Source organism: Pan paniscus, chromosome 1, assembly GCF_029289425.2.
Source record: "Pan paniscus chromosome 1, NHGRI_mPanPan1-v2.0_pri, whole genome shotgun sequence".
Lineage (NCBI taxonomy): Eukaryota > Metazoa > Chordata > Mammalia > Primates > Hominidae > Pan > Pan paniscus.
In genome coordinates, this window is record NC_073249.2 from 91,042,649 (window position 1) to 91,114,737 (window position 72,089).

Below are 72,089 nucleotides of genomic sequence, written 5' to 3' on the forward strand. Positions count from 1 at the left end.
GCAAGTAACCCAAGTATGCCCAGATGAACCAAGTGTGCCAGATTTGTGACCCTGGAGCCAACCAGAACAAAGAAGTCAGAACCTAAGTATTCAGACCAAAGAATGGTGATCAAATTAAAAAGGAAAGGAGACCTGTTTTGTTGCAGCACAATCCTAAAAGTCAAGGACCTGGCATAACCTCTTCTCAGGAATCAATCAGATAACGCTTTGTTGCATTTTCCTAACTCCCTCTTAATTGCTCTCTGCCTATAAAACTTGTCCCCAGACCTCAGTTCGGGGAGACAGATTTGAACATTGCCTCCTGCCTCACTGCTGGTCAACCTTGAAATAAGGCTTCTTCTTTCTTAAAAACTGGTGTCACAGTATTGGCTTCTAAGCTCATGGGACAGTGAACCCATTGCACAGTAATACCAGAACTTGTCATTTTCCCTCACTCTATTTCTGATACAGAATAAATGCCAAGTAAGCACTCTTTACCGACAAGCGGTGACATAAAAGAGAAGAAACAATGTTCTTGACTAGGCAAGAACTAAACTTGGAAGCCTTGATGGTTTAGTACGCATATCTACACTAACTGATTCTACGTAATGTTTACAATTCTTATGCTCAGGTATTTGTCATGTTGATAGCCTTCTGAGGGATCATGCATGGGCATTGTAATTTATTCAGTCAATGTCAAGCCATACAGGTATACAGTTAGACAATACAAATGATGCAGAAAGTCTGTCTCAGAGTCTGGCTCACAAGAGGAAAAGAGGAACGTAGGAACACCAATGTGATGTGATATAGGGAGGAATAAAAATGAGTATTAAAGTGGCCACTTTGAGTACAGCACAATTATTCATTTGAAGAATTGGGATAGATGGCTAATCTATATATCCGTGAAATAAAAATGAAAACAAAAGATCTGCTGGCGCTTGAGACTGTGGGAGATGCAATAATTTAGTGAAGGATAGTTTCAACTATCCATCTTTGTGAAAGGTTAGGTATTTCAGAGTAAGTGGGACATAAGCTAAATGCTGATTAAGGTTGAATGAGACCCTCATATTGTCCAAAAATTTGAGAGACTCTTTCAATCCCAAAGTCACATTAGTACTCTCAGAAACAAATATCTTCCTTTCCTTTGGCTCAGAAACTTTCCGTCTCCTACAGGAAAGCTTTTCCAATTTGATCTCAGAACACTTAGTGTTTTTCTTCCATTTAATATGATTTACTTGTTAATCTTTTTATGGTTACCTCCGTATCTTAAATTTAATATAGCAACTGCTTTCTTTCCACCTGATTCTGAAAAATAAAAGTACATTTGGGGCTATGAATGATTCAAATACCTTACTTCTGATAGGTAAATGCTGTAATTCCATTATTCATCTGGACTCCATATCCATCCAAGTACATGCCCACAGAGAACACACAGCTGAGATAAGAGTTCAGATGTCAAGATTAGGATGTTTGATGAACATATTGAGGATATGGATATAAGTAAAAGTAATAATGAAAAAGTAGATTAGTCTCATGAAGATGCCTGGGTAATAATAATGGTGGTGATAATGTAAGTAATGGTAATAATACTGGTGATGGAGACTTAGACAAGTGTATTAGGTATTCAACATCAATCATTTGGAACAATGGCTAAAGATAGCTGACATGGCAAAGGGAGGGACAGTGGTGAGAGTAACAAAGGTAGAGATGGTAAGCGCAAAAGTGATAGTGGTGCCTGTGCTGTGATAATATGGTGATGTGGTGAGGTTAGTAGGGATGGATAAGAAATCTCCTTGCAAAAAAAGCTTTTAAGATGAAACTCACCTCTGGGGTGCTAAAGATGTGATTCTTCATGTATTCAAGTTGGATTGTCTCTTCTCATGAAAAGCTATGAAGGGGAGGCCAAGGGGGGTGGATCACGAGGTCAGGAGAGCGAGACCATCCTGGCTAAAATGGTGAAACCCTGTCTCTACTAAAAAACACAAAAAACTAGCTGGGGGTGGTGGCACATGCCTGTAGTCCCAGCTACTTGGGAGGCTTGAACCTGGAGAATCACTTGAACCTGGAAGGCAGAGGTTGCAGTGAGCCGAGATCGCTCCACTGCACTCCAGCCTGGGTGACAGAGCAAGACTCCGTTTCAAAAAAAAAAGCTATGAGGGACTTGCAGAACTTCTAGCGTCCCAGAAGAGGCAGTGTCCCTGGGATTGGATTCTAGAGCCAGTGAGGGTTGCAGAAAAGCCATTTGAAAGAGAGTAGGGCTGCTTTACTTCTCTGTGTCCAACTTCCTACCCCAGAGGAGCACTTACAAAAAACTTTACACACTTAGCAACTCCAGAGAACATATAGCAAGGAGCCCCTGGGAGGCCAGCATTTCCAGGAACATGAAATATAAGTAGGGGAGTGTCTTGGGGTAGAAAAGATGCAGAGGAGGATGTTGTAAATTCTAATGTCATCAAAACCATCAGGTAATGGGCAGGGGTGGTACAGAAAAGATTAGAGTATCTAAAAAAGAGAACTAGGTAAAGGCTTTGATCTTTCCCAGATAAGGACTATTAGAATATGGAAAGAAAACTCCAGGGACATTGATATAGACCACCCAACTCTATATCCACCCTAGAAACATTTTTCGATGGCTTTAGAGATCCATAGACTACCAGGGTGGTGAGGGGCTTTATACAACATTTATTTAGAGAAGGGGAAGTTGAAGTAAAGAAAGGAGAAATGGTTAAGCCCAATGTTCATTTTGAGTTAGTGGCAAAACAAGTTTACAAAGTCAATTTAGAAATAGAATGCTTTTTCTGTTGTGCTACAGCCCTTCTAGACCAACAATAGAGGGGCCTTACCTTACCAATTCCTCTCTCTCCTCATTCCCTTTGAGAATTCCTGATGCATTTCTCCCTTAGGAATCCTTCTTTAAAATGCACTTTGTCTGTTCATTGATTCTTCATGTAGCCCTGCAGTTCTGACTTTGACAGATGGGACATTTCTTTAGGGACTAGATGGATACTTTTCTGTCTCTCCTGTTTTCGGGCAGGGTGGGTGGGAAAAAAAACCCCGGCACTTAACAATGTTGTTTTAAGGAGCCAACCCACTCTCTCTCTCCCCACCCCCACCCCCACCTTTTTCTCTTCTTCACATACACACACAGACAGACACACAAACACACACACACACACACACACCAGTATGTGCAGCAACATACTGACTAACACCAAGAAACAGACTTTTTTTCATTTTGTTCTATGTACTTTTGTGATGATGGGAGGTCATGAAAAGTGGTGGGAAGGAGTGCATGGATTGGTGAGAAGTGAATGAGCAAAACAAAAGAAAGTCTCATAGAAGTGTAGAAGTGTATTGTGATCTCTTCTCATGCCTTAGACTTTAGAATGCTAACTGGGCACCCAGTTGGTACTTCTCTGAAGGTTCTCTGAAGACCAGGCGTGGAACTGTAGGATCCTACTAGGAGATTCCCTGTCTGAGGATAACATAGCCATAGCTTATTGAAGATACAAAAAGAAAACTTATTTTTGAAATAAAAACTCTCTGGACAACCTTTTAAAATTTCTTTTTAGTGATAGCGTAAGTTTTGGGTTTCCTGTTTTTGAAAAATGATGTTGAAATGCTTTCTTTCCAAATGCAGGGATGACTTTGTATTTATTTTAGCTTATTTTAAGAGAAAAGATATGTGTAGAGAACAATGTGTGTGGAGTAGCATACAGCAGCATTATCTCCCTCTCAATTTAGTAAATTTGACTAAGATCACAGAATGTTCTGGGGTCCCCACCTATTAAATGTGGATAAGTTGTCCAATTTGAGGTTTTTCTATGGCAATATACCCTCAAGTAAATTTTCTCTGAGCATCCAGCTCAGATACAGACTATATTCTCTTTTCTGACATTTGGTGGATCCTAAATAAAGGCAAACCAATTTTAATATTGTCAAACCTTGAAAATTAATGTTGTGGAGAAAAACAACAACAGCAAAATAGTAGAAATCAAATCCTTGATTTTTTTTTTCTTTCCTAGGTAAAAGCAACTTTTCCTTTGTGGTATGGGGTAGATAGGTTCAACTGTTGGGGTAAGCCAACACAACTTTTGAAGACTTGCTTTGAGCAAACACCATTTGCAGCTAGGTGAATTCCACCAGGAAGTCACTGAGAATCATTGAACTTCTGATTTAAACAGTGCTTAAGAAGTCATCTGGTCTAAACCCCTCTGTCTTTACAAAAACATAAAACTGAAATCAAGAGGTAGGGAATAACTTAATTAATTAAGGTTACATGGCAACTTAGAAACAGACTGAGAATGGGATAGCACCAACGTTTTCTAACGCTTTCCAGTATACCTTTTGGCTTCTTTTTTTTTCCATTTTATCTGAAGTAGAAAGCCTCTGGCACCAAGCACCATGCAGCACATGTAGGCGGGAAAGCAGATACAATGAGTCATAGACTTCTTCTAGGGCCCTATCTTCCCATAGAGTAACTCATACCTGTAGACAACATGGCTGGCTGTGGAGGTTCACAAGTCTTGTCCAGCCACCCTTTCTTCTCTCAGACTCCTGCAGTCTCAATTTTCCTTTCCAGAAGTAAGTTTGGGTTTCATACTACACAAACCATCCCATGATGTCGCTTAATTTCGTGATCCTTGATTATACAAGGATCCCTGACTACACAAACATACGATTTATAGTTGGATGTCCTTTGTCTATTTTCTCATTAAATCTCCCACAGAAGGTAAATAGATAAATGTCTTTTCAACATTAGTTAGTAGGTAGATTCTAAACTTAATCCAAAAGATTTAACTTTCATTTAAAAACCAAGAGGATCTAATCATGTTGACTGAGTTTTCACCCTCCTTACCATCCCTGACAACTGTGGGTTTTTAGAACATATATGATCCCCCAAGTCAGCCTACATATGACCTTTCACTTGAATGACCTTCTACTTAAACGTAGGCTAGAGAGAGAAAATCCTTTTAAACACGATTTATATGAGCCTGCAGAGTAATTATTGGGAAGGTATTTTTTGTCTATGTTTATTAAGGTCTAAACGTAATGCCAATATTTTATGGGTACGTTCGTCATTTCTTTGGCTAACGTGGTGAACAAATCATACAATCTTTTTAAGCTTTCTCCAAACATTGACTAGGTGTGGGATAAATGGGGATCAAGTCACCTGGAATCTTCTCAGGTAAAAACTTTAGCAATAGAAAAAGATTTTTATTTTAATGAGAAGGTCTATCTCAGATCAACTAAATTAGATACTTTGAAAGTGGGGTCTAGTAATTGGTGTTTTAATAACTTGAGGATGTTATGCATGCAAGTTAAAGTCTGAGAACCAGCCGTCTACTCCAATTGGTGGGACTGGAAGGAGGAACTGGGCATATGTAGCACAGTTCTTTCCTGTGCTGTTCTCCCAGGGAGCCAGCCTGCCCGGTTTGTGTGTTCTGCTCTGCTTTCTGCCATGCAGTGGAAGGAGGTCTGTGGCTTTCCATACTGCACAGTAATCACGTAAAAGCACTGTAAGGAAAATTAACACGCCCACTATCAGAGTAAGACATTTGAAATCTCTCCCCTTAGGAATAAAAACACCAGGCAAATAAATCATAAGTATATATATAAATTATTTGTAGAATAATTAACAAGGTCCACCTACTGGAGGCACATGGAATAAAGATCGATTTCAAGCACAGTGGAATTAAACAAATGCTAGGCCATAAAACAAGTGTCAATACAGTTAATAGAATTAATAATATTAATATAATATAGACCTCTGCTTCTACTAGTGATATAAATAAATTAGAAATAAATAAATGATAAATTTCACATGTCCATATGTTTGATATTTAAAGAAAATACTTCCATACAACTTACTCTCAGAAGTATCATAGGAAAAGTAGAAAACATCTATATCTGAACAATAACAAAAAGTATAATTTCAAAATATTTGGGAAAAAGTGCTTTTTAGAAGTTTATAGCCTTAAATTTAATATTATTTAAAAAGTATAAAATTAATTAACTAAGCATTCAAGTTTAAAAATTAGAAAAATAATGTTAGGGCAAAAAAAGAAAGTGTAAGAAAAAATCTGGGAGCAGAAATTAATACAATAAAAATAAATATATGACAAAAATGATATACTAATAAAAATGTTGGTTCCTAAAAATAAAAATAAACTCCTGACAAGACTAATAAAAAATAAAGGAGAGAGAGGGGCAAAAATAAGAAAGATTAAGAATGAACAATTGGCAGAATTACAGATGCATCAAAGTTTAAAGTTATAATAACATATTACTAATAATATATGCCAGTTAATTAAAATTTTTAATTGGCTGGATTCATTTCTAAAAAATTATAAATTAGAAATATCAACGTCAGAATTAATATAAAATCTAAATGATATTAAATTAGAAGTTAAAAAATCACTAGAAAGAAAACATCAGTGGCAGCTTGCTTAATAAGTGAGTTCTATCTAATATTGACGAAAAACATAGTTCCTATTTTTACATTCTTCTGAGAATTAAAACACTGGCAATGCAGCTCAACAGTGCATTTTACAAAGATAGCCTAACAGTGATTCCAAAATAAATAAAACTAGTAATGTGAAAAAATAGATGATAATATCATTCATTAACATATATGCAAAAGTCTTCCTCCAAATATTCCTAAGCTAAATTCAATAATCCCCGTTAAGAACAAAACAAGATTAATTACTAATATTACTTTTATTTAATATTGTACAGAAAAAATATGACTTAGGTCACCAAAATGATAGAGTAGAAGCAACCTGGCTCCACTACCCTCGATCTCATAGAAAATAAAAAACAAACAACAAAATACACACATACAGTGCAGAAATTATCACTAGCAATATCCCAGAACCCAAATAGAAGGATGAGATAGTTTCTGGGGTTGCAGAGAAGTAAAAACGCTGTGCAGAGGGTAATAGAATCGGATTTTTATAACTATAACGCTTTCCCCCCGATTTGTCATGAACCAGGCATTTGGGAAATTTCCCCTGATTCACAGTTATTACATTGGAAAAGGTAAGTTCAAGATGGACAACCAGCTTTCTCAACATCTTGGGTTTCCTGGCAGGAGACCTGTTCCTGCCTCAACACACAGAAAGGTGCACAAGTACTTGAATGGAGAAAAATTCCTGAAGAATGACAGAGACAAAGGGGGCAGGTGGGGCTAGCAGCATCCCCAGCCTGGGAAACTCTCTGTATCTTGGCGGAAGGAGTTGCCAAATTAGAGTGTTCAGTAGAACCTCACTGTAGGAGGTATGTTCTGTTAGTCTCTTGGGCACAAAATCCTAGACAGCTTTCCCATTCTGCTGCATTATCCCCTTTGGGACCTCCCCCATCCTGGACAGGCAGCACTCTGAACACTTGCTAAAACAGAGGTAAACCTGGACTTAGTTGCCACTTAGTGCTGGAAAGGAGGCAGTGACCTCCAAAAAAAAAAAAAAAAAGGTAAGTTGTAAAGAAAACGCTAAGCAAACATATCCAATAAAAACAAAAATATATCAGATAAAGGAGACTGGAATAAATAATTTTTCAATTTAAAGACAAATGTACATACACAAACAGAAAATCATGAGCTCCCCAAATTGACAAAGCAAGGAACCAGTAACCAACACTAATAAGACAGCAATAGGGAAGTTCCCTGATTAAAGAGAAGTTTTAAGAAAACTCAAAGATATTCAAAATAATACAAGAAAGCAATTTAGAAATGTATCAGAAAATTTTAACAAAGAAATTGAAATAATGAGAAACAAATCAAATAGGAACCCTGGAAATTAGAAGTATATTTGCCAAACTGCAAAATTCTTTAGAGGCTCTCAACAGCAGAATGGATCAGGCAGAGGAAAGAACCAGTAAGCTCAATGACAGGGTGTTGGAAAATACACAGTCAGAGAAGAAAAAAGAATGAAACTAAATGAAGGAAGCCTACAAGACATAGAAAAGTACCTCAGAGGAGCAAATCTAAAAAACCGAAGTTCAACAGGGAGCTGAGCATGAGCAAAGAATAGAAAGCTTAACAAAAAGATAACTGATGTACTTTTAAGGTACCAAATAAGACCCCTCCAGGTTGCCCATGATTATGGAAAACTCTGAAGCATACTAGGTCCTTGAGCTGTCCCTTTGACTCTAAGTACTTTCCAAGAAGCCCCTTTTACATCCTTGTTCCTGAGGCTGGAGATGATGGGTTTTATGAAGGCAGAGACAATGCTGTAGAACAGCACCAACTGTTTTCCCACTGTAGGTTATACTAGGAGTCAGACCTCAAGTACGTGATCATGGCTGGCCCTTAGAACATGGTGACCACACTTTTACTTTTTTTCCATGATGGCAGGTTGAAGGCATTGTTAACGTGATTCTACCACTTAGAAAGACAAAATGGTGTGTAGAGATTCATGCTGTGGACTTTTTTCCAAGAAGCAGCACAGGAACTTAACAGGAAAACTGAAAGAAGCCGCAAACTCTGTGAAAGAAGTAGTGTGCAGCAGCCTACACTGTGAACCAGACAGAAAACTGAGTCTCCAGAGCATAAGAAGTGGGGAGACCGCTGTCATGACACACATTCCCACAGTGGGGAGACTGTTGCCATAACACACATTCCCAGAGGGGAGCTGGGCAATCCAGGCCATGGGGGAAGGCCTTATCCCTACTCAATCCTGGGGCTGATTTAGGGAGCAGTGGGCAAAATACGAGAAGGAACAACATGGGGACATACTTTGCATGCACTCCCAGATGCCACTGGAGATGGAGGGAAGCCATTCCTGATCCTACCCCACAAGGGACCTTGCAGAAGTCTACTGGCATCAGGCAGTGGTCACAGGTTGAGAGAAGCTCTCAACTGAGATTTGCAGTATAATCTGAGTAGGGGTGAACCACAGTGGCCAGAACCAGCAAGCAAGTGAGAAGTGTGCTACAGACATGGGCACAGAAGCTGGATGCTCCCGTGTTATGAGCAAACCAGGAGGGGCGTGGCCTGAAAGCCATGATTTCTGTCTCCCTTGGGAAGGCTTATGGTTTGGGGCATAAGCCTTCTGAGTGAAGGCTGCCTGGAACTCAGCTAGCTGCTGCCAGCAAAACACTGTGTATGTGAGACCTGACCTGCCAAGTGTGTGAGAGCTAAGTGGGGCTTATTTCCACTTACTACACCCCCCTGCCTGTTTGGAGTCTTTTGTGCAGCAGAGGAAGCTACACTCTTCCTTGGAACATTACCCCAGCAGCCAGGGAACTGCCCTCTGGGGCCACTGCCTGCACCCACACGTGGGGAGCCAGAGTAGAGACTTAACCTGGCTCAGCCCCCACCTGGCTTTGCCCCTAGATCCGCCTTGGTAGCGTAACACTATGTATAGAGATGTTTAGGAATTCCGTGGGAGCTTTGGGACACCCACCAATTGCTTGAGATGCCAGACCACCTTCCCTGGGTAACATATGGCAAACACAAATTCCACTGCCATTACTGCAGCTGATGTTCTTTTACGGGTACCACCTCCTGGTTGGAAGCAACCAGGACAGCCTTTTACAACATCTGGAGGCAAAATAACACTGTGTTTAGGAAGGAGGAAACTTTTGTGTAATTTCTGCTATTGCCTTTGTCTGCATCATCCTGGCTAGCCAAGAGGTCTTGAATCTATCTACATGCTCAATACATTATTTCTACAGCTGACATTCAAGAAAGCCAACACACTAAGGCTATTTCTAACTAAGGAAACCTTAGAGTCTGCTAACTTCTTATCCCCATAAGAGCTGGTGCTGCTACCTGCTGCTGGGAGACTAGAGGAAAGATCATATCACAGGATCCCTTGCAGACGCTCCCCGGCAACAGCGTGGAGTGTGGAATCCCCACTGGGTGGCTCGACCCAGAGGAGCAGCAGGATTCATAGTAGTCTGGCCCTCAGGGATTTCTACTCCTAGGGGAAGGGGGAGTGCATCACACTGAGAGATCACCCCATGAGAGAGAAGAGGCCATATTGCAGGCCTTAAGTCCCTGAACTTTCTGCTTATGGGATTGAAGAGGCACAGGTGCAGTGCTGGGCTAGTTGGGGAATGTCTGTAAATCTACTCTGACAGGCAGGCAGCCCTGACGCTTGTGAAGAGTATAGGAGAAGGGGACTTTTCTCCCCAATGATTACTACTGCAAACAAAGCTGAGACTTCTGCTATGGGAAATCAGCATGGGTGCATCTGTAGACAGCCTTTCTGAAATACTTTGATGTGACACATCCCCATAGGAGGAGTGCCCTCCAGGTTCAGGCTTGCATGAGAGGTAGAGTCACTATCGCCCTCTACATAGAACATCAGGATTCCTGCAGATAAAAAGAAGTGCCTTTCTAATCTGAATAGCCGGAACATCAGCTTAGGAGTGTGGGTGGAAGAAGGATCAATTTTCCGATGGCTGGGAAGGAGAGCTGTGGTGGCTCCTGCTCCTCCTCCTGAAAAGACCTGGTGCATCTCACTGAGAGATTCCCCAGCTACCTCTATCAAGGCTGGGACCTCTGCTCACCATTGAGGTATTGCATTTACCCACCTGCTCTAGCTGCAGCTGGATTTTACCCACGGGCACCTCCTACTGGCCTGAAGCCTAAACTGTTCAACCCAGTGAATAAAATACTAGGAAAAAAAATTTAAAAAGTGCACACCACTGAGAAATAAAATAAGTTTCATGAGACCTCTGACATTCCAGCCCCACAGGAGACAGTGAACCTGCTTACACACCCAGCACATAGCTACTACAACCAGCATCTGAGAAAGTTATTGTACAAAGATTCTCTATAACCAAGAAATTCATAGAGTCTTTGCCATTGAAAATACACATAGCCAAAGCCAAGTACCAAGAAACTATAAACATTGAAGTCACATCCTAAAGGGGAAAATATAAATTTAAAAAACTCAGAATCAAAACTAAATTAAAAAATAATTAGAAGAAACAGTCTAGCAAAATGTGAAGGAACCCAAAAATAATAATTCTGGCAATATAAAAAAACAGATTTCTATAAAACTCACAAAAGATAACACTAACCCTCCTGCAGTGGATTCAAACCAAGATGAAATCTTCGAAATACCAGTTAAGACATTCAAAAGGTTGATTATTAAGTTACTCAAGGAGATACAAAAGAAAAATGAAAATCAACATGAAAAAATAAAAAAAGCACTTCAGGATATGAGTGAAAAATTTTCTAGAGAGACTGATACTTTAAAGGAAAAACAATGAGAACTTCTGGAAATAAAAAACACATTTAAGGAACTGCAAAAAGCAGAGAAAAGTTTTAACAGTAGATTAGACCAAATTGAAAAAAGAATTTCAGAGCTCAAAGGCAAGGTTTCAAAGTAACCCAATCAGACAAAAAGGAAGAAAAAAGAAATGAACAAAGGCTCCAAGAAATATGGGATCATGTAAAGTGGCAAAACCTAATAATTATAGGTGTTTCTGAAGTGGAAGAAAAAGAAAAGTTTGGAAAACCCATTTCAGGTAATTGTTGAGGAAAACTTCCCTGGCCTTGCTAGAGATTTAGACGTTCAAATACCAGAAGCTCAAAAGCATTAGGTAACCTATAAAAGAAAACCTATCAGACTAACAGCAGACTTCTCAGTGGAAATCTTACACGCCAGAAAAGACTGGGGGTCCTATCTTTAGTTTCCTTAAACAGAATAACTTTACTGTCAACCAACAATTTTTTACTCCGCAAAACTAAGTTTCGTAAATGAAGGAGAAATAAAATCATTCTCAGACAAACAAAAGATGAGTGAATATGTCAACATTAGACTAGCCCTGCAAGAAATGCTAAGGGGAGTTCTAAATCTTGGGAAAAAAAAAGGTTAATACACATCAGAATAGAAACTCCTAAAGGGCTTATAAAATAATAACACAGTGAAGAAAACAGTCACTAGGTAACAGCATGATGCCTGGAACAGTACCTCACATCTCAATATTAACATTGAATGTAAATGATCTAATTGCTCCACTTAAAAGTTTCAGATTGGGAGAATGGATTAAAAAAATCACAAATCACACACCTGCTTTCTTTAGGAGACATACCTAAAATGTAAAGATTCTTATAGGCTCAAGGTAAAGGGGTGGAAAAAGTATTTCTTGCAAAGGGAAACTAAAAGGGAGAAGGAATAGCTATTCTTACATCAGGTATAACAGACTTTAAAGCAACAGTAAAAAAATACAAAGAAGGTTACTATATAATGTTAAAAAATAAACTCTCAACAGGAAGATATAACAATCCTAAATATATCTGTATCTAACTCTGGAGTCCCCAGATTTATAAAGCAATTACTACTAGACCTAAGAAAACAGATTGACAGCAACACAATAATAGTGGGGTACTTCAACACTCCACTGACAGCACTAGACAGATAATCGAGGCAGAAAGTCAACAAATAAACACTGGACTTAAACTGTGCTGTAGAACAAATGGACCTAACAGATATTTACAGAACTTACTACCCAAGAACTGCAGAATATGCATTCTCCTCATTGACACAAGGAACATTCTCCAAGCTAGACTATATGATAGGCCAGAAAAGAAGTCTCAATAAACTTTTAAAAATCAAAATTGACCGGTCACTGTGGCTCACGCCTGTAATCCCAGCACTTTGGGAGGCTGAGGCAGGCAAATCACGAGGTCAGGAGATAGAGACCATCCTGGCAAAAATGGTGAAACCCCATCTCTACTAAAAATATGAAAATTAGCTGGATGTGGTAGCGCATGCCTGTAATCCCAGCTACTCTGGAGGCTGAGGCAAGAGAATCGCTTGAACCCAGGACTCGGAGCTTGCAGTGAGCCGAGATCGCGCCACTGCACTCCAGCCTGGTGACAGAGTGAGACTCTGTCTCAAAAAAAAAAAAAAATCAAAATCATATCAAGTATCTCCTCAGATCACAGCAAAATGAAACTAGAAATCAATTCCAAAGGAACTCTCAAAACTATAAAAATACATGGAATTAATCTGCTCCTGAATGAATTTTGAGTTAATGAAATTAAGAGAAAAATTAATATTTTTCAAATAAATGACAACAGCAACACAAGTTATCAAAACCTCTGGGATAGAGCAAACACAGTGCTAAAAGCGATGTTTATAGCATTAAAGGTCTATATCAAAAAATTGTAGATTGCATTGGGCAATTTTTTAAAAAATCCTCAACAAAATAGTTGCAAATGGAATACAACAGCACATCCAAAAAGTAATTTGACATGATCAAGTTGGTTTCATTCCAGGGATGCAGGAAGATTCAACATACATAAGTCAATAAATGTGTTTAATCGCATAAACAGAATTAAAAACAAAAACCTGTGATCATCTCAATAGATGCAGAAAAAGCATTTGGTAAAATCCAGCATCACTTTATGATAAAAACCCTCAACAAACTAGGCATAGAAGGAACATACCTCAACATGGTAAAAGCCATATATGACAAAATCACAAAACCACCTCCATGGTCCAATCACCCCCATCTGGTCCCACCCTTAACATGTGAAAATTATTACAATTTAAGATGAGATTTTGGTGGGGACACAGAGCCAAAACCATATCACTCATGAATTAAAAAAATTAATACTAATGAAATGTCAAAGCTATCTAAAGCAATCTGCAGATTCAATAAAATCCCTATCAAAGGCCCGGCGTGGTGGCTCACGCCTGTAATCCCAGCACTCTGGGAGGCCCAGGCAGGCGGATCACGAGGTCAGGAGATCGAGACCATCCTGGCTAACACGGTGAAACCCCGTCTCTACTAAAAATACAAAAAATTAGCCAGTCATGGTGGCGAGCACCTGTAGTCCCAGCTGCTTGGGAGGCTGAGGCAGGAGAATGGCATGAACCCGGGAGGCGGAGCTTGCAGTGAGCCAAGATTGCGCCACTGCACTCCATCCAGCCTGGGCAACAGAGCGAGACGCCGTCTCAAAAAAAAAAAAAAAATTCCCTATCAAAATACCAATTGATATTCTTCACAGAAACAGAAAAAAACAACCTAAAGTTTATATGGAACCAGAAAAGACCCCAAATAGCCAAAGCAGTTTTGAACAAAAAGAACAAAGCTAGATATATCACAGTACTTGAATTCAAAATATACTACAAACCTATAGCAAGCTAAACAGCATGGTACTGACATAACAACAGATACATAGAGTAATGGAACAGAAAAGAGAATCCAAAAATGAATACACACATTTACAGCCAACTCATTGTTGACAAATACACCAAGAACATACACTGAGGGAAGAACAGTCTCTTCCATAAATGGTGCAGGAAAAACTAGATGACTATATGAAGAAGAATGAAACTAGACTCCTTTCTCTCACAACATACAAAAATTAAATCAAAATGCATTAAAGACTTAAATCTAAGACTTCAAATGACAAAACTATCAGAAGAGAACATTGGAGAAATACTTCAGGGCATTGGCCTGGGCAAAGATTTTTGTGTAAGACTTCAAAAGCACAGGCAACAAAAACAAAAATAGCCAAGCGGAATTATATGAAGCTAAAAAGCTTCTGTACAGCAAAGGAAACAATCAACAAAGTGAAAAGACAACCCACACAATGGGAGAAAATATTTGCAAACTATCTATCTGACAAAGGGTTAATGACCAGACTATATCTGGAACTCAAATAACTCAATAGTAAGAAAACAGATAATCCAATTTTTAAATGGGCAAAAAAATCTGAATGGATATTTCTCAAAAGAATATATATAATGGCTAGGAGTTATAGAAATAAAAAGCTCAACCTCACTATTGATCAGAGAAATGCAAACCAAAACCACAATGAAATATCATCTCATCACAGTTAAAATAGCTTTTATAAAAAAGAGAGGGTAAAATGGATGAGGATGTAGAAAAAGGGGAACGCTCATATGCTGTTGGTGAGAATTTAAATTAGTACAGCCACTTTGGAAAACAGTATGGAGATTCCTCGTAAAACTAAATACAGAACTACTGTATAATCCAGCAATCCCACTACTGTGTATATATTCAAATCAAGGAAATGTATTGAAGAGATATCAGCACTCCCGTGTTTATTGCAGCACTGTTACAATAGCCAAAATGTGGAATCAGCTAAAGTGTACATCTGTGGATAAGTGGATTAAGAAAATGTGGCATATACACACAATGAGATACTATTCAGCAATAAAAAAGAATGAAATCTTGTCATTTGCAGCAACATGGATGGAACTTGAGGTAATTGTGTTAAGTGAAAGAAGCCTAGCATGGAAAGACAAATATCACATTATCACTCACATGTGAGAGGTAAAAAAGTGGATATCATGAAGATAGAAAGTTGGTTGTTGGTTACCAGGAAAGGTAGAGGGTGAAGGAAATAAAGTTTATTACATATTTTGTCAATTTCTATGGTATTTCCTTTTTTGGGTTTTTAGAAATAATCTAACTTCTAAATAAAAACAGAAAAGCTAAAATGAGGCCCTTCTGTCATCCTTCCACCTCAAGTCAAAAGTTATGTATAACATAAACATCAAGTTGGATAGAAAATAAAGATGATTGTGCTAATAATGAAAAAGGAAATATTGATTAATGGGTACAAAACTACAATTAGACAATAAATAAGACCTAGTGTTTGATAAATCAGTAGGGTGACTTTAGTAAACATTAACCTAGTGTATATTTCTAAACAGCAAGAAGGTAATAATTCAGATGTTTCCAGCTAAAAAAAGATAAATACTTAAAGTGATGGCTATACTAATTACCATAATTTGACACATTACATGAATGTATCAAAGTATCACATGTATCCCTCAAATAGGTACATCTATTATGTAATGAAAAGTATGTGATAAAAATATATACTGTACAGGATATACTATCTAATATATAAAATAAGCAAAAATAGTAAAGATATTAAAAATATAAATACATGCTTTATGACATCCTAGAATCTACTAAATAATGTTTTGCAACTGATGACAAACATGAAAGCTTACATTTTATATGTCTAATAAAAATTAACAGCAATACTGCCCTGACTTCTCTCCTTGAATGCACAGAAACAAGACAGATGAGATCTGTGCTTATGATAGACTTCTAGGCAGACTTAACATTAATCCCATTTAAGAACTTCTCTTAAATTTTATTAGTACACACAATTGTCTAGTTTACAGGGTCTGACATAATTATATTTTTATGCCTCTTCTATTAACAATAATCAACAAATTTATAAACATTTCTAAACAAATTTTGATTTCTGAAGGATATGCTTTATATTTTCCTTTCAATTATAGCTTATCTCCTCTTAGTAGGTGGGGTAGTCAGACTTTTTGTTTTTCTCTTTCAAAAGGAGGCTTAGCATTTCCACTGTGATCACTGCCCTTACCAGGGTCTGCTCAAATTATCTCTGCCATCATCCAGTCAGACAAAGGACACTGCCTGCGTCTTCTGAGTTCCAGGATGCCTGGTGGATATAAGGCTCTAAAAGTCTCTGTATTAGTAAGTGCATTTAAGTCTAAATAAGAGAAAACTTGTAGGGGAATATGTATTTCCCTAAATGCACTGGGGATGTTTTCACTGGAGAAATATTTTCTGAGAAAGGGAGAGATATATTTTCAAGAATCAGGTCAAATGAGAGAATTCTCAAAATACCAGAATTGGAGAAATACTATTCAAAATAAAATGTTCGTGTGCGTTTATGTGTGTGTGTGTGAGAGAGAGAGAGAGAGAGAGAGAGAAAGAAAGTATATACATGTAATGGTTTGCTAAACTGCAAGCCTGTATCCAGCTAAGGCCCATGGACCAAACAAGATAGTTCGTTTTTGTAAATAAAATTTTATCGGATCACAGCTACATTTATTTGTTTACATATTGCTGATGGATACATTTGTGCTACAAAGCCTGAGCTTAGTAGTTGTGACAGTGTATTTGGCCTTTCTTGGATTGTTATAAAGAAATACTTGAGACTGGGACTTGAGATTAATTTTTAAAGAAAAGGGGTTTAGTTGGTTCACAGCTCTGCAGGCTGTATAGGATGCATGATGCCAGCATCTGCTCAGCTTCTGATGAGCCTTCAGGAAGCTTTCAATCATGACAGGAGGCAAAAGAGGAGCCAACATGTCACGTGGTAGAGCGAGAGCAAGAGGGGGAGGAGATGCCACACACTTTTAAGCAACAAGATCTCACAAAAACACACTATGGAGAATAGCACCAAGCCATGAGGAATTCACCCCCATGACCGAACATGACTCAAACACCTCTCCCAGGCCTCACATCCAACATGAGATTTAGAGAGGACAACATCCAAACTCATTACAGTTCAACATGAGATAAAAAAAAATCAATAGTATTTGGAGTACAGGTGGTTTTCTGTTACATTGATAATTTCTTTACTGGTGATTTCTGAGATTTTGGTGCACCTGTCACCTGAGCAGTGTGCACCATACCCAGTATGTAGGCTTTTATTTCTCATCCTCCTCACCTTTTCCCCCTGAGTCCCCAAAGTCCATTGTGTCATTCTTATGCCTTTGCATCCACATAGCTTAGTTCCCACTTACAAGTGAGAACATATGATATTTAGTTTTCCATTCCCAAGTTACTAGAGTAATGGTCTCAAGCTCCATCCAACTTGCTGCAAATAACATTATTTTGTTCCTTTGAATGGCTGAGTAGTATTATGTGGTGTATATATACCACATTTTCTTTATCTACTTTATCTACTGGTGGATGGGCACTTAGGTTGGTTCCATATCTTTGCAATTGCAAATCGTGCTGCTACAAACATGCAGGTCCATGTCTTTTTCAAATAATGACTGCTTTTTCTTTGAGTAAATACCCAGAAGTGGAATTGCTGGATTGAATGGTAATTCTACTTTTAATTCTTTAAGGAATCTCCCTACTGTTTTTTATAGTGGTTGTACTACTTTACATTCCTGCCAGCAGTGTAAAAATGTTCCTTTTTCGCCACATCCCTGCTAACTTCTATTACTTTTTAACTTTCTGATTATGGCCATTCTTGCAGGAGTAAGGTGGTCACTCATTATGGTTTTAATTTGCATTTCCCTGATAATTAGCAATATTGAGCATTGTTTTCATATATTTGTTGGCTGTTTGTGTATTCTTTTTTGAGAGTTTTCTATTCATGTCCTTTGCCAACTTTTTGATAGGATTATTTGGTTGTTTTGTGTTCCTTGTAGATTCTGGATATTAGGCTTTCGTTGGATGCATAGTTTGTGAATATTTTCTTCCACTCTGTGGTGTGTCTTTTTACTCTGCTGATTATTTCTATTGCTGTGCAGAATCTTTTAGTTTAATTAGGTCCCATATATTTATTTTTGTTTATGTTGCATTTGCTTTTGGGGGTCTTAGTCATGGTCATGAGATTTAGAGGGGACAACATCCAACATGAGATTAAGATGAGGGCTTGAAAAGTCTAAAATAATGACTACACGGCCCTTTAAGAAAAAGTTTGTCTGCTCCTGCCCTAAAGTATTTATTAGTATCCTGTATAGATAGGTAAATTTCATATTGATTAAATTATAATCTCAGGATAAATTATATTCTCAGTACAAATTAATAAGTGGTTACATATTATTTTTATGTTAGTTTTCAACTTGGCATCTCCCCACTGATGAGTCTGAATTCCGAGCCAGCATCCTTAGGTACTTTGCACAATGTCTCTCCTAGCTCTACGTAGTTATTACTAGGGCTCTTAATTTTTATTTCACTCTCCCTGCATGATTCCAGTCTTAAGAACATATCCTGGATACACTTTGGGGAGAAAAATAAAAATGTGGCTTGGATGAGAGTATTGTTAGGAGAATTTATAGGTAGATGCGTAACTTTTCCTAAAGAATGTCTGTTTAAGAATGGCTTTCAAGAGAAGGATCTAGGAGTCTGTCACAGTAGTCTCTACTCAACAGTAACACTCAAAAGTTAATAATCCAGATGGGAACCTAAATACTTGTCAAATTTTAGTTAATATATAATAGTTTAATACATAAGAAGGAAGATGACAGAATAAAAATCTAAAAATACCTTAAAGCACTAGGAAAATATACTGAATTTCACAAGATGAACTCTAATGAAAGTACAAAAGGGTTTTGTATTTGGATATCAAAACAAAAAAAGCAAGTACTGTGTCCATAAAAAATTCTCCAAAGAAGTAGAGAAAGAGGAAAATGTGGTTTAAATCTATTCATTAAGTGAACTGAATATGTTTTATATGACAAACACTGGGTCAGGCAATAAGTATGTAGCACTGAACATGCAAATATGGAACAAAGATGGCCTCTGCCCTCAAAAAGCTTACAGTTTAGTTTGAAAGCTAGATATTGATGAAAACTTAGGTTGATTCTATATCATGGCTATTGTGATTACTGGTGCAGTAAACATGAGAGTGCAGATACTTCTTTGATATACTGATTTTATTTATTATGGATATATAGCCAATAGTGAGGTTGCTGAATCATATGGTGGTTTTATTTTTAACATGTTGGGGTCTATCAACAGATAAATGGATAAAGAAAATGCAGTGTATATATGCAATAGAATAGCATTCAGCCATAAAAAAGAATGAAGTCCTGTTATTTGTGGCAACATGAATGAACCGAGAGGACATGATGTTATGTGAAATAAGCCAGGTATAGAAAGACAAATATCACATAATATTATTCGTATGTGAAATCTAAAGAAACTGATCTCATAGAAATAGAAAATAGAATGTGGTTACCAGAGGCTAGAGAAGAAAAGGGGAGGGGGAAAGATGGGAAGTCGATTAAAGGGTATGAAGTTACAGTTAGACAGGAGGAAGAAGTTCTGGTGTTCTATTGCACAGTAGGGTGACTATGGTAAACAATGTCATATTGCATATTTCCAAGTAGCTAGAAGAGATGATTTTGAATGGTTTCACCATAAAGAAATGTTACAAATATGAGGAGAAGGATAGGCTAAATACCCTGATTTGATTATTACACAATGTGTACATATATCAAGACATCGCAGTCTACCCTATAAATATGTACAATTATTATGTGTCAAAAATAAAACAAAAGAAAGATGGATACTCAATGAATTATTAGAAATGGGATGAATCCAGTAATACAGAGTGTTCTGAAAAACTATAACAGAAGAATCTGGCCTATCCTGGTTGTAAATGTTGTGTACATATGTGTGGGTGGAGAGGGGTGGAGGAGTCAGACTAGCCTTTTCTTTTTTTTTTTTTTTTTTAGAGGGAGTCTCGCTCCGTCGCCCAGGCTGCAGTGCAGTGGCGAGATCTCGGCTCACTGCAAGCTCCGCCTCCCGGTTTCATGCCATTCTCCTGCCTCAGCCTCCCGAGTAGGTGGGACTACAGGTGCCCGCCACCATGCCCGGCTAATTTTTTGTATTTTTAGTAGAGACGGGTTTTCACCTTGTTAGCCAGGATGGTTTCGATCTCCTGACCTCGTGATCCACCTGCCTTGGCATCCCAAAGTGCTAGGATTACAGGTGTGAGCCACCGCGCCCAGTCCCTAGCCTTTTCTTAATTAATGCATTCAACAAATAGTTATTGTATACCTACTTTGTGCAAAGAAAATAATAGGAATTGAATGATGGTGTTGAAAAAAATACAGTCCCTGTCTTCATTGACCTTATAATTTATTGGTGAAAAGAGAGAAATAAACATGCAAGTATACAATTAAAATATGTGCAGTTGTTATGAAAAGAATGACCAGGATGCAATGAATAGAATAAGGCTTGGAACATAGAATATTTAGACAGAGTGGTCAGGTAAGACTTCTTCAAAGAGATGATGTTAGAGAGGATACCAGAAAGATAAACAGGTGTTACTTGGTGAAAGAGACCCAAGAACAGGAAGAGGAATGTATTCTACGAGTGTTCATGCAGAGGGGAGTGTGATTTTAAAACTTAGGATATTTAGCTCATTTCTATTTTCATATGAAATATCTTTAGCTTTGTTGTTCATTTCAGAGAGAGAAACAGTGATGAACCAGTCTAAGAAAGAGGGACCAGTATGCTGAGGGCACTTCAATGTACAAGTAGACAAGTTGGAGGCCATTTAGCTGGAAGAAATTTCATCAAGGCAGGGCATGAAAGCTGGGTTCTAGTATTGGCAGAACTTAGTATTATGTTGGATCCAGCAAGTTGCCATAGGACCAATGAGGGGAAGTGACAAGGGGGGAAGTAACAAGGCAGGAAGTGACAAGGAGATGGATTTCGTTCATGAAAACTAAATTTTGAACAATGCAGAGTTACATGTTTATTGTGATTGTTTTGCAGTACAGTTCTCTAATAGAGAACGTTGTCAATTAATGTTAGAAACACTAAAAAGGAAAAGAGTGTGATGGGTAGGAGGGAGACAGACTTAAAGTTTATGAATCACTTACTATGTACAAGACTTTGTATTTTGCTCTTTATGTATTTTATCTGAGCAAAACACAAGCTAGCTCATGATGTTCTCAAAGAATACCAACATCAGACAAAGTCACTCTGTAACCACAATGAAGTGAGAGGAAAAAAAAATACCACTTAATAATCCTAATTACATATAACACTGTACAATCAGAAAAATATATTGTCTTCTAGCTAAAATGAGTGACTGATATGATCTTTCTCAATTACAGCTTTAGTCTACCTTAATAAGTAAGATTCATTAAGATACTTAATCATGGAATTGTTTCTAGTAATTGACAGGACCAAATCCAGAGCAAGCTTAGCTTTCTTGAACCCTTCCTCCTCACCTAAAATTGCCTAATATGAGCCCACATCCTATAATAATTTGTATCTAACACTCTCTTACAGAAATGTCCCACAACTCCAGTGGTGTGTGATCACCCACATTGCAGTGAGTCAATAAACCTAATTTTGTTAGATTATGGGTATGTTCCTTTTTTTTGCTGGAAGGCCTTGTCCTGTCATTTAATTCTCAAAGCAACCCAAATATGTTCAGTTTAAAGGTAAAGAAAATAAGGCTGTGAGATGCTAAGTCACTTAGGCAAAGTTGATTATTTGGAGAAGTTTAGTTGCCAAACAGGTATTCCATATCTGCAACATGAAATGGGAAATGTAAACTAACACACTTTAAAACTATTATAGTTAATGTTTGCATTTTATCTTACTTAATTCTCACAATACACATTTATACATAGTAAAATACTGGTTCAAATAAATACACAACTGCCTGAGGGTACATAGGTAAAGAGTAGTAGTTAAGAGTACAGACTTTAAAACAGGTGACACTTTATGGTAGTGTGACCTTGGTTATGCTCCTTTGACCATTAAGAACATTTCTGAGGCAGTGGAGCTTAGAGGTGATGATCATGGACTCTGGGGTCAGAGTGATTGGGTTTATAATTTTGTAGAGCACTTGTGTGACGTTGGACACTTTATTAAACTCTCTGTGCTTCAGTTTTCTCAAATGTACAATGGGAATAACAATCACACCAACCTCACAGAGTAATTGTGAAGACTGTGCATACATTGTGCTTAGAACAACATGTGTTGCTTAGCAAATGCTCAGATAAACAGGTCTTTAATTGGAACTACAATTCAAATTAAGGTTTCTGAAGCTCCACAACCCCAGTTTGTTTGTTTATTTGTTTGTTTTAAAAACAGGCAGCTCTTATCAGAGAGGATTCTCAAAGGAAGAATATTAGGTGGGATTCAGCACATTATCAGGAAAAGTAATTGGCTAAAATGATGAGGGGAAACAGTGTCTCTTTGGATTTCGGAGGTGAGTCAAGAAATGTGAGAGTGCATGTGTTTATGAGAAGAGTGGTGGGAGGATTAGGGTCACGTTTTCAGAACCAGAGTCCAAGAGTCTAGGTTCAGAAGTCACTGGTGATGAGGGAATAGGAGTGGCAAGGGAGGGTGATGAGACAGCAAACATTTGGGAAAGACTTTTCTGAGCCCACCTCTGCAGGTGAGAGGTAAACTTGGCTTCCCAGGAGTCTCCCCTGAGCCTGATTCTCACCTGTCTCTGGGGTTGGAGGTCTCCCTTCCTTCTGCCACTTGTGGCAAAACAGTGTTAGCTCTGGGGACTCTGCCTCAGGAGGATGAGACTTGCTGTAAAGGAGAAAAGGCTTATAGATCCAGTTTCCATTTCCCACACATATACTGATCCAGGCAAGATCAAAGCAGACACTGAATGGTGTTCAGTGGTTGGTAGGTGAACTAAGGGGCACATTAACTGTATTGATCAGGGATTGGAAAGGTGGGACTGATAATAAGGGATTTGAAAATAGATACTACTTTGAAATCCAACAATTGGTCTAGTGAAAATGTGAGTTAAGCAACTGGGACTTGAAATAATTCAATTTTGATAATCTTAGAGTATCAGATTTGGAAGAAACTTTAAAGGCCATCTTGTCCACCATTCCCTCCATTTGATTCTTAATTCATTCTACAACCAAGAGATTAGCAAACATTTGCTTTTAAAAGGTAGAGAGACAAGAAATTATCTTATGTGTGTGCTGTCACAGATTGGTCAAGTGCTGACACAGATGGTAGAAGGCAGAGGTTTCTAAAACAATTATTCATAAAATAGAGGCTGTGACTGAGAACATCTAATGAGGTATAGACAGTCCCCAATGAACAATAATTCTACTTACAATTTTTCTACTTTACAACAGTATGAAAGCAATACATATTCAACAGATTAATACATGAGATATTCAATACCTTATTATAAAATAGGCTTTGTGTTAGATGATTTTGCCCAACTGTAGGCTAATGCAAGTTCTCTGAGCACATATAAGGGAGGCTAGGCTAACATATGATGTTTGGGTATATTACATGCGTTTTCAGCTTATCTTCATTATGATAGGTTTATTGGGCTGTAACCCCTTTGTAAGTCGAGCAGCATCTAAATTGTATTCTCTCAGGAGAAGCTGCATTTGAAAATGCTTATCCCAGAGAAGGCCTTACACAGATTTTCTATTTGGAAGATTAAAGACATTTGATCATGCAATAATTTGGGGTCCAGAGGCCTTTAGGGTGCTCCTGAAATTATTATGTTTGCTAGGCCTTACTTGTTCTACACATACAGTTAGCTTCAGAAAAGCTAACTTGTATAAAGGGGAAACATTACCAACAACAGTTCCTTGCACACAAAAGATGATCAAAACTATTTCTTGAATTTAATTTCTCTGGGTCAGTGGGAGCAATGATAGGTCTTTCAACAGGATTAGGGAAAGTTGAGGCCAGACTAAATGTGAGACGCTAAGTTTATTAGAATACTGTAAGCTTTGTATTGCTAAGAAGACAACAAAAGGGATGTGTTCAGGTGCAAAAGAGAAAATGTAACTTAAATTTAGGCTAGAATAAAACATTAATTGATTTCACAATCCTATGCCTACTGTTCCAGGCATCAGCAGGGAAATATATAATAATTAATGAAGTACTACATTTGCTCTCAAAGATCTTAACAATTTATGGGGAAGACAGACTTGTTAAAAAGGTAACAATATGCTAAATGTAAATATTATGAGGGCATAGAAAATGAATAAATAATTCTTTTTCTGAGGGATTCAGTAAAAGTATATTTAAGGAGTTAAGATTTGATCTGATTTTGAAGGATAAGAAGCAGTTCCCAGATGGAAAGAAGAGAGATGACTTAGAAGCAAAGGAAATGTAATGAAGCGAGAATTTCTTTTTTTTAACATATCTGTCTCCTGTAATTGGAGAGGTGAATGTACAGTCTGTTTAGGTTAGAAGAGAATCAAGAAGAGTCTTTAAAGTATCAGTTGCTTTCAATGAATTTAGTATTCTAAAATATCAAACCCAGAAGTTCATTTCTACTGCAGGGCATTTGAGTTTGAAAGAAATGTTCGGCATTGGGTGAGTGGTAGAGTTGCAAGGAAAGTATTGGTCTACTAATTATTAAATGAATTTTTTAAATGAATTCGTTTGGTTATTAATATCTTATTGAATACTTTTAATGTGACAGCCATCGTGACGAGTGTCAGGATGATGAAAATAAGCAAGAGGCTGGTTTGTCAGTATGATAACTAGAATTGGGCAGTTCTCTTCAATTGCAGTATGATCTACACAGGGTATGGTGTGACTGGCACTGGTTGCCATTTTATGCATTTAAAATTGCATTGTGAATTTTTATTATTGTTTTCTTTTTGCATCTGTTACACATTTTGCTTAAGAATAATTAGAATGTCCAATACTATTTTGTATGAAATTTCATCAAGCCAGCTATATGCTCTTCACCTGTATTTATATAATTGATGTTATGAAAACACAAGATGCATGTTTATTGCCACTCTATCATGTTTGTTTTTGAATCTGCATTCTTTTTTTTTTTTTTTTGAGACGCAGTCTCGCACTGTCGCCCAGGCTGGAGTGCAGCGGCGCGATCTCGGCTCACTGCAAGCTCCACCTCCCGGGTTCACTCCATTCTCCTGCCTCAGCCTCCGGAGTAGCTGGGAACTGCAGGTGCCCGCCACCACGCCCGGCTAATTTTTTCTTGTATTTTTAGTAGAGACGGGGTTTCGCCGTGTTAGCCAGGATGGTCTCAATCTCCTGACCTCGTGATCTGCCCGCCTCAGCCTCCCAAAGTGCTGGGATTACAGGCGTGAGTCACCATGCCCGGCCGAATCTGCATTCTTACACCAAACAAGCTAACCACCCTAACCCGTCTTCCTGTCAGCCATACCCACAAGGCAAATTCACACCTTCATCTCCGAGCTTGAGGTCAGAATAGTTAAATTTTACTAATGTTTTAAAAGTCTACATCTGACCAGTCACTCATCTAGCAAACATTCTTCAGTGATGCCCTGCATCTATGGAGCTAAGGTCTTAAAGCATTGAGTGAGCTTTCCCAGTTTGGTTACCATAGAGGGGAACATGTGTTTCCTTCATGTGAGCTGCTTGCTGCTCGATGCTTTTATTTTTGTCTGAAATATTTCTTTTTCTCTTTTACGCAGCTGATCCCAGATCTTCTTGGAAAATTCATCTTATGGGCTTCCTCTAAAAGTTTTTTTTCAGTCACCCTGACCTGAGAAATGAGCCACTTCTCAGGCACACTGAAGTGTTCTGTACTTTACAAATCCTATTGAGATGTCTGCTTCTCTACAGGGTTGTAAGCTGCCTGGTGGCAGAGATTGTACCTTGCTGAATTTTGTGTTCTTTCTGCCTGACACATATTTGTTCAGTAAATGTTTATAGAGGTGAATTGAACAATAGGAAAATATTTGCTACTACATTAATCTCATACCCAAAATTCACTCTTTAAGGCTTTACTGAAGGAAAAACTATGACCTGGGAAGAGGAGTTAGAATGTTTGGGAACAGTCATATAGTATAGAGCTAGAATGCTTGAGGATGGTCTAAATGTTGTTTCTGTGAAATAGTATCTATAGGAAATACAAAAGTGTTCTAATTACTTCCTTCTCTCTATTCCCGAGTTTTCTTATTTGCAAAATAGGCAGAACAATGGTGCTTATCTCATTGAAGTATAAAAATTAAGTAAATATTGAATGCAAGACACTTGTAAAAATGATGAATAGTAAGTGCTAATAAGAGTTAGCTATTAATATTTTTACAGTAATAGTAATAGTAGTGAGGGCAACAGTAGTAATTTCAGTGCTACTTTTAAGTTAAAAAGAGAGAGAGAGAAATGAAGTTTTGGCATGGATTCAGCAGTCATCTCAATCCAATGTTTTCTTCTTTCCTTCTTTACCTCAGCCTCCCATGGATCAATACAACCATTCAAGCCTGGCTGAATTTGTGTTCCTTGGCTTTGCCAGTGTGGGCTATGTCAGGGGCTGGCTTTTTGTCCTGCTGCTATTGGCATACCTGTTCACCATCTGTGGTAACATGCTCATCTTCTCAGTCATCCGACTGGATGCAGCTCTGCACACACCTATGTACCACTTTGTCAGTGTTCTTTCCTGCTTGGAGTTGTGGTATACAGCTACCACTATCCCTAAGATGTTGTCTAATATTCTCAGTGAGAAGAAAACCATTTCTTTTGCAGGATGCCTCCTTCAGACCTACTTCTTCCACTCCTTGGGAGCGTCTGAATGCTACCTTCTTACAGCCATGGCCTATGATAGATACCTGGCCATTTGTCGGCCCCTCCACTACCCTATAATTATGACCACCACACTCTGTGCCAAGATGGCTGCTGCTTGTTGGACTTGTGGCTTCCTGTGTCCCATTTCTGAGGTCATCCTTGCCTCCCAGCTCCCATTTTGTGCTTACAATGAAATCCAACACATTTTCTGTGACTTTCCACCTTTGCTGAGCTTGGCCTGCAAGGACACATCCGCTAACATTCTGGTGGACTTTGCCATTAATGCTTTCATAATTCTTATCACTTTCCTCTTTATCATGATTTCTTATGCAAGGATCATTGGGGCTGTGCTGAAGATAAAAACAGCATCAGGAAGAAAGAAGGCCTTTTCTACCTGTGCCTCACATCTTGCTGTGGTCCTCGTCTTCTTTGGGAGCATCATCTTCATGTATGTGCGGCTAAAGAAGAGCTATTCCCTGACCCTTGACCGAACACTTGCTATAGTTTACTCCGTACTAACACCAATGGTCAATCCAATTATCTACAGTCTTCGTAACAAGGAACTCATTAAAGCTATCAAGAGGACCATCTTCCAGAAGGGAGATAAAGCTAGTCTTGCTCATCTTTGACTTTCTTCCCATGTCCTTTCTCACCTCAATGTTCAATTCATAAAAGTTCTTGAATAATCTTCCCATCATCACACATGCTCTGAATTTCATTTCCTTTCACCTCTTCAAAGACTTCATTTCTTTATGATTTTCTCGTTTTCTACATCTTTATTTCTATTTTTTACTCGATCACTTATGTCAGCATTTAAGAATATTTTAGTATCTACATACTTCTTTTTTTAAAAAAAAAAAAAGCATGTATATTTCCTAGGTCCACACATTTCCATCCAGCCAGAGATCGATTTCTCTGTTCCTTTTTCCAATCAAACTTCTCAACACACCATATCTCCTCTTCTTTACTTCATATCCACTTCTCAACCCATTCCAATCTTATTTTGGCTCAGACCTTCCAACTAATATTTTGTGAAGGCCATTATTGACCTCAATGCTGCCAAATCCATGAGAAACTTCTTTTCCTTCCTCTCTCCTGAACTCTTGACACACATGACCAGTTTTTATGCCTCAATTCTCCTAACTTTTTACTCCTTAACTCTCCCTAACTCTCATGACATCATTACCTCCCAATTTTCTTCTTATCTTTCTTGTGAGTCTTTCCCAGCCTTCGTTGTCCTGCCATGCTATCTCCCTAGATACTCGGAGTTATTCTTATGGATTTAAATATGATCTCTGTCTATCACAAGGCCTCTTAAATTTTTATCTCCAAACCACAATTTTTCTCTGAGATTTAGATTTATATATTCAACTTCCTACTTATCAACACTGCCTGGATTGGAATTCTCAATAATTTAAAACTTAACATGTCAAAATTGATTTCTTAAAATTTCTAACCATGAAAGCTTGATGCTTTTGTTTCCTTGGGTTTCTTCTAGAAAATTTTAAATATTCTATTTTGCTTCCTTTTCTTACAACCATAATTCCAATCAATTATTAATGTATGCCAATCTTTTCACAAAATATATTCTTAAATCAATTTATTTCTTATACTTTTTAGTGTTTCTACCCTGGTGTAAATTGCCAACATCTCTCAATTGGATTAATGTAATAATATTCTACCCATGCTCCTTTCTCCTACTCTCATTCTATTCTATTTTCCACATAAAATATAATGTATTTGAAATCTGAATTGTATATACCATTTTATAAAAACATGAGAAATTCTCAATTGCCCTTAAGATAAAATTCAAAGCCTCACCATACTTTATAAGGCTATAAACGGAATTCTTCCCTGCCTTCCTCTTCAACATAGATTCATACCTCTACTCCCTCAGCTCCCTCTTTCCTAGCTACATGATTACTCTTTCAGGTCTTCAAATACATTATGGATTTTTCTGGCTTCAGGATCTTCACTCCGTTTTTTCCCCAACATTTCATTTGGTTCACTCCTCCTAACTGTGTGATTTTCTGTTCAAATATCAATTTCCAGTGACGCTAGCTTTGAGAGGACTTCTGAACACTCAGTCTAATTTATGTCACTCATTTTTATCTCTGAAGTATGTTTTGCTTCTCTTCAAAATATGTATGGCAATTTATGTGTTTGTGGACATTTATGTATATATACATAGATATAGTTTGTCATTCTTTCCTACAAGTATCTATAAACTAGATTTGGTCTCAAATTATTTCAGATTTTTTATTTGTTGTGTGTCCAGAAACTAACACAGCACCTAAATAGGATGAGTATTCAATGCAATCGTAATGAATGAAACATGTGATGAATCTTACCCACACCTGGTCAATAACATATTTGGCCTTTAACAATGACATAATGATTCTAATCATTACTGAAACCCACTGTTCTATAGAATGCATCGGTCTTCCCTATTTGTACTCACCAGTTTTCTGCACATCCCACCTCAACTTGTCTCACATCTGTCTTTTGAATTTCCTTGGATAATACTGGTAACTAGTCCTTGCTTAGCTACTGTGCGTCATACTAGGTTAATTTTCTGGATCTGTATTTTTTTTTTCACTCACAAATTTGGTGGGCATGTAAGCTATCCATAGATAATATTCATTTTTAACATGATATGGTTATGCATAAACATAAATTTTCATGTCATTTGGGAAAATGCATAAGTATAGGATTGGTAGGTCGCACGATAAATGTATGTTTATAATTAGCTGTCTAACTGTTTTCCAAAGACTAGTGCTTTTTGGGTCCCTCTGCTGTGATACAATGTGGGGCATGTGTAGTGAGAGTTCATTCAGCCTGGGCAGCTTTCCTGAGCTGTGGGAATGGGCTTGTGATGAACCCCAGGCTTCTGTTTCTCATTGTTGCATGTCTATGAGTAACAAATCTGCTTTTCTTGATTTGTTGTGTGTTTTATCTCAGCAGGTTCATGAACTAGGTAGAGAACCTTTGCATATATATATGTATGTCCTTTTCTCCAAATCCTCCCTGCTGTCATCGGCACTATTTTATCATATATTTTTGTAAAATAAACACACAGTACATTGCTACTATTTTTGCTATATACAGTCATTTTCTGTAAACAGTGGCGGTAAAAGACATTGCAAGAGGGAGAGAGGTTAGTGAGTACTGAGGAAGTCAATGGAGCTGCAGTTTCAAGAAATGTGATACCATAAAAAAGACAGGCAGTTATGTGCTGAAGTCTGCTCATAGTTTTTGGGAAATGATTGACAACTTATTAGAAATTCTGTGGAACCAATAGCTTGGAATCAGATACAGTGGGAGTATTAGCACTATGCCAATCAGCAAATGTTATAAATCAGGACCTTTTTAAAAATGGCAGGCTATCTCAAAGCTAAACAATGCAGGCACTAAAGTGGTAAGGACAGATTTAATCAGTAATATACAAATATACAAATATATATACACACAAAAAAACACACACACATACACACACATAGACATAAATTATTTTGGTAGCCTTGAATTTTCTCAGGCAGGCACTTAAAGAGGTGCTAGGATAGACTATGGCCTTGAGTTCTTAGAAACTATGTTAGTGTTTGTTTAAGTCTTTTAATATATGTGGTGGGGGAGGGAAGGTGGGGAGGGTGGATGAAATCATTTTTGCTGACAGTCTATAGATTTTGTAAGCCAAGGTTGAGGTTTAGTCAAAAAGAGAACTAGAGTTCAATGAAATTGAGAATCTTTGTTAGAGGAGTCAGTTGTTAAACATTTACCCCAACACATATAGAGACAGAATATCATTTGGAGGGGAGGGTAGCAGAATTGATGGACATATTTTAGGAATAGAGGATATTCTAGTTCACAGAAAAGAAGTAATTGAAATGAAACTGACAGATGTGGAAAATTTAATTTAAAAGGTAGTGGGTATTTAACTCTTAATTGCCTTATAGGGATTTAGAAAACCTGAATAAACCTCTAGTCATTAAGTAAATAAAATTATTACTTAAACTCTACGTATACGAGTCAAAAAACAAAATAATACTTTGACTCAAAAATTAAGTTATTAGTTAAATATCTATTTACCACAAACAAAACATTAAATACTGGCAACTCAGTTTGAAAAAAAAAATCTTCCAGAAATAAATTAGGAGATAGAAAAATATAAACTTTGATGAAGAATATTGAAAGTGTGGGTGGGATGGAGAAAGTGACAAAAATTATTTAATTCTTCTCATAGTTCATATTATAGTTTGTAAGTACTTTTTTTTACATTATCACATTTGATTATTAATTTTATCTGAGGAAAGTAAATCTTCCTTATACTTTTTAAATTTTTTATCTGACAAATAATTATATATGTGATGTTTTGATACATGTATGCAGAGTAGAATGATCAAATTAGGCTAATTAACATATTTATCACCTCACATATAGTACTTATCATTTTTATTTTGTGGCAAGAGTATTTAAAATCCACCGTTCTGGCAATATTGCCAACCATGGCTCAGTGAGGTGCCTAATGTCTCATAAGTATTTGAAAGAATGGCTGGGATTGTATCCAAGATTCTGAAGCAGCACTCTTTACAGAGCAGATACTAGAGTAGAGAGGAGACTGCAGTGTGTAAGACAACATATAACTGCTATAAATATGAGCAACAGACAAGATTAGGAGTCGGTCTTGATGGTATTTATGTCCCCAGTGTCTCCCTGTCCTCACCCTTTCAGGGTCAAAGAAGGTCAGTCAAATTTTATAAAGATCCTATCATAATTGAAAGTTGTATGCTTCCTCCCAAGTCATGCAGTACAGGAACCCATTTGAACCTAGTTTTCACACCAGTTATTGTTATTTACTAAAGGAAGTAATTGCCTTGAGACATGTTCTATCTCAACTTGGACTGGTAGTTATTGTTGTAGTAACTAATAGGTAATGAAGGACTACTGGCTAATGAACTTGCTGTATATCAGTTCCCTTCCTGAGAGAGCACTTTAGTGACCCCAGGAGGTCTGCTCAGAAGGCCCATGGGCTTCTGCCTCTATGAGGTCCCTATCAAGAATCCAGGTTTTATGGGAGAAGAATTTGTTTTATGGTTTAACTTATTCCCACAGGTTCCATCAAAGTGATAAACTTCAACCCCTCCAGGCCCCGGGAGTGGCTGGGTATAATACTGTAAAAGAGACATAGGAAGTAAACAGGAAGTTCTCTTCAAACTTCGGACTCTGAGCAGTGGCTGGGCTTCCAGAGTCAAGCTCTAGCAGCGCACTCCCCACCAACAATCTCTAGGTAAGACTTTATCAAGCAGGCATTTTCTTTTTTTTTTTTTTTTCTTTTTGAGACGGAGTCTCGCTCTGTCGCCCAGGCTGGAGTGCAGTGGCGCGATCCCGGCTCACTGCAAGCTCCGCCTCCCGGGTTCACGCCATTCTCCTGCCTCAGCCTCCCGAGTAGCTGGGACTACAGGCGCCCGCTACCACGCCCGGCTAATTTTTTGTATTTTTAGTAGAGACGGGGTTTCACCGTCAAGCAGGCATTTTCATCTTCACATTCCTTCTTAGTCTGATCACTAAGAGACCTAGAGGATTCAGAAATATGGAGAGGTTTTTGAATAATCAGGGTCCATAAAACACATAATTGAAACACAGAAACTATTTTTAAAAACAGATATTCTGCTTTTCAAATGCTATAGTGAAGAGTCTGGCTTCAAAATTAGTAAATTGGCTATATTTTTAACTAACTGTGTAAACTGGAACAAGTCTTCTCCCCTTTCTGGATCCCAGTTTTTGTTGTTTGTTTGTTTGTTTGTTTTGTTTTTTAAATGAAGACGTTGAGTGTGATAATCTCTAAAATTGCATCTCCCTTCTTACCCCCAGATCTTTGGCCCTATGCCTAAACAATTATGAACTATGAATAATGCAGCTGTGGTATCTGAAGAAAAGAATGCAAGGCATATATTCTAAAAGCTTTCTAGAATTAGGGGAATAAACTATGATTTCAATGGACCTAAGTAATATAAATGTAAATTTGTATATGTGGTAGGTTTTATGAGAGCCCTGATTCCAATATCAGGAATAGGAGTAGATGAGTAACTGATGAGCTAAAGAGCTGCACAAGTCATCTCAATTGCCCTCTTTTTCATTACCCACCGTAACTCTGATATATCAGGCATCGTGCTAAGTACTCTAGGAGGTAGGACATGGTATGAAGTTTCCTCATTAATTTCAAAAAACTCACAGAGAGTTGCCTTGGAGTGATAAGACATATGCCTGGAAAATAATTGCAGTGCATTACAGGATATAATTGGAGGGACAGTGAGAAAGTACTACTGAGAATTTAGAAGTGTGAAAGAACAGTATTTAACTTAGATGGTCAGGGAAAAAAATGACAGACTTGAGCTAGAAAATGATTCAAGTGTCTTCAGATTGACAAAAGATAAAGCCTATTTTTAGTGAGGGTACACTGCAAACAAAGGAGTCTGGGCTAAATACAGAAACCCACTTGGCAAACATTGAAATTGCTATAATGGTGATGAAAAGAATGTTTGAACACATGACTCCGGACCAGAGCAATAGGGTTGTTTCACAGAGCAAAACAAAGAATAATGGTGAAAGCCAGGTTTCTGGTCATTGGAAAGGACAGTTGTAAACTAAAACATTTCAAAAATGGAGAGAACTGTCTTATGGGTCAGGAAGCTTCCAGTGCTGTAAATCCAGGCAGAGGGTTGATGCCCATTTGTGGCGATATGGATTCCTTTATGAGTGAGAAGATATGAGTTTTTGCTGGGCTGAATCAAAATTAGAAACATAAGTACAAATATGAAGTTTGATACACATGATTTATCCTTCTATTTTAGCCTTCCTTTTTGTGATACTTAAAGGTTTTTTCTTTTTATGAGCTGTTGGAAATATATAATACATTTAAGATAGTCTAACAATCCAGTGAAATTCCAAAATTATGGGGGCCACTGGAAAGTGATAGTTCCTAAAGCTTTTCTCAACACTAAATTAAGGTTTATCAGTACTAGAAGTTACAATCATAATTAGAAATAATAAAATAAATTTTTTAAAAAGGGAAAATCATCAGTATTTTTTGCCATCTTAAAGGGGGTGTGAAAAAGAGAAGGAAATGGTCCAAACCTCTGAGAACTGTGAACTTGGAAGATGAGGGAGTTGGGGGTGCTAGTTTTCCGTGGAAAATAATACTTGATCGGATCCTGATGACTTTGATTACTTAGGCAGAGTATGGAGGGAGTGAACAACAGCAGGTCATTAATGAGTGATGATACAATGTATAGTGTGATAATAAGTCTTTGGAGTTACGTGGAAACTTTACCTTCTGAGAAAGGAGACGACAAAATACTGGCTTCTCATATTCAATCTTCTGACCAGCCATCCATGTAGATCTGAAAATTTAGTTAAGGGCTCACAGTCTAGACAACTCATCTGTGAGTGGGACTGGAGGCCAGAAAAGGAAAGAGGCAGCTCTAGAATAGAACCTTTTATTTATATTTAGAAGGGAAAGAATATAGAACATCTAGAAAACAAGGGTCTGAGAAGAAGTAGAAATTTAGGGATAATCCTTTATAGAAGGCAGGTATGCATTCAAGACTTGAAGGAAACAGAAGGCAGAATTGGGCAGTGGATAGACATGGATATGCGGTGAGAAAAACTAAGACAAAGAAATTTTGGATAATAAAGTAATTATTCTGAAGCAAAATCACCCATATAAAAGTTTGGCCTGGAAGTAGGTCTCTGGAATCTTAGTAGAGAAACATCCTATATTAAGTCTTGGATTGAGAAAAGCTTTTGTATATGGGATGGACATGCTCCCTAGGTTTAGAAAAATGCCAAGAAAAATCAGAGTAAACAAAGTAGTTTGGATGAATTTCAGGATCCTGGAGAGGGAAGAAGTGATAAGAAGACTGGAGGGCAGAAGGAGAAGACTCGGTGACTTTCATAACTCTCTGCCTTTGCACAGGCAGTTCCATTTGCTTCAAATACTTTTTTTTTTTTCATTTTTCCATCTAAAAAATTCTGACAGTTTCTTCACTTCAAATAAAAATTATATCTTCTGGCAAAGCATGGTGACTTATGCCTGTAATCCCAGCACTTTTAGAGGCCAAAGCAGGTGGATCACTTGAGCCCAGGAGTTCAAGACCAGCCTGGGCAATATGGCTAAACCCCATCTCTACCAAAAACACAAAAATTAGCCAGGCGTGGTGGTGCACATTTGTAGTCCCAGCTACTTGTGGGGTGGAGGCGGGAGGATTGCTTGAGCCCAGGAGGTCAAGGCTACAGTGAGCAGAGATCCTGCCACTGCACTCCAGGCTGGGTGATAGAGTGAGACGCTGTCTCCAATAATAATAATAATAATAATAATAATAATAATAATAAATTATGTGTTCTATGAAATTTTCCTGATTTATCTCCATATCCAGCCCATAGCTTGTAACTCCTACTGCATATGCAAATTAGCAGTTATCTTAATAGATTTGCATATTAATTACATAAATATTTATTGAGTTGTAACTATATTTCAGACATGGCTCTAGGCACTTGACATACACCAGTAAACAAAATAGAAAATAAAAAAAATCTTTGCCCTTAAGGAACTTATACTCTCAAAGAGGAGAGAACCAATAAACAATAGGAATAAGAAATAAGTACATTTTACAGGTTAGAACATGATAAGTCCTCTGGAAAAAAAGTTAAAAATTAAGTAGAGAAAGGCAATAGCAGTACAGAATATGGATGTAAGGATGGAGGCACACTGCAGTTATATAGGATGGCCCAGGTAGTTGAGCTGGTGAAATTTGAGCCAAGATGAAATAAATGAAAGAGCTATCCAAATGGCGAAAGAGATTCTAGAACAAGGAAAGAGCTACAGCAAAGGTTTTAAATGATATGTCACTGAACACATTTGATTGATGGAAACGCAGAACCTAATTTAGAATTTAACAGGATCACTCTGGTGTGTTGAGATGAGGCTACAAGTGAACAAATGCAAGTAGGGAGATCTGTTAGGAGTCAATTACAGTAAGAGGGGTGAGATAAAAGTGACTTGGACCGAGGTGGTCAAACATAGTCAGTTCCTGGATATATGAGAGAAAGATAGAAACAAGGATGACTGCAGGAGTTTAGCTTGTCAGTTGAAAGATTGCAATTGCCATCATTTGTGATGGGGAAGACCAGGGGTAGAGACCCCAGGAGTTCAGTTTGAGATGGCTCTTCGACTCCCAAGAGGAGATGTGAGTAGGCAGTGAAATACATGAGTCTGGAGTAGCAGAGAAAAATATCGCCTGAGATACAGATTTAGATGTCTTCAACACATTTATAGTGTTTAAAGCTCTGGTATTTGATGATATAGAGCAGAGGAGTTGAGTTTATATAGAAGAGAAAAAAAAAAGATTAAACACTGACCATGGGCACTGTGACATTAAAAGGATGGGGCATGGAGGAGAAACTAAAGTTGGAGAATGAGAAGGAATGACTAATAAGATAGAAAGTAACCAAAAGTATAGTATCCCGAGAATCAAGTCAAGGAAGTGTGTGAACGGGCTGGATAAATCAACACTGTCAAGAAACATAGATAGTCCAAGTAAGCTGAGGAATGAGAAATGACCATTGGATCCAGGAAATCTTAGATAATTAACGTCTATGAGAAAGGAGGTTTTAATGGAGTGGTGGTAGTGCAAATCTAATTAGAGTGGGTTTAAGAAGAAACTTAAAGAGAGGCATTAAAGGCAATGCGTATAGCCGACTCTTGGAAGAGTTTTCTTTCAGGGACATAGAGGACACAGTGGCTGTGGGATGAGTAAAGAGAAAGAATTTAAGGCTCTTGCTTTTTTGTTTGTTTAGTAAATGAGAATAATAGCATGTTTTTACATTGATAGAGTATTCCACGAAAGAGCTGTATAATAGTTAGTTGTTTCTCTATACTCTGTATTACAATGTTAGTTTGTTAACATCAGGTGCCACATTTTATTTGTTTAGTCCCTGTTCTAAGTATAATGCCCAGAGTACTGAAAATAATCAATTATTGTTACATTGACCTCAACATAGTAGAGAATGTATATTTAATATCTACAGAAGCAATAAACCAGAAAAGAGCATTTGAAGTTGATAGAGGGGGAAATGGCAGGAAGAACTGATGAAGTGGCCACAGTCTGAAGTTGAAATGCAGAAAGATAGATTTGCCTCCTGTCTTTCTTTGGCTTTTTTATTTACTCTAACCTTCTTATTTTTGACTGGAGCTCTCACCAGTGTCCAAAAGAGGTCTAAATTCTGACCTACATGCCCCTGAAAGATGCTAGCAGACCTGAGTTCTCATAAAGGAATAGGAGGGAGCAGAAGGGAAAACAATTGATTCTTTGGTAGCCAGAAAGTTGAAGAAGAAAACAAATTAAAATGAGAAATTAGAAAATAATATTCAAATTATATATATTTGGTCCAGTACGGTATCAATATATTATCAGTATAAATGATGATTTTTACCTTAGATGAACAATATGTATAAATGTTAATATATACCTTGGATTAGAAATACCTAAATTTCTAAAATCTATATAGATTCTATTGAGAAAGTCAACTGGGTTACAGGATGGATTAGGAAGGCCAAAAATGAGCTGTGTTAATCAGGGAAGACTAAACATAAAGGTGAATAGTCTGAAGGAGGCTGTTGACAGGAAGGGCAGGGAGGGATGGAATCGAAATGTTGACCTCTCAAAGCATTTACTTAGAGGGCTTTACTCTGGAGGTGAGAGAAGGGAGGGCAATAGTAATTTGAGGGTTGCCTTCTTGTTAGAACCCGTATAGTTCAACTTTCTTTCCTATCCTTCCACACTTCACATCTAGGGACATGAATGGTGAGCAATGGACACAGGGAACTGGAGCCAGGTAACAGAATTCATCATCTTGGGCTTCCCCCATCTCCAGGGTGTCCAGATTTATCTCTTCCTCTTGTTGCTTCTCATTTACCTCATGACTGTGTTGGGAAACCTGCTGATATTCCTGGTGGTCTGCCTGGACTCCCGGCTTCACACACCCATGTACCACTTTGTCAGCACTCTCTCCTTCTCAGAGCTTGGCTATACAGCTGCCACCATCCCTAAGATGCTGGCAAACTTGCTCAGTGAGAAAAAGACCATTTCATTCTCTGGGTGTCTCCTGCAGATCTATTTCTTTCACTCCCTTGGAGCGACTGAGTGCTATCTCCTGACAGCTATGGCCTACGATAGGTATTTAGCCATCTGCCGGCCCCTCCACTACCCAACCCTCATGACCCCAATACTCTGTGCAGAGATTGCCATTGGCTGTTGGTTGGGAGGCTTGGCTGGGCCAGTAGTTGAAATTTCCTTGATTTCACGCCTCCCATTCTGTGGCCCCAATCGCATTCAGCACGTCTTTTGTGACTTCCCTCCTGTGCTGAGTTTGGCTTGCACTGATACGTCTATAAATGTCCTAGTAGATTTTGTTATAAATTCCTGCAAGATCCTAGCCACCTTCCTGCTGATCCTCTGCTCCTATGTGCAGATCATCTGCACAGTGCTCAGAATTCCCTCAGCTGCCGGCAAGAGGAAGGCCATCTCCACGTGTGCCTCCCACCTCACTGTGGTTCTCATCTTCTATGGGAGCATCCTTTTCATGTATGTGCGGCTGAAGAAGAGCTACTCACTGGACTATGACCAGGCCCTGGCAGTGGTCTACTCAGTGCTCACACCCTTCCTCAACCCCTTCGTCTACAGCTTGCGCAACAAGGAGATCAAGGAGGCTGTGAGGAGGCAGCTAAAGAGAATTGGGATATTGGCATGAGTTGGGGCTGAGAGTAGGCCAAGGCCGGGCCTGAGGATATGGTGGCCCCAGGGATCAACAGTGGCCAGAGATGAGAAACTAAAAATTCAGTGCGTTTCTATGTGGGGTGGTGGAGCTGCAGCAAGTGCTGACTGACTTTCAGTGTTATAGCGACCTTCATACTGTCTGCTGGAGCCACATTTGGCTTGAGACCAGAGACTAGGGAAAGTACACATCCCTTCAACATGATGTAATGCAGTGATTTTCAAAACTCAGATGTTTATGTATCACACTTAGGTTTTTTTTAAAATCTGTGTCTTACCTATTATACGTATATAGGCATTTTTCAAATTTACTTGACTTAATATAAATATAGTCAGGCATGTCCTAAACAAAATGTGATTCATGATGTTTTTTGTACCACTTGCAATCATTTCATGTGGAGAAGACTGGTACAGTAGAAAAAAGCATGTTTTTTGAACTCATATACATCTGGATTTAAATCATATTTTATTCAGTCACTTGCTAATTACTTAATGTTTAGAAAGTAACTTAGCATCTCTGAGTCTTAATTTCATTATTTGATAACGATATTTTCTTGAAGAGTGTTTTGAATATTAACGTTAAGATTTGTAAACCACAGTGCACAGTGTCTGACATGTAGGTGATAGTAAATAAATAAGGACTTGTTTTTATTTATTTTATTCTGCAAAGACTTATCATTACTCTGAGTCTTAGAACAATATCTAGTAAAACATAAATAACAAAAATACTTTCCAAGTATTTTCTCCAAAGGAAAGGAGCAAACCAGCCAGAAGGAATACTGGTATAGTATACAAGTATACTATACTTGAAAAGTATAGTTTGTCACAGTTCTGTTCTGACAAGTTTCATGTACCTATCTTAGTGGTCCTAATATCTATGGCCAGTATAATGTATGAAAGTATAGGAGTTGAGTCAGTGGAAAGAAATAGGATTACTTTTTACATCGAACCATTTCTTTATTTAATTGTAAGCTAATTATTTCCTGAAACATGTGAAAAATAATTCTAAAATGTAGCATATGAGAGATCTGGGGATTCAATTAATAGCTAATATTATGTATTCTTTATGTATCCTTCCATGAATGGAGGATCAAATATTAACTACAAGAAATCTTTGAATTCTATAGAACTTCCTAAGAAGATTACAAAATATTTTTAATACCACACTTTTAAAAGTATTCATCCATCCATGCATTCAAATTAACACGTTTATTTAGCTCTTACTATATATCAGCTGCAGTGTCAACCCTACAAAAGCAATGAACAAGACATATATATGTCCAGGTCCTACCTTTAGGGTGTTTTAAAAGAGTTGAGAATATAAATATTAAAATTATAATTAATTTATAATTAATTAGTTATAATTAATTATAATTAATTTATAATTAATTAGTTATAATTAATTTATAATTAATTAGTTATAATTAATTTATAATTAATTAGTTATAATTAATTTATAATTGTGGGAAGTAGTATTAAGATAAACATGCATTCTCCTTTTTTTTCACTTGTCTTTGAAGTTTACTGAGAATTTTAAGCAGATAAATGTTTTTACATTAAATAATCACCAGGAATTCAAAATATTATACTCTATCAAATGGGAACTTGAATTGTTCTATTTATATATGTAGCATTCTATTTATGATATATTTCATTTAGTGTTTCATCTAGAATAAAAATGCCAAGAAATAAAGTTATTAAAAACAAGTTGTGTTTGACTTTTGGTAAAATTTTTTGTCCTGGACATTTTTGATGACTAAGTATCACTAAATCTATGCTAGGTAAATTTGCCCCTATTATTTTCTTTTTTATTTTATTTTATTTTATTATTATTTTATTTAGGGTACATGTGCACAACGTGCAGGTTTTTTACATATGTATACATGTGCCATGTTGGTGTGCTGCACCCATTAACTCATCATTTAGCATTAGGAGTATCTCCTAATGCTATCCCTCCCCCATCCCCCAACCCCACAACAGTCCCCAGTGTGTGATGTTCCCCTTCCCAATATCATACTGAATGGGCAAAAACTGGAAGCATTCCCTTTGAAAACGGGCACAAGACAGGGATGCCCTCTCTCACCACTCCTATTCAACATAGTGTTTGACGTTCTGGCCAGGGCAATCAGGTAGGAGAAGGAAATAAAGGGTGTTCAATTAGGAAAAGAGAAAGTCAAATTGTCCCTGTTTGCAGACGACATGATTGTATATCTAGAAAACCCCATTGTCTCAGCCCAAAATCTCCTTAAGCTGATAAGCAATTTCAGCAAAGTCTCAGGATACAAAATCAATGTGCAAAAATCATAAGCATTCTTATACACCAATAACACACAGAGAGCCAAATCATGAGTGAACTCCCATTCACAATTGCTTCAAAGAGAATAAAATACCTAGGAATCCAACTTACAAGGGATGTGAAGGACCTCTTCAAGAACTTCAAACCACTGCTCAACAAAATAAAAGAGGACAAAAACAAATGGAAGAACATTCCATGCTCATGGGCAGGAAGAATCAATATCGTGAAAATGGCCATACTGCCCAAGGTAATTTACAGATTCAATGCCATCCCCATCAAGCTACCAGTGACTTTCTTCACTGAATTGGAAAAAACTACTTTAAAGTTCATATGGAACCAAAAAAGAGCCTGCATCGCCAAGTCAATCCTAAGCCAAAAGAACAAAGCTGGAGGCATCATGCTACCTGACTTCAAACTGTACTACAAGGCTACAGTAACCAAAACAGCATGGTGCTGGTACCAAAACAGAGATATAGATCAATGGAACAGAACAGAGCCCTCAGAAATAATGCCACATATCTACAACTATCTGATCTTTGACAAACCTGAGAAAAACAAGCAATGGGGAAAGGATTCCCTATTTAATAAATGGTGCTGGGAAAACTGGCTAGCCATATGTAGAAAGCTGAAACTGGATCCCTTCCTTACATCTTATACAAAAATCAATTCAAGATGGATTAAAGACTTAAACGTTAGACCTAAAACCATAAAAACCCTAGAAGAAAACCTAGGCATTACCATTCAGGACATAGGCATGGGCAAGGACTTCATGTCTAAAACACCAACAGCAATGGCAACAAAAGCCAAAATTGACAAATGGAATCTAATTAAACTAAAGAGCTTCTGCACAGCAAAAGAAACTACCATCAGAGTGAACAGGCAACCTACAAAATGGGAGAAAATTTTCGCAACCTACTCATCTGACAAAGGGCTAATATCCAGAATCTACAATGAACTCAAACAAATTTACAAGAAAAAAACAAACAACCCCATCAAAAAGTGGGCGAAGGACATGAACAGACACTTCTCAAAAGAAGACATTTATGCAGCCAAAAAACACATGAAAAAGTGCTCATCATCACTGGCCATCAGAGAAATGCAAATCAAAACCACAATGAGATACCATCTCACACCAGTTAGAATGGCAATCATTAAAAAGTCAGGAAACAACAGGTGCTGGAGAGGATGTGGAGAAATAGGAACACTTTTACACTGTTGGTGGAACTTTAAACTAGTTCAACCATTGTGGAAGTCAGTGTGGCGATTCCTCAGGGATCTAGAACTGGAAATACCATTTGACCCAGCCATCCCATTACTGGGTATATACCCAAAGGACTATAAATCATGCTGCTATAAAGACACATGCACCTGTATGTTTATTGCGGCATTATTCACAATAGCAAAGACTTGGAACCAACCCAAATGTCCAAAAATGATAGACTGGATTAAGAAAATGTGGCACATATCCACCATGGAATACTATGCAGCCATAAAAAATGATGAGTTCATATCCTTTGTAGGGACATGGATGAAATTGGAAATCATCATTCTCAGTAAACTATCGCAAGAAGAAAAAACCAAACACCGCATATTCTCACTCATAGGTGGGAACTGAACAATGAGATCACATGGACACAGGAAAGGGAATATCACACTCTGGGGAATGTTGTGGGGTGGTGGGAGGGGGGAGGGATAGCATCGGGAGATATACCTAATGCTAGATGACGAGTTAGTGGGTGCAGCGCACCAGCATGGCACATGTATACATATGTAACTAACCTGCACAATGTGCATATGTACCCTAAAACTTAAAAGTGTATAAAAAAAAAAAAGTCAGGAAACAACAGGTGCTGGAGAGGATATGGAGAAATACGAACACTTTTACACTGTTGGTGGGACTGTAAACTAGTTCAACCATTGTGGAAGTCAGTGTGGCAATTCCTCAGGGACCTAGGACTAGAAATACCATTTGACCCAGCCATCCCATTTCTGGGTATATACCCAAAGGATTATAAATCATGCTGCTATAAAGACACATGCACACGTATGTTTATAGCAGCACTATTCACAATAGCAAAGACTTGGAACCAACCTAAATGTCCAACAATGATAGACTGGATTAAGAAAATGTGGCACATATACACCATGGAATACTATGCAGCCATAAAAAAGGATGAGTTCATGTCCTTTGTAGGGACATGGATGAAGCTGGAAACCATCATTCTCAGCAAACTATCGCAAGGACAAAAAACCAAACACTGCATGTTCTCACTCATAAGTGGGAATTGAACAATGAGAACACATGGACATAGGAAGGGGAGCATTCTCTTCTTGCAAAAGTTGCATTTAAAATGAAAACTGAAGAATAAGTCAGTTAGCCATTTTTATGAAAGCATCATGCATAGCAACTTTTTTTTTTTTTTTTTTTTTTTTTTTGAGATGGAGTCTCGCTCTGTCGCCCAGGCTGGAGTGCAGTAGTGCGATCTTGGCTCACTGCAAACTCCGCCTCCTGGGTTCATGCCATTCTCCTGCCTCAGCCTCCTGAGTAGCTGGGACTACAGGCACCCACCACCACGCCCGGATAATTTTCTATATTTTTAGTGAAGACGGGGTTTCACTGTGTTAGCCGGGATGGTCTCGATCTCCTGACCTCGTGATTCGCCTGCCTCTGCCTCCCAAAGTGCTGAGATTACAGGCGCGAGCCACTGCACCCAGCTGCAACTATTATCTCTATTCTGAAATATTAGAAATGTAGAACTCGGTTGATGAAACAACTTGCCAAAACTATAGAGTAAGTCAGAGTCAGGGACTCTGAATTAAGAAAAGTATTCATCCTTCCAGGCTAGGTTTCTCTAATCTTTAAAAGGCCCAGGGAAGGAAAGGAAAAGGACTAAGATATGAAAGTAATAGTTTAAAACATAACAACCAGGTTATGGGTTTGGAAACAAAAATGCAGTGTCTGAGTGGCTGCCAAGGGTGCTTTGTTCCTTGGGACTTCACTCGCTGTTTAAAGAAAGTGATTTAAACTGAGAGAATGATGGTCTCTACCCCAGTTTTAGAGAAGCATTGTTTAACCCCATACTCGGAGAGATTTTGACTCTTTTGCTAAAGCATTCAATTACAAGACTGATAATTTTTCAAGTCCAAAATAAAAATAACTCTGTCTTATGAAAGTTAGTAAATTTCTAACGTGAAGGAACAATGCTGCATCATAAATGGGACTCTATTTCTTCCTATTTTTTTTCAGAGTTGGGGTCTTGCTCTGTTGCCCAGGTTGGAGTGTATAGGTGCAATCATAGATCACTGCAGCCTCAAACTCCTGGCCTCAAACAATCCTCCCTCCTCAGCCTCCTAAGTAGCTGGTGTTACAAGCATGAGCCACAGCATTTTCTACCTGTGAAATGGTAAATTGCTGTTTTGTTTGTGTCAAAATATTATATAACAGTTTCAGTTCTTGGCCCTGAGAAAGTCACTTTGTGAAATTTGGAGAACTCAGCTATTGCTGCTAGGATTTCAGAAAGCAGAAACTAAAGATTTAATAGCATCCTCTGGAGTTTTCCAACGTGTTGGCCCTATAAGTAATTTTTGTCTCATAACAATAGTAAAAGTAACTGCTAAACATTATAGGCACTGTGCTCAGTATTTTTATTTGTATAAATGATTATATATGTAATATATATTATATATATATAGTCTTTACAATCTATGAAACTCCCATATTATAGATAGGAATATTAAGACCCAGAACACCTGTGTCAGTTTTCAAAGTTGTATAGCTGGTTAGTGGAAAAGCCATGATTCATGTTTGGACAGTAGGATTTTGAAGTTCTCAGTCTTAGTGAGACCTTAGGTCTACTCTAATAAAGAGAAGCTTTCTCGTTATTGGAACTAGTTAACACTGGGAAGGCCACCTTAGTTAAATGTTCAAGCAGAGGCTAAATTACCTTTTTTGTCATATGCTGATGAGGAGTTCATATATTTAGGTGTAGAAAAAAAATAGATGTCTTTTTTTAACTTTTATTCTAAGTTCAGGGGTACATGTGCAGGTTTGTTACATAGGTAAACTTGTGTCATAGAGGTTTGTTGTACAGATTGTTTCATGACCCAGGGATTAAGCCTAGCACCCATTACTTATTTTTCCTGCTCCTCTCCCTCCTCTCACCCTCAACTTTGTGAAACGTTCCAATGTGTGTTGTTCCCCTCTATGCGTCCGTGTGTTCTCATCATTTAGCTCCCACTTGTAAGTGAGAACATGCAGTACTCGGTTTTCTGTTTCTGTGTTAGTTTGCTGAGGATAATGGCCTCCAGCTCCAACCATGTCCCTGCAAAGAATATGATCTCATTCCTTTTTATGGCTACGTAGTATTTCATTGTGTGTTTGTACCACATATTCTTTACCCAGTTTGGCATTGATGGGCATTTAGGTTGATTCCATGTTTTCACCATTGTGAATAGTGCTTAAATGAACATACACGTGTATGTGTCTTTATAATAGAATCATTTATATTCTCTGGGTATATATGCATCTGACGAAGGTCTAATATCCAACATCTATAAGGAACTTAAACAAATTTACAACAGAAAACAAACAGCCCCGTTAAGAAGTAGGCAAAGAACATGAACAGATACCATCTCACACCAGTTAGAATAGCTATTATTAAAATGTCAAAAAATAACAGATGGTGGCAAGGCTGTAGAGAAAAAGGAATGCTTATACACTATAGATGGGAGTGTAAATTAGTTCAGCCATTGTGGAAGACAGTGTAGTGATTCTTCAAAGACCTAAAGACAGAACTAGATGTCTTCCAAGATAACTTCAGGTTCAGAGCAAATGAGGAAAAATGGCTATTCTTTTACACAGATGACCTTAAGGAAAAAGTAAGAACATCAAACTAATAGGAGAGAGCCTTATACTGAACAAGGGCTGGGACTAAGAAGAAGTTAAGGGGGGTACCTGAAAATAAAGTAATGAAGGATCTGGATAGACTTATTATTTTAGCCTGGCTCATTTGAGTTCTGCTTCCACTTGGGTGGCAACTTTTCTATTCTTTACTCCTTCTCCTTCTGTTTTCTTAGGCTGATATGTGCACTGCTTATCATTGACATCAAAGGCTGCCCCTTCTCACTTTATCTCCTTTCTTCCCACAGGCCTTGATCCACTGATTCTCTCAGCCAGCCCAACCTGTCAATCAGTTGGTGCACTAACTTTTCTCGTGTAAAAAGAAGTTCATATTTATTAAATAGAATTGTTGATGATAAATGAGATAATACATGTTACGAAATTGTTAAAAATCCATATTAAATAGCCTCAGCACTAGAAATGATCTTAGTGATCATCCAGCCCAGCTGTTCCTAAATCAAGAACAAAGCTTGGATAGTTGACAGATAATCTGCAGAATTATATACTGTGTTCCAGCAATCAGAAAGATGAGAAAATGTTTCTGCTATCTGTGGACCCCTACTTAGTCTAATGAGAGATGTGGGACAAACAAAACTATATTAATAGCAAGAGAAACAAAAAGAGAAAAGTCATATCAAAATAAGGGCCAATATTGGTCCTAAAATCAGTGCCAGAGATATTAGTGTGAGGAATCTTTCTTGAAGACTGCAGTAATTTGGAACCAGGTTGAGAAGCTGGAGGCAACAGTAGTAAAAATAATTATGTCTGAGGTTCAGTCTTAAAGGTTAAGGATATCTTTGTGAAAAGAATCAATGTGCAGGGTTGAGAGAGAGAAGAGAACAAAAAAGGGTACCATCTAAAGAGGTTTCAAACACACACAAAAACCTTCAGAAGGTTTAGAGGAAATAAAATGGCCTGGGAACAATGAGTCCATAGGGATTATCCTGTCTCATGACAAGAAAAACAGTAAATTTTATGGGTAATGACATTCTCATTAATAGCAGCGATAATGACTCATTAGACTCCGAGACCTCCAAAGCCAAGACCATTCATATGATAGCCACTAAGTGAATGCTCTGCACCTAACAGGGTGCCTGACATAGAGTTCCTACTCAAATTTTTAAAAAATAAATAAATCTTGATGACTCAAGGAATAAACTCTTTCACCACTTAATGTACGATAATTTGTAATTACATTTACTTATTGAATACCGTATTTCCTTTAGAAATTTTATTAAGTTTAGCGATTAGGATGAAAGCCTGTGAACTAGGTATGAGATCATGGTCAATAAAGACATGGATCTGGAACCAGACATAATGAATTTCTGCCTTAGATTCATAATAATTATCTCTGTGTACTTGGACTAGTTATTGCAGCTCTGTGTATCATGTTTCTCATGTAAAAAGAAGTTCATATTTATTAAATAGAATTGTTGATGATAAATGAGATAATACATGTTAGGGAATTGTTAAAAATGAGTATTAAATAGCCTCAGGACTAGAAATGATCTTAGTGATCATCCAGCCCAGCTGTTCCTGAATCTTACCCATCATCTGAATTTTCTGGGAGATTTTTAGAAATGCAAATGGCCAGGCTTCACTTTCAGATTTTCTGAACCACAAATGTTGACAATCAGTTTGAGCAATCACTGATCTAATCCAACCACATAATTATAGAGGAAGCTGAAGGCCAGCAAATTAAGTGGATCATCCAAAATGGCACAACTTAGTGTCAGAAAAAGGTATAAAATACAGTCCTTAAATCTCTGTCCCATAGTCTTTCCATGATGCCACAATCACGTGAGGGCTGGGGAATTCATGGAAGAAAGAACCATTAACTCCTAGGACTCATTGAAAACTGGTAATGTTTCATTAAACTTTGGGGAAAAGAAGTTTGCATAATTTAGTTTTTTGAACATCAAGTAATTTACACAAAATTATATATTTAATGGAGACAGAGAATACAGTAGAGTACCTGAGGTTAAATCCCAGCTCTATCACTATGTATGTGGCCTTAGGCCAGTTGTTAACTTCTGTGAGCTTTAGTTTCAACATTTAAATAATAGTGATCCCTGACCTATTTACTTCAGGGTATTTTAGATTTCAAGAGGATTTATACCTGTGAAAATATTTTAAATAGTAATGTGCTCAAGACATATAGTGGACTGTTATTGTTATTAATTTTGGTGGAACCTCTTGGGATCTAAAATTCTGTAACACATCATGTACAAAATCAGTTCACGTTTGCTGAAATGAGTTTGGGAATTAAATGAGCTAAAAGTAGAGAAGACCTCTCTCTAGTATCAGGAAACGATTTATTTATATGGAATGCCAAATGACAGGGGATGCATTTCCAGAAAGGGAATTGGGGAAGTTAGCAGTAGCAATTCTCAGAAGTTTCTTGTCTGTCATGCCTCTTCTATTCTGCTTCCTGGCCCCACTAGCATGTCAGAGCACTGAAGAGACTAGCAGGAGCCTAGCTGCTAGAGTGCGAGGAGGAAGCCAACCTGTGTTAAAAGCAAGAGAGTTGATCTATACTGCTTCAGCTATAACAAGCATGGTAGGGGCATTGATGTAAACTGGCCATCCACTTACCATCCACAGCCTGTATACAGCAGTTTATCATTCTTTTTAAAAATAATAGAACAAGTAGCTGCAGCAATATGGAAAGAGGATAGACATGGAAAGATAAATAACAGTGAAATTTTGCTCTTCCAAGAGGCTTTTTAGAGTCTCCAGGATCTGTGTCTATTTCCCAGCCCAACCAGCCCTCTTCTGATAGTGGAAAAGCCTTCCAATAGCCTCTTTCATGTCCTTGTTTCTCAGGCTATAGATGATGGGGTTGAAAAAGGGGGCAAGGATAACAAAAGTGACAGCAATTGCTGTGTCCCAAAACACTGAGTAGGTGGCTGAGAATCTCAAATACATGACAGCCACACTGCCAAAAAATAGCAAGAACACAGCAAGGTGAGCAGCACAGGTGGAAAAGGCCTTGTGACGACCTTCATCTGAGTGCATTCCCAGAATCACTATAATAATCCGGATGTAGGATAGAGCAATGACCAGGAAGGAGGCTACAATTTCCGCTGCATGGATGGCATCCACAATGACCACTAGGGATGTATCTGTGCAGGCCAAGCTCAGCACAGGTGTGAAATCACAGAATATCTGGTGGATCTGTTTGGAGCCACAGAAAGGCATGGTGGAAATCCATGCAATCTCAGGAAGCACAAGGAGGAAGCCACAAAAGCAGGATCCAACTGTCAGCTGGATACAAAGTTTGGGAATCATGATGGTTGGGTAACGGAGTGGATTGCAGATAGCTATGTACCTGTCAATGGCCATTGCTGTCAGGACACAGCTTTCTGTGATACCAAGTGAGTGGAAAAAGTACATCTGCAGGAGGCAGCCAGCCACGGAGATGCTCTTCTGCTCACTGATTAGGCAGGACAGCATCTTGGGGATGGTGGTTGTGGTATAGCAGATCTCCAGGAAGGAGAGGACATTGATAAAGAAATACAAAGGGGTGTGCAGGGCCATGTCCACCTGGATGACAATGAACATTATTAGGTTTCCAGTTAGGATAAATCCGTAGATGAGAAGCAAGGGAATAAAGAATAAGAGGCCACCTCTGTGCGGATGCGGGAACATAGAGAAGAGGAACTCAGTCACCATTGTCTGATTCCCACTGGCCGTCAACTGTGTCATCTGTGAACACAGAAAAGGAAACAAGAGACTCCTATAATTGGAATGTTGATTACCCACTGAATATTGCTTCATTCCTTTCTGTAATGAGTTACTCAAGCTGATTCTGGAATCCTGAAGAAACCAGTTAGAAATATCTCTTAAGCTTTACCTCCATGCCAAAATCATCTGAAATATTTGCTGTTGGACCCCTGAATGACCTTTTTTTTTTTTCTGGTAAACATCTTCAACTGATGTGCAAAAAGCAAAGCAATGCTCAAATTTCATTATCTGGAAATATTTTCTGTAGGTTTGGTCATTTTTTAATGTCTGTCTGTCCCGGGTGTGAGGTGAGAAAGCTGACATGGTTTCTTCAATAGGTCAAAAGCAGATACAAATAAATGCATTTCAGACTAGGAAAATTAATTATGATTATTATTTTTTGAGATGGAGTCTTGCTCTTCTTGCCCAGGCTGGAGTGCAATGACTCAATCTCGCCTCACCACAACCTCCGCCTCCCGAGTTCAAGCAATTCTCCTGTCAGACTAGGAAAATTAATTTTTAAAGGATGCCTCTGCCTTGCACCTTAAACTGTGAGGAAGGTAGATAGGAGAGGCAGGCTTTGGAAGGAAACAAGCAACAGTGCGCCACAGAAAGGCAGAGCTTCCAAGGGGAAAAGTGTAAGATATTGGAGTTTTCTTCTGACTAAAATATCCACTTCTCTGTCCTTCCTGTGTTTTTCTTTTCTAAGCAATTGAATAATCGTGCTGAGTAGTCATTATAGAGAATATGGAAGGACAGAGAAGGAAACACAGGGCTATAACAAAATACAAGAAAATAGGTGCTAAGAGGCTCATAAAAGCCAGACAGAGTGACCACTTTGTTGCAGTACACATGGGGCCCTTCTCAGTAGTAAAGCTGCATCATTATTCATCATTGGTACATTTATTCAACTAACACTCACATATCGATTGATCTTCTGCTATGTATCAATGATGCCATAGGTTCAAGGGCTATATAAAGGTAAATAAATATTATTCTTGTTCCTGAAATACATAAAGAACCATTAATAAAATCCTACTGTTAAAGATATTTAGTAGTGTCCAAGGAGTTCAATCTAAAAATATTTTTTGTATGATGTAAAGACACTTGAATTAGATTAGACTTGACTTTGAAGAAAAGCAGTAACTTTCTCTGTGACTCTTCAAGAATCCACAATTATTAGGGTTTCAACAAGATTTAATGTTTAAAAGACCTTAGACATTATCAGTATCTTCAAACTGTTAGCTGAACCATATTCTTTCTGTTATCCCTTCCCGATTTCATTTACCCTTAGTATAATATTTTACTCGTGTAGCAAAGTTCTTAAATTATGACAGTTTGCCGTGAAACAGTAGGGCAACAGTTGGGTCCTGAAGAGTTGAGGATGTAAGGAAGCTATTGGGCAGGCAAAGTAGAAGTAAAAGGAGGTTGGATGATGCCCTTTCAATGCAGTCTTTAGTACTTACCCTGCCTGACACCATGAGAATGCTCCTCAAAATCTCTGCAGCCACCTCTTCTCGTAGCCTGTCAATAAGGGTACAAATGTCTCTGAAGCCTCTTCCAGGAATAACTAGAATGGAAAGATGGTCTTTCCTGGGAGTTTCTCTTTGGATGATGCAATGTCTAAAGGAAAATTATGTATCTTTCTCTCCCCTCTAAGGGACAAATTAGAAGAAAAATGCTACGTAGTAATTAGACATTCCCCAGGGTCAGGTTTCAAAAGTTGTCCTGGGGCTATAAAACCTTATCTCTCATAGAGGAATAGAGTATAAAGCTGGGCACTGGGGCACAGCTGTGGCAGTCAGAATAAACTTCATCCAGGATCATGATTCTCTGGAATACTCAATCAGTAAACACTCTTTCCTCTCCACTTTTATTCATTTTCACTATGATTTCTATTCCCTCTGTTGTTATAATGAACATCATCATATTTTTAGAAGTTTTTAAATGCAAGTCTCATTTGATCCTTTAAAAAACTTATTTGTATGCTGAAAAAAATAGTTAACATGGTTAAGATTTATGTGATCTGCTTTTCATCACATTAAAAAAACCTCTTTGTATAAGGTAAGCAAGACTACAGTGATTCCCATTTTGCAGATGTGGAGGCTCAGAGAAGCCGAAAGCTTTCTCCAGTACACACAGGCAATACAAGGCATGGAAGAAACTGAAACTTAATCCTCTGAATTCAAATCTAGTTAAACACTAGCATTACCTTTCAATTATATCTCTACTGATTAGTCTCAAGTATATATTCCCTGACTTAGGAATATATTGCCAGTATTGACGGTAGCAGTGTGGCCGGGGCAGGAACCAGGGACAAGGGGGAGCCCTGCGCCTTCCGAGTTGGGGTGGGAGCACCCCAGGTGTCGCTGCAAGCCACTGTTGCAGACCCAGGCATCCTTGTGCTCTTGGGGCCAAGGAGCAGGTGAGAGCCCCATCCTCCAGGCGCAGCTGCAGCCACCCAAACCCAGGCTGTAGATCTGGGCCACCTGCTCCATGGAGCTGGCAGAAGCCCCGTCCAGGAGGTTCGGGCTACAGTCACCCAAGTCATGACTGTGGATCATGGCCTCCCACTCCTCCATGCAAGTGTAGCCACCCAAACCACGGCTGCGGACCCAGGCACCTCTGCGCTCCTGGGGTCCTGGGAAGGTCCCCCTTCTCTTGCAGGTTTGAAAGTGCCTGCTCCTGCTGCCTGGCTTCTCCCTGCTGTCAATGTCCACTCCGATCTAGGAGCAAAGTAAGGGCTGAGACCCGGTCCTATTGTAGTCTGTTCAGGTATGCACATGCTACAAGCAGTGCTGATACACCAGCCCCTTGATGCCTTGTCCCTCTCCAGACTTTGGGCACCAAGAAGCATAGGAGGGAAGCCCAGGGGACACAGAGGGCATCTCAGAGCTGGCATGCAGACCCCCCTTCACACCTACAGCCTGGGGGCCATGAATGGCAACAGAAGCAGACAGATTCCTGGGCAGAAGGGGGCAGGTCCCTGGTAAGGTCCCACATTCAAGCCAGGGAGGGCCTGAAAACTGGGGGCTGGGGTACCAGTGCCTCAGACCAGAGCGGGAACTTACAGTGCCCAGCTAATTTTTGTATTTTTAGTAAAGACGGGGTTTTATCACATTGTCCAGGCTGGTCTTGAACTCCTGACCTCAGGTGATCTGCCTGCCTCGGCCTCCCAAAGTGCTGGGATTACAGACATGAGCCACCATCCCCGGCCAGGGAGTCCCTTTTTTGTGCTTGTAAAGCATCTAGTGCCTACATCTGTTGTTAAAATTATCTAGTTATAAGTCTAGATTCTAAGAAATTTGATGATTATCTATCAATATTAATTTATATTTTAACCTTTAATGCATAGCCCTAAGACTTACCTAAACTCAGGTAGTGTATGTTTAATAGAAGACGATCAACTAGGATTTTGAGGTGATAATACAAGATCCATGTTTATAGATTATTTAGCACATATGCCTGGCTTCAATCATATGGCATGTGGAATGTAATAGGGAAGAGACAGAACTGGAAGGTAGGGTTTGGCAGAGTGTGGAGGTCTTTGAATGTCAGACATTGGGATTTTGAAAGCATATTTTTCACATAACGGAAAGTTATGAGATAATTTTTGAGTTGGAATTAATGCACAAAATTGCATTGATGATATGTAGAATGCATTTAAGTAGAGAAATTATGGAAGTAGGAAGTATTATTTATTCAACTCACATTTATTGAGTACCTATCAGACATCAGAGCCTATTCTGCAATAATCTGGAGTAAAGGCCTAAAATAGAACTGTAATAATGGAATTAAAGGACAGAAGAGATGGGAGTAATTGTGAATAAAGAATCAATAGGACTCGACACCTGATTATATTTGTGCTATAATGGTAAAAGGAACACTAAAGGTAACAGATTCATAAGGTTGAGTTAGTCTGTTAGATGGCACTATCGACAGATATAGGACCAGCTAAAGCAAAAGCTTGTAGGGGCAACTATAAGAAGATGAGTTATAGATATTTTATCTTGAAAATGTGAGAGAACTTTTAAGTAGAAATGTCTATTTGCCATTAATGATGAAGAATTGGATTTCAGAAGAGACGACAAGTCTCTTCTTGGACACATCTGTGGACACAGATGTCTGTTATTTAAGTAGAGATTATAATTGAACTATGAGAATGCACTAGATAATTGAAAAAGAATTTAGGGAATATGAGAAGAGACTGGAGGATTACAGTTGGTAGGTGAGAGAAAAATGGTATTAATAGTAAATAACTTTCATTTATTAAATATGTGACAAAATATGCTAGGGCATTTTTATATTTCATCTCATTTTATCCTTTCATAGTTCTGTAAATTAGTCATTATTATTTCCACTTAACAGATGAGAAAACTAAAGTTTAATGACTATGTATCTTCTCTGTAGTCAGGTAGCTAAGCAGGTGGCAGAGGAAGAATTTGAACCTAGGTCTATCTTATTGTCTTATCCTGAAGAGTTCAGGAAACTAAGAGAGAATCAAGGCAATGATGTATTGCAGAAATCAAATGAGGGAATTACAGGAACAAAGAAACAATCACTGGGTGAAATAGGGAAATCGACTAGCTTTTTCTTTTTTTATTATTATACTTTAAGTTTTAGGGTACATGTGCACAACGTCATCATTTTTTATGGCTGCATAGTATTCCATGGTGTATATATGCCACATTTTCTTAATCCAGTCTATCATTGTTGGACATTTGGCTTGGTTCCAAGTCTTTGCTATTGTGAATAGTGCTGCACTAAACATATGTGTGCATGTGTCTTTACAGCAGCATGATTTTTCTATTATTATTGGTAACACTCAGCATCTAAAAATTTAAATATATTATATAATATATATCATTATCTCCATTAAAAATTATATACATAGGTATATATATATCATATATATTATATATATAGGTATATATATATTATATATATTATATATAGGTATATATACCTATATAAAGAGATATATATTTAAAAATGAGTATCCATCATAAAAAGTAAAACTTTGAAAATAAGAAAAAGAAACACACAGCATTAAGACCATAAAGAAGAATGAAATTAAAGATGATATAAAATTTCCAAATGAAAATAAAGACAAATTATAACACAAAGTTCAGCAAGTGCATAGATACAAATGGATATATTTAACATTGCATTATTATATGTCAGTAACAGTTGACAAAAAGTGTAATAAAAATGCCATTTGAAGTATCAACAAAAATAAAAAACTGTAAAAGATATGTTACATCTAAACATAGCACTTTATAAAACTGTATTGGACTACATCAAAAACATAAATAAATTGATCCATATGCTGTATGAATGAATAGAATGTCTCAGTTACATAAACATGCCAATCATCTACAAGTCAATAATTTCAACCCAATTTCAATCAAAATCTCATTTTGAGTAGAGAGGAGTGAGATATGTAAGAATGAGGGCCAAGAAGAAGACATTTCAAAGGAGGAGATTAAAATGGTGGCACTTGTCTATTTAGTAAAAGTTATTATGAAGCAATATTTGTAATAAAATACCAGTGGGAGTAAACAGCCAATGGAAGCAAAGAAATAGACTAATATAATATGGGATTTTAACATACGTGAGAGTAGGTATAGCAGATCACTGGGGAAAAGATGAACATAGCCAGCACAACAGGTCTGTGGAAAAAGGTGCATTGTTTAATCAATTGTATTGGAACTTCAGTTAAAATTTTTCAATTCCATATAAATATAAACCATAAATTTAAAGACTGATGAATAAAACTATTTAATAGTTCGTTTCATCAAATAACATCATTAAAAAGTAAAACAACACGATATACACTAGGAGTCTGTATTTGTAATAACGTTTATAACTGATTATTTTTATTTAGAATATATAAAAAGCTTCTACAAAGTAATAAGAAAAAGATAAACAACCAAATGAGGAGTACACACACACACACACTCACACATACACACACACAACATTCAACTGCAAATCAAAGCAATAGCATATTGTTTACACAACAACCGAGTAGCAAAAATATGACCACCCAGAACATTAGAAAAGATGTGCAACAATAAAAATGCATTTATTGTTGGTGGTAGACAGATTCTGAAAAACAATTTGGCAGCATCTAGTGAAGTTGAAGATGCAAATATTCCAGAATACGAAACGTTGAAGGCTAATGAATGATTAAATTGTGCTACATTTATACAAGACAGCAAGGATTTTCTTTTAAAGTTGCAGCTAGATACATTGACGTGAATGATTCTCAAAAAATATGTTGAGTGAATAAGCAAATTATAAAGTAATGCCTAAAATACAATTCTATTTACATAGAGTAAAACAGAACTAAACAGTATATTGTTTTTGAGTATGCATACATGTGCTAAATAGAATAATAAACACAAAATTCAGGTGAATGGTAATATGTAATATGGAAATAAAGAACTGGATTGGGGAGGAAAGTGTAGTGGTCTTCAAAGTTATTCATAATATTCTATCTCTTAAGTGGGGTTATAGGTTCATGTGAACAAGAAGTGAAAAGGTGGAGACAGAAATACTGATAAAAGAGTAAACTATGCTTTTAGGAAAATAAGATCGGGAAGAAGAATGGCAGTATGGTAGACTTAGAGCAACAATGAAAATGAGAAAGAGTATATACTTTAATATGTTTGAGCATATTCATAAGCTATATAAGCAGACTAAAAAGAGGAAAATTTGGAGGATATATAGGTAAGTGAGACAACTGAAGGAACAGTGTCTCTGCATGAGATGAGATAAATAGGTTCAAAGCGTAAGAGGAGGAATTTATCTTAAATGGTAAGACTGGATAAAATCAGGGTCAAAAAGGTAAACATCAGTGTGGCGACAAATTAGGCAATCTTTGAGTCACTATCTGATTCTTTAGCTATTCACCGATTCATTTAATTATTCGTTTATTTAGCTACATATTCCTTAATCAAATGCTTATTGAGGGACTGTCTTTATTTATTGTTATTGTTTTTTATTTTTATTTTTTAGAGACAGAATCTCACTCTATTGCTCCAGTTGAAGTGCAGTGGCTGCTTACAGGGGCGATCACGGTGCACCGCAGCCTCGAACTCATGGCCTCAATCAGTCCCCCTGCCTCCACTCAAGGGTCTGCCTTAAAAATCGCCTATTAAAAATCTAATCATTCAGAGTTGAAAGTCACCTCTGCTCTGACTCATTTTTCGCACCATATATGCCTGTGTCTCATAAGTTTTTTTTTCTAATTTCAAATATGCTTTCAAATTCTGTTGCATTTCTATATCCACTGCTACTATTCCACTAAACATTTAACACTTCGTGATTGTTTTATATCTCTTTTTGTGATAGAAGAAAAAAAATCTTATGTGTTGTATATGTCTATTTCTTCTGCCTTTACCCACCTGGAGGTTAATATTAAGTCCAATTTCAGTTTTTAAAAAGTAGGAAAAAAAGAATTAGAAAAGTATCCTTCTGCTTCTATTTCCTGTCCTCTATATGAGGGCCCTTTTTTTTTTTCCCTCAAGTCTGTCCAAGGTCTAGCTCATGTGTGCTCATCAATACAGCTTTCATGTAGCAGGAAAGGTTGCCCTTCAATCCTTTCCTGACTCCATACACTTGGGATATCTGCTGCTGGAACCCCTGAAACCCATGAAATCTCATGAGAGCCCCCTCATTACTGCCACTACTGCAAATGGCCCTGTGATCCCTGGATCCTTCTGAAGAAATTCTACTAAGCTGTGCTGGATGGCAGCTGGCTGAATCTTCTGCAATACACTTCAGGGTTGTGCTGTGTGATCACTAAACTGCTCCAAAGAGTAGAGAAAATTCTCCTGCCTTTGAACCACATTGCGTTAGTTTCATTCCTTTTGTTCCTTATCCTTTCCCTTTCTCAGCAGATTTTGTAATTTAAACTATTCTTTTACCCCTCGGACAGAATGGAAAGCCAAGTACTCTTTTCATCTGATTTCTAGCCTGACTGAAAAACCTAGCTTCCCATAGGTGTGTTGACCTCATGAAAGGGGAGGGTGTCAGCAAGTGTTTTCCTAATTAGTCTCATGGGGCATAGAGTTGCTTTTCCCTAAGCCCCCCAGGAAAGAGCCCTTTAGAAGAAAACCTTTCTCCCACTTAGCAATTCCCTGTGATGCCTAGAGTTGTGGCTGTGGTTACAACCTTCCTACTTATTGGGCTGCAGAGCAATGAAGATGGAGACATTTCGAAAAGAGGAGGTGGCTCTGCTGGTTTCTGGAAGAGGTAGCTATGGACTGATGGGTGGACTTTCTACTTTGAGATATGAGTGAATGACTTTGTTTACTAGATATTGGGGGACAATTTTCACAGAACCATATTATTTCCTATTGGACTTTAAAGAAGGACTTGTGGAAATTTTGTTGAGATTGTGACAACACATGAGGTAGAGGAAAGGACCATAACTTAGGGATGGAGGGCTTTGGTGAGTGTTTGTCCTACAATTAGAGATTGCCGTAAGATAACAAACACCTGGACTAAATCTATCAAATTGTGTCTGGCCCACTAGCTCTATGACTCTTTCACAACTCTACTATTTTCTGAGATAAATTCTAATCTAGGTTTGTATTGTATTTAGTGGCATCAGGACAGGCTCTTAAGAATAAAGGAATGTCAGGACTAGTGGAGCTTCTGGTTGAGATTCTGGGGTATCCATTCCTACAGAAAATAGGAGAGTCCTATTAGGTATAACTTTGCTCCCAAGACTCTATATCAAATTGCCTTCCTATAGGCATCCTCTTTCCTTCTTAAAGACTCAAGTTCCTAAAGACCTACCTTTTTAACAAAAATTTCCAGATTTCAATTTTCTAATTCCAAACTGTACTGGACATAGAGCTTAATGCTTCTTTCCCTGTTTGTCTCCCTACTGCCTCTGTAAGCAGAACACAGAACAATTATACGGGTATCATTTTCTATCATACTAGGAAAGCCTGTTGGGGATAATACAGTCATAAGATATTGGGATGACAAAATAATTTTAAAATCTCATATACAGCCATATTATCTGTTCTGCTTAAAGGCTCAGGTTTGATTTGGAACCCTACAGAGAGCCAGTATAAGGTTTTCAGACAGAGGATTGACAGCTTTGCATTTAGGAAAGATTATTTCAGTAGCTATGTGAAAGTGAGATGTAGTAAGACAAGTCTGGAAACAATAAGCCCAGATAAGAGTAATTAAGGTAAAAATTGCTAGAGTATAAATTATTTTTTATGAGCCTCCATTTTTTATGTAAAAGTTTTCTTAAAGAAAAACAAGGGAATTTTCACCTCATATTTTCCTGTTTCAACATAGACTTACTATTTTGCTGTATGTATAAAAAGCAAGAGAAAAAAAATTGTGGTTGCCATATGCCAAGCTGGGTTCTTATTTGTGTATAGCCTCCGGTATTATGGTTTCCAAATAATTTTATCTATTTATTGTATCCATTGGCAGTTCAGAGTTGTCTGACTTTTTTGGTAGATATCAGTAGCTTTCTCCATTTAGGGGTCCCATCTTCACCTCAGTACCAAGTGAAGAGTCAGAATTCTGCCATGCAAACAAACATTTATTAGCAAACAGGCAAAAACATACTACTATTAGGCCTTTTCTTGGAAGCTCATGGAAGTCTCAACTCTTTTTCCTTATGCTTTCTGGTTAGTATAATAAATGAAGGTTTCTATCAAAGATAAAATGTAATAAAATTCTCTGCAGTAGAAAAGCTAACTTTCTAGTGAGATTAGGTGATCAATACCCTTTTAAGGCGGAAACACAGGAATGAATGGATCATGTGCCTATTGCACCTCTCCAAGCTCTATAGGCTGCCTAGCTCATCCTGTTTTATAGCCCTGCAAGCCAGAGGTTAGGTATACTTTCAGCCAATCAACGTATCTTGATCACCTGGTTTTTCATTAAAAAAAATTTCTGTATGCCAGTGGTTCTTAACTGGCACAAATTTTCTTCTACTTCTTCCCTGCAGGGACATTTGGCGATTTCTAGGATGATTTTGGTAGTCATGACGAGGGAGGGGTCTATGCTACTGACACCTTATAGGTGAGACCAGGGGCGGCTGCTAGACATTCTATAATGCACGAACAGCCTTGCCTTCTCTCTGAGCAATGAATTGTCTGTTTCAAAATGTCAATAATGCTGAAGTTGACAAAACCTGCTTTACATTATTTAATAAACTCTACAGTGTGGATACAGATAAGAATATTTGAAGCCCTTGTCAAATCTGCCTCTTGAGGTAGACTATTGATTAAAGTATTTCAAATGTTGCAAATTACACCTAGAATGTAATTTCTAGATTAGCGCACTTCAACTATTAACTAACTCCCTGTGATAGTTAATACTGAGTGTCAATTTGATTGGATTGAAGGATGCAAAGTATTGATCCTGGGTGTGTCTGTGAGGATGTTGCCAAAGGAGATTAACTTTTGAGTCAGCGTGCTGGGAAAGGCAGACTCACCCTTAATCTGGGTTGGCACCATCTAATCAGCTGCCAACGTGGCTAGAATATAAAGTAGGCAGAAAAACATGAGAAGACTAGACTAACCTGGGCTCCTAGCCTACATCTTTCTCCTTTGCTGGACCCTTCCTGCCCTCAAACATCAGACTCCAAGTTCTTCAGTTTTGGGACTCGAACTGGCTTTGCTTGCTTCTCAGCTTGCAGACAGCCTATTGTGGGACCTTGTAATAGTGTGAGTTAATATTTAATAAGCTTCCCTTTAACTATATATATATCTCCTATTAGTTCTGTCCCTCTAGAGAACCCTAATACACCCCCTTTAGAGTGTAGATTAGATTAATTTGTATACCCATATATGTCACATGAGATTAGCCTCTTGTGTCTTAAAGTAAATAATATTTGGTGGAATGTTTGGATTTTTTCTTTTCATTCAATTGTTAATAATGAGTCAGACTAAGGGAAGCTGCTAATCATACTTTAGTTTTAAACATGCGCACTTAAAAATGAGTTTATTCTTATCCACAGAGGGTATCATTTTGTCATGACCCATTCTTCTGTGTCCCCAACACTTCATCTCAAAAAGATGAAAATGTCTACTTACTTAAATTGTTTCTAATTTACTGTTATAATAAATGTTCTAGCTAATATTGTCATATATTTCTTTTTTAATATCTGAAATATTTCCCCTAGACTACATAGTGAAAGGCAGGCTCTAAACAGTCTTAAACTCTCAATATAAATTGCCAAATTGCCATTCAGGGGAGTTTGTACCAATTTATATGTCTAACTAGCAATACTGTTAGCTTATCCAACAGAATAATTGACAACATAAGTTATTATAATTACTAAATTTGACAGGATAACTTTATATGTTGCAAAATGACTCACATAGTATATTTTATTTAACCAGCCTAATTTCAAGGCTGTTTAGCTGCTTGAAAAGAAAGTTTTTATTTGTTCTTTGCATGTACTTAGAATGCTGACTGTGTTTTATGAGCCAACAAGTGAAACCGCTGAAAATATGGATCCAGAGAATCAGACAATGGTGACTGAGTTTTATTTCTCTGATTTTCCTCAATCTAAGAATGGCAGCCTCTTATTCTTCATTCCTATGCTCTTTATTTATATATTCATTCTTGTTGGAAATTTCATGATTTTCTTTGCTGTCCGACCGGACCCCCATCTCCATAATCCTATGTACAGTTTTATCAGTGTCTTCTCCTTCCTGGAGATTTGGTACACCACCGTGACTATCCCCAAGATGCTCTCCAACCTTCTCAGTGAACAGAAAACCATCTCTTTCATAGGTTGCCTCCTGCAGATGTACTTCTTCCACTCACTCGGGGTCACAGAAGCCCTAGTCCTCACAGTGATGGCCATTGACAGGTGTGTAGCCATCTGCAACCCCCTTCGCTATGCAATCACTATGTCCCCTTGACTGTGCATCCAGCTCTCCACTGGCTCTTGCATTTTTGGCTTCCTCATGTTACTGCCAGAGATTGTGTGCATTTCCACTCTTCCATTCTGTGGCGCCAACCAAATTCATCAACTCTTTTGTGACTTTGAACCTGTGCTGCAGTTGGCCTGCACAGATACGTACATAATTCTGGTTGAAGATGTGATCCATGCTGTTTCCATTCCGACCTCTGTCTCTGTCATCACCCTTTTCTATTTAAGAATCATCACGGTGATCCTGAGGATTCCCTCTGGTGAGAGCCGTCAAAAGGCTTTCTCCACATGTGCAGCCCACATTGCTATTTTCTTGCTGTTTTTTGGCAGTGTGTCACTCATGTATCTGCGCTTCTCTGTCACATTCCCACCATTACTGGACAAGGCCATTGCACTGATGTTTGCTGTCCTTGCCCTACTTTTCAACCCAGTAATCTATAGTCTGAGGAACAAAGATATGAAAAACGCCACCAAGAAAATCCTCTGTTCTCAAAAGATGTTCAATGCCTCTGGGAGCTAATGGAGTTCACACACACCTCCTCAAAGAAATCTCATCATCTCCTTAAGTTTAAAATGCTAACAAATCAGTTTTTTTAAATTACCATGCACTTTTTCTTTTTTAACGAAATTATTTAAAGACATTTTGGCATGTATTTTCAAAGTGAAGTATCTCTTTAATGATTTTTAATATGAATAACAACAGTACTAAGTTTTGTGTCTATCATTTTAATTTATAGGTCTTGTTTTTCTAAGGCTATAAGTATGATTTATAAATGTTATTACTTTTGCTTGAAAAGTAAGTTAAGCTGTAAAAACAAAAACAAAATAAGTACGTTAAGTTTTAAAGATATTTAAATGATTGTAAAACCTTCTTATACATGTGTCTACATTGTTCTCTTTTCCTGCACTCCACATTTCTTTGTGAAAATCTGTATTCATCTGGTGTCATTTTCCTTCTACCTGAGAAGCTTCCTTCAACTTTTCTCACACTGTGGGTCTGTGGATGATTAATCCTTTTTGTTTTTGTAAGTTTCAACAATGCTTTGTAAATCTGAGCAAGTATTTTATTTTGTCCTCATTTTATAAGATGTTTTTTTCTGGATATAGAAGTCCAAAATATAAGATTTTTTTTTTCTTTTTTTCCATGAGTTAAAGATGTTGGTCTGCTTTGTTCTCACTTGCATTGTTTTTGATGAGTAATCTGCTGACATCCTTGCTTGTGTTTCACAATATGTTATGAATGTCTTTTATCATCTCTTTTATTTTTTAGTTCTCATTTATAAGTGGGAGCTAAACATAGAGGTTACATGGACATAAATATGGAAACAATAGACACTATGGACTATCAGAGGTTGTGGAGGGGTGGGTAAAACAACTACCTATCAGGTAATATGCTCACTACCTGAGTGACGAGATCCGTACTCCAAACCTCAGCTTCACGCAAAATCCCCGTGTAACAAATCTGCACATAAACCCACCGTACGTGTTTTGATTTATGCTGTTGATTTGCTATACTTTCTAATTTTCTAATGTAAGGACTAATGTTTGATCTGACAGGGGATATCTGCTATAGGTTTACCTATGTTTCTATCATTCACAGATTATAATGGAATATTTTCTTCACTTTGTAACTCCAAGTAGTGGAGTTTTGATTTGGAGTTTTCTCCAAATCAAAAGAGAATACTGGCCTAAACAATAATCATATTTATTACTTTATAATTAAGTAAATCATATTTATTACTTTCTAAGTGTTTCCATTATGAAATATTTCATTTAATATTCACAATACCCTTAGGTCAGTTTTTTTTCACTTTAAAAAGATTAACAAGGTGCACACCGGTGAAGTGATTTGGGCTTGGAAAAGAAACCTGGCTCCTTAACATTCAGCCCAGAGACCTTTACCCCTCCATAAATTGTCCTCTGATATATCACAATGATTATGCGGAACATAGAGTCACAGAACTTGTGACGTTTGTATAATGCTGTTATTATGAATTCTTTATGGATTAATTTTCACATCGTTTTGCAGATTTCAGAGCAAATGCTCTTGGGTCCTTGAAGATTAAATAGATATATAATATATAGGCTTAGGACCAAAAACATAAATATACAAATTATACAAAGATATATAGTTATATTTTGGTAAATTTTTAAAAATTAATGTCACTGCTATTAAAAACGTTCCACGTTATGGTTACGTTATGCTACGTTATGTTATGTTAAAATGCTGTGCCGTTTTATATCTCAACATCTTTGTTCTCATTTCATGTTTGCTCTGGAGTGTTGCTCCGTTTCTTCTTCTCTGCTTTGGAGCTTATACTCAGAAAGTTCACAAACACATTTTATCGTTTGAGATAAACGTCCCTGCCTTCCTCCCACAAAACTACACTAGCATTTTTAAGAGCTGAGTAAATTGTCTCGAGAAAAGGTGTTTCGCTCAGCTCCTGCGGAGAAAATAGCAGGGACACAGGGCAACTGCCAGCGGAATCCTAATGACCAGGAGGCCAGCTAGAGGTGTGGGGAGAAAATAAGCAGATAATAATGGAAATATCAATAGCGCTGGCCAAAAAAAAAAAAAAAAAAGAAAAAAGTCTCAATCAACTGTTTTCAGGGAGGCAGATACATTCTTCTATCCACCTATCCGCTTATGAGTGCTAAAGTGGAAAAAAGACCTTAGTCCCAACTTCAGTTCAGCTCCAGACCTTGTTTCCTCCCCTGCCTTGTGGACCCAGCCCTACCGTTTGTCCCTTCTCACTCCTGTATCATTAAATCCTCTCCTGCATTGATATGAGATTTTAAATACTGATGACAACACATTTTGCATGAAGAAAATTATATATGTTTCTTCGATTATACAATTTAAATTTGTTTGAGGTAAACATTAAAAAAGTAGGTCTTCTTTAATTCTTTCAATTCCCACTTAAAAACCTTAGTACTCTATTAATAAACCTAATATATTTTATTCATTTTTAAAGGTGTTACACAAATATTTGGTCTGATTCATAAACTTGGCATTTAATTCTCTTTATGTTTAAATATGATCTATGTATTTCATTTTTAAGCATCTCAATTTGCTGACTTAATAAAGCCTCATCAGCCTTTTAAAATAATCTTTTTAATCTAAAAAGAAAATTATAACTAAAGCAAATCTTAAATCCTTTTAAATGTTTCAATACTGTGATCAATGAAGTAAGATTTCAACCTAAAATAGTAAGCTTACTATCTTGATTAACTGGGTAATTTTTATTGACTATTAAATTTAACCTGAATGAAGTTAATTTTTAAAAGTCCAAGTTAATTTTTCAATTACAAATCTTAAATTATAATTACAAAGTAGATTTGGTGTTCAAATAGACAAATTATCTTAAATAATACAAACTCAAAAAATATTAAATACATGCAAATTTACTAACAAAAACATGAATAGTAGGTTTCAATCCTTTTAAATAAGTTTATTTTTGGCTCTAAAATCCTGATGAGTTTTAAAGATGCTAACCCACCAAGGAAATAACTATGTAACCCATTTTTTCATTCATGCAACAAATATTTACTGAGGCTACTCTGCCAAGCACTGTTTTAGGTCCTTGAAATAGAACTGATGAAAAAATTCCCTGCCCTTATGTAGCTTATGCTATAAGGAGGAGAGGTATTTTAAAAATACATACTAAAAATAAGCAAAAAAAGATAACTATTACATGAAACTATATATTCTGTAGAAAATATAAAAGAAAATAGAATAAGATGATCTGGTATGGGTAGCAGGATAATAATTTTAGAACAGGTTGGTAAAGTTGAACCTTATTTAGAGGGCCACAATTGAACAAAGATTTGAGGAAAATGGAGTTAGCCATATGGAGGGAGTGTGAAAGCTAAAGAAAGAGGAAAGAAACACGAAACATGGCTTAACAGTCCAAGACAGGTTTTCTTTACTTAAAACCTGAAAGGGGCTTCTGGCCAATTTCGGTCAGGACTGCTTTCTCTTACACACTAAGAGTACATATTGGTTTTAAAGTGAAGAGCTTATTATAAGCTTGGAATGTTTCTGTGTGAGGGAGAAGTTTTATGGCGGGGTTGGAATGTCTCTGGGAGGAGGGGAGGTTATTTTGGGGCAGACATCTTTCCAACCGGAGGAGGGTTATCTTGGGGCTAGCATGTCTCTGGTTGGGGAAGAGTTTGGAATGTTTCTGGCTAGAGATGTTATGTGTGGTTTATGGTCATGCTGACATTAGCCATTAGGCTGACGCCCTTTGGATTTAGGTGGTTTTTTAACAAGGTGAACTTTAGAATAAGGGACTTGTCCAAGATGGTGATGCTCCCGCTCTGTCTGGGAGAATAATCCAGACAGCACTAAAAGCTAGTGAAAAAGCCCTGAAGTGGGTGAGCCTCTGGCTTGTTTAAGGAATCAGGAGACTAATGTGGTGGAAATGGAGTCAGGGACAGGTCTGGAAAACTAGACGATGAGTTTAGGGGGAAAAAAAAAGATGGATTATACACAGCAAGCTTGTCCAACCCACAGCCTGCAGGCCACATGCAGCCCAAGATAGCTTTGAATGTGGCCCAACACAAATTCATAAACTTTCTTTAAAAATGAGATATTTTTTGTGACACTTTTTCATCTCATTAGCTCTTGTTAGTGTTGGTGTATTTTATGTGTGGTCCAAGGCAATTCTTCTCTTCCAACATGGCCCAGGGAAGGTAAAAATTGGACACCCTGATATAGAGACTTGAAGGTTGTTACAAGATTTAGATTTTTCTAATTTATTCTGAGAATTGGGAAGTTATTGGAAAATATGGAGCAGAGGAGAGACATCTTCTGATGTTGAGTTTAACAGAGTAAGGCATGCCTCTGTGTTGAGGAGACATTGAAGGGTCTGATGTTGAGTTTAACAGAGTAAGGCATGCCTCTGAGTTGAGAAGACATTGAAGGGAGGCAAGTGTAGTAGCTGCAGTCCTTCAGGAGCTTCTGCAATAACCCTAGTAAGAGATGATGGTGGTTCAGATCAGGATAGTGGCAATGAAGATGGAGAAGTGTGGTCCAATTCTAGATTCAGTTTGACAACAGAACAACAGAATTTCCTGATAGACTGCAAATTGACTGTGAGCGGGCAGTCAAGGATGGCGAACTGGAATGATGGAGTTGTCATTAAAAACATAGAGAATACTGACAGAGAATACCTCAGGAAGATGTTGGGAGAAGGGATACTAGAAGTTTAGTTTTGCATATTTTAAGTTTAACTGGACTGTTAGACATCTAATAAAAATGTTGAGTAGGCTGTTCCATGAGTTAGATACTTGGGAGTGCAGGCTAGAATGGAAATACATGTGCAAGTTTTTCATAGAATTTTACTACCATTGAGAAAAGAGAATTAGGGTAACAAGGAGCAAGTGGAATCACTAAAAACTTTGTTGACTGTGATTCACAATAAATAATATATTTTAAATCATAATTTAGGACATACATACATACATTTACACACTCATATTCATATTTCTAGTAGAAAAGTATTTTTATAAAACAATACTTATACTTATTCCATGCAATACTTTTGATCTTTTCTATTCTGTTTTTTCCTATTCTATGTTATTAAAAACATTTTTGGAACTGATTTCACTCATTAATAGGTTGTGACCCTCAATTTATAAACAAAATGAGATTAGGTATTTAAACTAATTTAAATTAAATTTAACCTAATTTAAATTACCTTTGAATTTTTGAATACAAATTTAACACGATTTCTATTTTTAATTTTTATTTATTGTTTCTAATTTTTATGATAATAATTGCATTATATTAAAAGCTAAGTTTTGTTTTTAAAAGCATACGATAATTTTAAGGTGATGAAAATATGTACTCTCTGACAATGCTAAGATATCAAAATAGTATAATCCTTTCTAAAGCAAATTAGCAATATGAGTCAAAAGAATTAACAAACATGAATATCCACTTAGAGGTAAGTGACAGATAAGACTTCATCAATGAAGTAGAATTTAAGCCAAAACTTGAAGATTGAGAAGGAATCAGTCAGAAAAATATGTAAGATAAGTCATTTGTGCAGATTCCCTGAGATTAGAAACAGCTGGGTTCATTAAAGGAACCAAATGTAGGCATGGGTAGATGGGACACAGTAAGAGTCATGAGGTGAAGTCTAGAGGCAAAATATGCAGAACCTTATAGGTCATGCTTTGAGAAATTGGAGTTTAATCCAACCTACAAGTGAAGGCATCAAAGAGATTAAGTAAGATATTACACTCTTAGAATAACATTCCTGGTATGGTATGAGTAGTAGATTGGACTTGGAACAAAACTGTGGAGGTGGGAAGGATGATTTAATATACTTTATCAGTTATATTTTGCTATATAACAAACCACCCCAAAAGTTAATAGCTTAAAACAGAACCTATATGTTTGTCTCAGAATTTCATGGGTTAGGAATTTGGGCTCTAACTAAATGGGTAGTTGCTCTAGTCCTGGTTCACTCATGTTTCCAAGGTCAGCAACTGGCTGGCTACAGCAGGCTGGGACAAGGTTAGCTAAGACAATTCTATTCCCATTCATGTGGTGTTTTACTTTCCAGAAGTCTGGTTCTGAGTGTGTTCACCCAGTTACTGGTAGAGTGTTGAAACAGAGTCTAAGTATGCAAACAAGGTCTCTTGAGGCCTAGGCTCAGAACTGGCCCATAATCTCTTCTCTTATGGCCCAATCCAGTCACAAGGAGACATAGAGGAAGGGAAAGAGATTCTATCTTTTAATGGCAAGAGCTGCCAATTCACTTTGCAAGGAGCATGAGCACAGGGAAGAGTTAAGATTGTATAATTTTCTTTGCAACATAGAGATTATTGGCATTTTCACATTATGCTAAAATCTTCCTTGGAATCACTGGAACTAATCATGTATGTGTGGACTAAAAGAGTAGAGTATGGTCTATATTTAGAACTGTGGTAAAAAAGTATCTTGAGCTAAGTAAACTAATGAAGTATAGCATTGCCTTTTATGTAATCAACGGTGTTGTTGCAATGAATTATGTCTTCTTCCAGAAAAATGAACAGGCCTTGAAAAAATTAACTACCATTTCAGAGGATAGTGAAGTAAAAATAAATAAATAAATAAATAAATAAATTCTTAATTCTGTTGAAAGCAATTCTTCAAAAGAACATGTATTTATATAACCTGTTGATTCTGAGCAAATCTATCAAATGAGGTTCATACTTTACTTATGACACACACTTATGACATAGCAGACACTTCAAAAGGACCTCAGCCAATGTCTTCAGATAAAGAAACTTAGGATGAAGGCTCTGGGGCTAGGAATATAAATATGCAAAGAGCATGACCAGCCTGAGTCCTTGACTAACTCGCTTCAGAGGCTGCAATGCATTGGTCCTGCACAGAGCCTGGTGTAGGAGGAGCAGCTTTCCCCATGAGCCTGCTAGGTAAAGCCTTTACTTAGATGCTTGGAGTTCCTGACACTATGGAAAACTAATGAGAAAGTGTCAGAGGAGTTTCCATTAATTAAGCCATGGGGAAATAGAATTGCTGCTTTTCTCTAGTTATCAGGGGAAATACCCCAGTAGAGAAATCTCCCCCAAGAAACCTTTAGAAACAGTTTTAACAGTGCTTTCAGCTGAACAGAAGGGACTTAAATTTCATAAATCCAGGAATGGTTAGGGACCTCATTGTCTCTGCTAGAGGTAAGAGGAGAATGCACATGAGTTGAAGATGTAGGCTTGTTCTGGGTCAAGGAGAAAGTAAATTGCCAAATAGATAGAGGGAAAAGAACACTTAGCCAGTGATCTTTCTGTTGACTTAAATAACAATATTTGGGGACATATTTGAGGCTGCATGGGTGGCTGAATAGAATTAGTCTTGGTGGAGGAGAGGAGGACAAACACAGGATTAGAAATCAGGGATAAGGTTTTATTTTTTCTGGAGCATGACATATTGAATAATTGAGACTTTTTCACTGGTCATAAGATTGTTTCTCTGCTTTCATATCCTCAGAATTTTCTAAATTAATTATGATCCAGGAGGACACCATTGCACATACTGGTACCTTGTTTGAGCCAGATAAATATAAATCATCAATATTGTTAATAAGAGAAGTCAAATATATCAGAAGAGTCTATTACTGAAAATCTTATGTCAGGATATTGACTCAAACAGAACACAGTCTCTATCCCAGATCAATTTTTTATGCTTACCTTCCTTTCTCTCAGTGGGATTGAGTGAGCTTATGTCTTTCCTTCCAAGTCTCCAACAGATAAACTTCTAATTATCATATTAATCTCTGAGGAGTAGAACATTGATTTTGCCAAAACACAGGTATCTTGATTTTATTAAAAGGATTAGCACCAAACACTTTGAAGAAATACATAGGAATGCCAGAAACACAGTAAGACAGTAGCTCTGACTGCTTTAGATCCTAATGATCTCAAATTTCTGGAATTAGTAGCAGTCATCTCTACACTAATTTGAAAATTGAGACAGTATATAAATCTTTTTACCTCTTTCTTTAATCTCTTCAAGTGTGTGGGTCAGGGGCTCCGTAGAGTTAAGAGAGAGCATTGAGCTGCCAGGTGTAGGGGTAGTCAATTAGAGCAAGGAGGAGCCATGATGAAAGTTAGCAGTGAAGTCTTTAATCACTTATGGTGATAATGTGAGCAACAAGCTAAAACCGGAGCAGGTGCTACTCCTCTCTGTTCTATTTTCCCCCATGGACTTGTGCGCAGGTCAGGTGGATCAGTGCAGACCTAGGGATTGTTCCACTGCTGAGGGAGCCCCCAAAAAAGGTTGCAGCAAATTTATGGATCCTGTGGTAAGGGAAGGAAGAGAGCTAGAAGTGGAAAAGTACTGGGCTAAGTCAGAGTAGGGCAACATGTCTTCAAGGTTTTCTCTTCTTGCCACCTCCCCCCATGCAGCCCCACCAGAGCAGAGGTCTCAGCAGAGACACCTCAAAAGGGCATCAGCCAGGGTCTTCAGATAAAGAGACTTAGGATGAAGGCTCTGGGGCTAGGAATATAAATATGCCAAAAAAAAAAAAAAAAAACACGACCAGCCAGGGGTTCCTGAGTCCTTGACTAACTCACTGGAGAGACTGCAATGCAGTCTTGGTTCTGCACCAAGTCTGGTATGGGGAGAGAAGCTTTTCCCATGAGACTGCCAGGTTTCCCAAAGGCTTTAGCCTTTGTCATTGCCTGTTTTCAAGCCTGAAAATTCACACATAGGTTTTAACCAGGAGCTGGAACTCTTCAACTTGATTTTTTAGGACATGGGTAAGAAACATAGGCTACTTCAACATGGACCCGAGTCAGGTCAGATGCTGAGGTGACAGCAACAGCACAACAATTAGTCTGAGGCAATGGTAGACCTAGACTACGATCAAGATCATTCCAAGTAAGATGATCAGGCTTGCCTGGAAGATTGAATGGAACTGTGAGTCCCAACAGTTACCAAGCAAGGAAAAGATGTACCAAAGCCCACTAGGATCTACTTTAAAAGAGCCAGCAGGCTTTCTCCTATTTCTATATGAATCTTTTTCACCTTCCTGGAGCATCAGTTCAGAAACAGAGCAACTATGTCAATAAGCTGACTTAAAGGCCTCCCAGAATTCTAGCATTGTCACGACAATTGGGGTACACACACAAGAAGCATCCTTTCAGAGAACACATGTGGTCCCCTGTAAACAAAGAGTTAACAATGTTAAGGCAGGCCAAGCCGGGCATACATTAGGCAGGTAGTCAGGTTAGCAGGGCCCCCAGTATAGCCTCCCATCGTAGAGCCTCCTGCCCTGGTGTTTCCAGCTCAGTTTGAATAATTTAGTTTAATCTTTGGTTTTAGAGTAACTGTCTGGGGCAGTCAGTTTTAAATAGTTTTATTTGTCTGTGGCATTTGTCTATGGGTCTCACAAGTGTGGACGACATCTGCAGGTATTTTTTGTGGAATGTGTAGAAGCTGACAGCATCCTCTGTTATCTCAGAGTCAGTGTTATCAGTTCTCAGCAGCTTGGGAAGGCAGCACAGGGAAGTATGTTTGGTTCATTTTTCTTTTTATTTATTTGTTTCATTCTTTTTTAGAAAAAAGGAAAACTTTTAAGAGCAAGCCTGAAGAAAAGATTATCAGTATCCTTCCATTTCCCCATGTCTCCTCAGGTGTCAGTTTTAGTTTATTGTTATCAATATGTCTCATATAGTAACCAAAATGTCATATTTTAAAAATAATTATTGCTTATTTTTTATGTGTTATGGAGCATGGAGAATCCATCCTACGGCCCATGATTGGGCTCCTTGATGTGCGGCTTTGGTAGAAAATTGGGGGCATTATCAGATGCGATATGCTCAGGAAAAATGAACAGAAAGCAAATGTGTTTTTCTAGGACCTGGATAGTGTGGTCTGGGTCAGTGGAATGCACAGGAATGACTAGGTCAAATCCAGAGAAAGTGTCTGCTGTCGTC

At 37.7% G+C, this 72,089-nt stretch overlaps 3 protein-coding genes and 1 pseudogene across 3 annotated transcripts; 3 read left to right on the plus strand and 1 right to left on the minus strand.

Annotated features, from left to right (window-relative positions):
• Positions 1 to 23,065: 23,065 nt before the first annotated feature.
• On the plus strand, positions 23,066 to 30,092 carry LOC100979847 (olfactory receptor 6N2). The gene is made up of 2 exons (XM_057300830.2): positions 23,066 to 23,100; positions 26,631 to 30,092. Exon 2 carries the CDS (start codon positions 26,637 to 26,639, stop codon positions 27,588 to 27,590), a length of 954 nt encoding a protein of 317 aa, XP_057156813.2. The 5' UTR covers positions 23,066 to 23,100; positions 26,631 to 26,636; the 3' UTR covers positions 27,591 to 30,092.
• A 7,735-nt stretch (positions 30,093 to 37,827) lies between these two features.
• LOC100980196 (olfactory receptor 6N1) lies at positions 37,828 to 38,766 on the plus strand. The gene has a single exon (XM_003820988.3). It carries the CDS (start codon positions 37,828 to 37,830, stop codon positions 38,764 to 38,766), a length of 939 nt encoding a protein of 312 aa, XP_003821036.1.
• A 9,923-nt stretch (positions 38,767 to 48,689) lies between these two features.
• LOC100979500 (olfactory receptor 6K6) lies at positions 48,690 to 49,861 on the minus strand. Its single transcript, XM_003820986.5, has one exon. It carries the CDS (start codon positions 49,763 to 49,765, stop codon positions 48,734 to 48,736), a length of 1,032 nt encoding a protein of 343 aa, XP_003821034.3. The 5' UTR covers positions 49,766 to 49,861; the 3' UTR covers positions 48,690 to 48,733.
• Positions 49,862 to 61,212: 11,351 nt separating this feature from the next.
• Positions 61,213 to 62,160, plus strand: LOC100992434 (olfactory receptor 6K3-like; annotated as a pseudogene).
• The last annotated feature ends 9,929 nt before the right edge of the window (positions 62,161 to 72,089 follow it).

Coding starts and splice junctions, on each gene's coding strand:
- LOC100980196 (XM_003820988.3), top strand. CDS start 37,828: ATGGACACAGGGAACTGGAGCCAGGTAACAGAATTCATCATCTTGGGC.
- LOC100979500 (XM_003820986.5), bottom strand. CDS start 49,765: ATGAAGCAATATTCAGTGGGTAATCAACATTCCAATTATAGGAGTCTC.
- LOC100979847 (XM_057300830.2), top strand. CDS start 26,637: ATGGATCAATACAACCATTCAAGCCTGGCTGAATTTGTGTTCCTTGGC.